Source organism: Ixodes scapularis, unplaced genomic scaffold (genome assembly GCF_016920785.2).
Source record: "Ixodes scapularis isolate PalLabHiFi unplaced genomic scaffold, ASM1692078v2 PGA_scaffold4__175_contigs__length_147842914, whole genome shotgun sequence".
NCBI classification, from domain to species: Eukaryota; Metazoa; Arthropoda; class Arachnida; order Ixodida; family Ixodidae; genus Ixodes; species Ixodes scapularis.
Window position 1 is genome coordinate 118,033,840 of NW_024609879.1, and position 60,948 is coordinate 118,094,787.

General features: G+C 45.1%; 1 protein-coding gene across 1 annotated transcript; it reads right to left on the reverse strand.

Moving 5' to 3' along the window:
• Nucleotides 1–16,239: 16,239 nt before the first annotated feature.
• LOC115318971 lies at nt 16,240–43,334 on the reverse strand. The gene is made up of 4 exons (XM_040212628.2): nt 43,189–43,334; nt 36,887–37,031; nt 18,025–18,403; nt 16,240–17,079 (listed from the first exon to the last, which is right to left on the reverse strand). The coding sequence occupies exons 1-4, from the start codon at nt 43,316–43,318 to the stop codon at nt 16,675–16,677; spliced, it is 1,059 nt and encodes a 352-aa protein (XP_040068562.1). The 5' UTR covers nt 43,319–43,334; the 3' UTR covers nt 16,240–16,674.
• Between the last annotated feature and the right edge of the window lie 17,614 nt (nt 43,335–60,948).

Genomic DNA, 60,948 nt, shown 5'->3' on the forward strand with positions numbered 1-60,948 from the left:
CCAAGCATTGCGTGAGCACTTTATTTGGGCTCGTGATAATCAATAGCTCGACAAGTATTCGGGTAGTGGCCCGTGTCCAGTCGCGGCGTTGACGACCGTAGCGGAAACGTAACAATATCAGGAACTCAGGGCGTGTCCTGTGCTTTGCCAAACCTAGCGCGTGGCTGATTGGCGGCACATATTCGTCTCCAGATCACGTGGCCGCTTGTCCTGGCTACGAGTTGAGGAAGTGAATGCTGCTCGGTATTTTTAATTTTTTTTTCTGAGTCTTCTATTGCGTGTGGTGTAAACCAAACGCGTCTGTTATCGTCCATTAACGTCAGGAATTCGTTCTAAATGGTACTTGTGCAAAGTGCAAAAATCGTTGCATCGCCCCTTTATGCTGAGAGTGACTGTACCCTAAGAAAAAAAGGGTGTAGTGGGGTGCATCAGGGGGCACATGCACCCTCTTCCTGAAAGATGCACCCTCCGTTACCCAGGCAGTGTACTTGTACACCGACAATGAGCATCCTCCCCTCGCTTAAAAACCTCTAGGTGTATCCGTGCACCGCCATGCTAGCCGCGCGCTCCGATCAGCTTGTGCTTTGATTCCCCCTTGGGGGTCACGTTCTGGGATAAGCAGTTTCTTAGGAAGTATGGGGCTATCCCGTTCACTCGGTACTAACAGCAGAGTAGACGCTATGCTTGATTTAGGCCAATCAAGTCTCAGGGTAGGATCAAGCGCCTACAGTCTCCAAACTAGAAATAAGGCAGAGCACGGCAGCTGCCTGAAGGCCAAGGCCAGGGATAGCATCCACTGCACTATTAACTTTTGGGTCGAACTTTCAAGAGGATATAAGTGACAAATCATTTCGCTGTGTTTATTGTTGGGATGCCTCCGAAGATAAGCCTTTGAGAGGGCACACCGTTTTGGCCTTGAAGGAGCTGCTATTTTCCTACTCCTCTTTTTTTCTTTCTCTCCTTACGCAGAGAGCTTGGAAGAAGATGCGCAGTCGCCGGACCAATGAACCCGAGGTTTTTTTATTCCTTGACTCCGCTGTCTGGTCGCCGGTAACGGCAGGATGTGGTAAAGGTTTCACGGATGATGTAGTAGCTCTTTCCGATCCCTGAATGCCTGCTTCCCGGCCTAGTTTCTTGTGTGCTGTGCTGCGACCAGCGGGGCTGCCGTAGATTTCGTCCTTGACAACGCATTCGAGTGTACCAAGGCTTCCAGTGTTTGAAAAGTCCTACGCGTATATCCGCAACATGCGATTTCTTCAAAAAAGCCCAAGGAATTCATGTGATGCGTTTAGTGTTCGGTTCGCCAAATCACAGCTTCGGCCACATTGTTTTGAATCTTCATGGCCCCTTTCTTCTCATTTTTGTGTTTGTGTGGATTTTTCTGCAGAAAACCATGTAGACATAAATCTCGGATTACATACATACTTCAAGTCCGGTATCTTTATTGTAAGTGCGCTGCAACCTACTCTTTTGCCACAATTGACCGTTCCTTTCCGGTTTACCTCTTGAATTAAGTGGTGTCTTTTTCCTAGCAGCCGGAATAATAATTTCTCTGAAATTCTATAGGCAGTCCTCTGTCATTATATATATGTATATATAGCTGTCTGCAATCATGTGACAACTGCAGGTAGAGTACTGACTTTCTTATTCTACCGGCGTTTTGTGAAAACATGTTTCATGAACACTTTTTTGTTGATACACGTTTTATAGACACGTTTCGTCGACACTTCGCCCACCTTTCACTTTATGGTTAAGTCATTGTCGTAAGAGATGATGAATCCACGGATCGCACTGTAGTTTATCATGACACACAGGCCGCGAACCACATTGCCAACATACATTTTACGACTCCTGCATGTCTAGATTAGAGTCAAATATAGCCAAGGCACCTAAAATCCGGCCATTTGACAGCTACAGGCGTTGTTCAAGGCTGACCTGGATTTCAGTTCATAAAATATCACACGAATGGATGGTGTTTATTCCACAAGCGCAGTCGTAGAAATGGCTGTCCACAATTAGCTCTTGATTTGTGGTGCACTACAAGCCTTTTTGTTCATTGTGGAAGCCCTTTAAAGCTGTGTGTTGCCGCAGTAGCGTATCAGACAAGCCTTGAATACCATTTTGCTTGTAGCTCGTAACCAATCGCTTCGGTGACGAGATCAGTCAAATATAAAGAAACACAATATTACAGGCTTATGCTCCGTGCGCTGCCAACTCTAGCGTCTTAGCAATCGTAATTATTTCCGATATAGAGACTGCGCAAATGCTCCTTGAACACTGCTTGAGCGAGCATGTTGGCTGGATCTGGCGGTTCCTATACTCGCCTTTTCGGGCATATCGGACGCTAGATGAAGCCACATATATGTTGCAAAATCTAGTTTCGGTTTCCGAATCGCCAAGCCGCATGGTTAGCGAAGTACTCACCCAACCCTAGTTCAAATGAACGCACCGGCTGTCTTGCACTGGAGTCATTGAATGTTCCCAGAGTACCGAAATTTTCAAGCTTCACTTTAGAACTGAGTCGCGGCGCAGCAGTCGCTATCCCCAATATGGCCCTGCGCCGTGTAGTGAAGCGCGTAAACTGTGGCGTTCGTCCTCGCGTGAGGTCTTCAATCCATGTTCCTGGGCTGTGGCGGCACTGGGTTGTTTTGATTCAAGTTCTTTCATTCGTTCCGAGCGGTGCTTGACTTTCTCCTCGTTGTCTCGTTTCTCTCTCTCTCTTTCTCGCCTCGAAACACCTCAAAGTCGAGTGTTTGGCTTAGCGTCTGTGGCGTTGAGTTTGAAACGCAGCACAAGCGCAACCTCAGCGAGCAAACGAGCCGGCAATCTTCTTTGGCAGAAAAAAAATAGTGACTGCTTAAAATAAAAAAAAAAAATAAAAAAAAAATAAAGAAAGTCTACGCACCTTCCGTTCGGTACTAACTCACCGACATCCAGCGCACCGTGCGTGCTCGCTGTAGTCATGGTAACGCGGACCCGTTTTATATGTTTTTGTTGTTTTTGGTAGATCCACAGAATGGTCACTGGAATGGTCACTGATAATTTCAAACACGCCGTAAAATAGCCAGTAAGAACTGGATTCGGTGGGATTGACTTCCGGTAAGCGGACTGAATAATATTCGGTACTCTGTTAACATTCAGTGACTCTACCTTGCACAAATGACGGACGTGGGTGGACGTGCTTTTATTTGCTGTATACTTTTTCCTTAACTTAAATTGAGTTATGTGTAATAAAGTAATTGAGTTTGTTTGACTAAATCCCACGAAGTACGCATCATGATCTTTGAAAACGTTATCTAAACATAAAACAAAAAAGCTGCATGCTGAGGGAGCAAAGGCTGCTCTTCTCTACTTGTCACTGCTAATGTTTAAGTAGATGACCGTCCGCAGTCAGCAGGTTAGGAAGGTCAAGGATTTGTTATCGCTATTATTAAGCGAAACTGAATTAATCATTTCACATCTTGAATGCAATATAACATCTTATCGTCTGCAATTATGCTCTGAGAGTCGATGCTAGAGTTGACATTTTTATGCAACCAAATAAAGGCGAAAGTCTTTGAACCTAGTGACGAACAAGTCTGCACTCTTAAAAAAAAATGTATTGATAGTCCTCCCTAAGGGAAGGAACGGACTTGTGGACGTGTAACCTATGTTCCTTTAGAAAAGGATAAACTTTCGTCCCTGAAGCAAAGGAACAAAGTTCTTCCGTCGCCTGCATCTCATTATGGTGGGCCCGGATCGAGCAAATCGAGCTCGGTAAAGTTTAACGAGGACGCTACGTCTCTTGTATGGGACGAAAGGAGCCGTTATTAAAAGCGTAACAAAATCTTTCCGCGAACCGTGCCTAATTCCGAAGCCAGATTCCCCCCGCACGTAAAGAAACTTGCGTTTCAAAAGCAGTTACTTAGTTTCTTGTCGTCAGCACTGCGATGTTAAACGAAGACAACCGATACCCAGTTACTTCGCGCACTTCACGTCCTACCTTTGCTATTCCTCGAGTCACAATTCCTTCGTCAACCGCACATCACGGAGAAATGGCACACCAATCCGCGAAACCAAAAGCCGTTCTCAAAAGAACAAACTCGAAGCCGCTGTTTATCGCGTAAGGTGAAAGAAGGTTAAATCGCTTGCCACCAGATGGCACGGTCAAGCAGAGTAATTGCAAGTAGCTAGGCTAGGTGGCGCTATAGGTACCACCCAATTCATGTTCTACAAAAAAATACTTTTATTTTCTCACGCCGTAATGGCCCTTCGGGATCTTCGGGAACCTTTATCATACACACAAACAGACACATTACGCATATTTCAAGCATCAGCTGAACATACATTGAGCGTATACATATATATGGTACAGACTAATATCTACACAACAACACATTAACCCGATTACTACTCCCGAGATCTGCGTTTCCGTCTTTTATACTGGTCGTTTTGAGCGTACGGAATTTCTCGGTGACTGCCTAAGCAATAAAAAATACTCCCAGCATGTCGATTTCTTTCAAGCAATGTCATACCTCTGACAGCAAGCCGCTCCAAAGCGGTTCCAAGCCATGTGTTTGCTTCCCTGCACGGCACGTCGTAGCTAGTATTTCTATTGTAGTGTTTGTTTTTCTGTTTGTGCGGTTCGCGCACGGCTACAATTGTCTTGAATTAATCTCTGTAGAGCGGATATTCACTCAGCTGGAAGTGATGCTTCAGGGGCACAGAAATCGCTTGTCGATCAACTTGAATGCAGTGAAAGCCGCAACTTGTGGCAGGTGGTAAGTGGCGGCGGATGCTATGAAAACTTTTCCACCACCGGAGGAACCCAAAGCAACGTGATCCGCGGTCAGAGCCCTCGCCAATCACATGAACTTACCGCCACGGTCAAGGGTTTTTGTACCCGTCGGGTTCGTTGAAGCTTCCTGCCGTGAAGCTCTGCTCAAGGGAGGCCTCTAGTTGCTTTCGAAAGAGGAATCGGTGTCGTACGAGGGGTTACAGAACTTCAAGACTGACGCGCATGGTTCTGGTTACAAATGTCCGAGAAAGGCCGCAGCACCTTACGAAAGGTGTCGCCGTGGGTTACATCGATGAATTTCAGAACTTTGCCGTAATGGCTGCACTTCAGGAAGAGTCGACTTCATCGCAGCGCGAGAGAACGTCGCCCTAGGAGCTTGACATTGATCCGAAGCTTCCAGCGACTGAACGAGCACGGCTGCTTGGCACTCCGAGCGAATTTGGCGAGTGTTTCGCCACATCATCAAGAGTGCGATAAACAACGATTGTGAAGCACCGCATCATTACTGGCGACGACGCGCTCCCTGTCCACCAGTCGCCGTACCGAGTCTCCATAAAGGAAAGGAAGGTCATTTTAGATCGAGCCCAGGAAATGTTTGACGACATCATTCAACCCTCAAAAAGTGCGTGGGCATCCCGAGTCGTCCTTGTAAAGAAGAAGGAATGAACCCCTAGGGTTTTGTGTGGTCTATTGTTGACTCAAATCTGTGACTAAGAAGGACGTCCATCCGATCCCCCGCTTCGACGATACGTTAGACCGACTGCGCTACTCCCGATATTTTTCGTCGATCTACTTCAAGAGTGGCTACAGGCAGATTGGGGTTGACAAACCCGACCGCGAGAAAACTGCCTTCGTCACTCCCGACGGACTGTGCGAGTTCAAAGTGATGCCATTCACTGCACCGGTGTGCGGTTGTCTGTCACTTCTGCGTGATGCACGTTAAAGACCCCAGGCTTGCGGTTGTACTACACTGGCTAAATTGCTCATCTGCAACTGGGAGACTCGTCACCCGTTGAGGCAGACCAAGTTCTATGCTGTATAAACATTTACACAACCCAATTTTTGTTTTATGCCGTTCGCATCTTGCACAGCACCACCCACGTTCCAGCTTGTCATGCACACCGTGCTGGCAGCTTTGAAATGGCAGAGCCGCCTCGTCTGCATGGACGATGTCTTGGTATTTACACGGGATTCGACGAACTCCTGAGGCGACTTTGAGCCGGGCTTCAAGCCATCAAGACCGCCAGCCTGTCACTCAAGCCAACAAGTGTCGGTTCGCTATGGTTAACTAAAGTTTCTTGGCCACGTTGTGAACAACAAAGGTGTTCTCCCTGACCCCAAAAAGAACCGCGACGTCGCTGCATTTATGCCGCCGACTGAGAAGAAAGCCCTGATACGATTTCTCGGACTCTGTGCCTTTTACAGGCGGTTTGTTCGCCAAGCTGTCCGCACCGCTGACACACCTCTCGAAGAACGCCGGAAAGTTTGAGTGGACAGACGAGCACCAGGAATCATTCGATTAGCCCAAACCAAGACTCTAGACGTTCCCAATTTTTGGCCATTTAGACCAGTTCGCTGAAACAGAGACCCACACAGACCCCAGAAACACCAAACTTGGCGCGGTACTGGCACAAATGCAGGACGAGGCTGGGCCATTCATCGCATACGCAAGTTGGACACTGCGTAATAGAGAGAGGAACTACTCAACTACTGAAAAGGAGTGCCTTGCTGTCGTCTGGGCAATAACAAACTTCCCTCAATATTTGTATGGAAGCCCTTTTCGCATGGTCACAGACCACTACCCGCTCTGTTGGCTCGCAAATCTGAAAAACCCCTCGCCCGCTGGAGCCTACGACTGCAAGTGTTCGACATAACCGTGGTGTACAAGTATGGCCGGAAGCAGAATGACGCCGACTGCCTGTCAAGGGTCACAGTCGAGGCCGGTCCTACCTGCACCGAAGACCACGACGATGAATGTCTTCTCGACAGTCTGGATGCCAGCGACGTGGCAGCACTCTAACGAGACGACCCTGAACTGCGAACACTCATCGAGCCCCTAGAGGGACAAGCGAGTACGGTCCTCCGTGCTTTCTTACGAATCCTGCCTACCTTCTTCATATGACAAGGGGTGCTGTACAAGGAGAACCTCGTTAACTACAACAGAGCGTGGCTGTTGGTTATTCTTTCCAGCCTTTGCAAAGAAATCTTCCAAGGATGATATGACCACGCAACGGCTGGGCACCTTGGCTACAGCAGGACGCTTGCCAGGATTCGGGAAAAAGCACTACCGGCCGAGGCTACTGAAGACCATTCACCCCTACACTCGATCATGCCACGAGTGTCAGCGACCCAAGAAATTACCGACGAAGCCGCCAGGACTTCTGCATCCGATTCCTCCCCGTCCACGCCGTTTCAGCAGATCGGAATGCATTTACGTGGCCCATTTCCGGCGTCAACGTGGGGAAACCGCTGAATTATCGTCGCCAGAGATTATCTCATGTGATGCGACGAAACGAAAGCCCTCCCTTCATGAACTGCTGTGGTAGTCGCGAAGTTTATCATCGAGTCCATCGTACTCCGGCACGTTGCTCCTGAAGTTCTGATTACAGATCGCGGATCATCGTTCATGGCACAGATGATGAAAGAGATTTTCCGTCTCAGCCAGACCAACCACCGGCGAATCACAGCATACACCCCCCAGGCTAATGAGCTGACAGAACGTGTACACAAGACTATCGCCGACATGGTATCGATGTGCGTCGACGTGGAACACAAGATATGGGACGAGGTCGTGCCGTATGTCAGGTTCGCCTACAACACAGCGGTTCTAGAGACCACTGGTGTTACACCATTCTAGCTGGTACAGGCTCGCAAGGTGACCACGATGCTTGACGCCATGCTACCTCACGAGTCATCTAGCAACGGAAGTGACGACGCCCAGGTGGTTCCGCAACGAGCAGAAGTTCGCCCGCTCGCCCGAGTCTGGATCCGAGACCAGCAACCGTGTCGACGCTGGCCGCTACAACCTTCGTCGGCTGGACGTTCACTTCCAGCCCGGAGACCAAGTGTGGGTGTGGACACCGATGCGACGTCGTCGCCTTAGCGAGAAGCTACTGAAGCGCTACTTTGAACCATACAAGGTCCTTTGACGCCTGGGAGATCTCAAATACGAAGTGGTGCGCGACGGAACGCACGCATAATCATGACGCCGACCCCGACCCGATCGGTGGTTCACGTCGTTTCATTCAAGCGATTCTACGCTTGATAGACCATGAACCTTATGTGTTTCAAAGGACTCTTTAGTTTAGCGTTCTTTTTTATTTGCCGTGTTTTGTTTTGTTTTGTGTTGCATCGGGGGGGGGGGGGGGGGGATGAACGTTTCAAAGGGTGGAGTATATGCCGTGGGCGCAGCTAGCGAAGAGTCCAGCGCGCTCATGGCCGAGCGGTTATCGTGCTTACCTCCCGCGCAAAGAGTAGAGGTTCAATGCCTGGCAGTGGATACACCTTTTTGTTGTTTCTGTGATCTTGCGCTTCGGTAAATTCGAGAACCCTGTTGGGCTTATGCGAGGTTAGAATGTTCTACGCGCCGAACTTTCTAGGCCGATTGCTCCAGAAGCCCACGAGTCTACTACATAAGGGAGTCCGCGTGGCGAACCGGACTCAGTCTCGCCCCAGCGTTCGATCTGGATGCTTTTGCCGCCATCGACACCTGTGACGCTAGCCTTTTTCTACTTTGTTTTGGGCACACGTTAGCCCCATTAAACGTTTAATTCATGAATTTTCGTTCGTCACAGTATAACATTAGCCTTCCGGGACACTATTTTGCGAAGTTTCCAGCTCGTGCAACCCGATGTCCAAATTTAATTTATATTACAAATATATTGCCTGTTTTTTGCGCTATTTATCTGTAATTAGGAATATCATTGAAAAAATATCTTCGTGTTTCTTTTTGCAGTAAGGTTTTATATGTGGGAATATTTAAAGACATGCATTTTACTATCTGTCCTTCCGCACATTTTTTGTATTTGCCTTTAGATCTATTTTGTGAGCACACAGTCCTTTTTGGGCATACGCCACAAACAGGTGTTTCATACTGCCAAACAGCAAGCAGAAAGCGTGTTTCCTCAGACTCACCAGCAGGCGCATTTTTGGCTATCGTCCTCTCGCGTCAGTCTCAAGCGGTCATGTGTACTCCATACATTCAAATTTATTGATGGTAATAAAATTAATTTAATTACTGACTGAAAATTTAACAAAAAAAAAAATACCGGGCCGATTGCCTTAAACATACACATCATAAGCAAATGCGCCCTCAAATTTTCTTAAATATAATCTGCAATTCCTTTCCAGCGTTGCTATCTTCGATAGGCACGTCAATAGGTGATTTTGGGCGAGCTTTAAAAAAAAGATTCTGCTTTTCCAGCTGATTTGAGTAATGTGTTCCTGTTACGGTATTTAACTGCTCAAACATATAGAAATCGTATTGCTTCTTCTATGTGATGAACCACAATTTTAGGTGTATGTGGGCAGGATAGAAACAAAGTGCATAGGGGCACTTGGCTGAGCTAGTGAGTTGTAGATGATAGTTCCGATACTATACCCCCGATAAAAAGACCCGATAACGCTGCGATGCAGGTGCCAAGGTGCCGGCGGAGTGTCGGGTATCCTTATCGATTGCGCACGCAGACCGTCAGAAAGTGGTCAATTATGTAGCTGCAATCTCAATTAGAGTACTTCTATAAAACAAAAATCTGCAATTTGTTAAGGGGATGCTTAGTTGAAGATTGAATTGACCGGCATTCTGTCAATAAGAAAACATCACACGCCAAGCTATGCCGAAAACCTTTACTTGGGTACGCGCTATTTTAGGCCAGATTCGATCTGAGTACGACGTTTTGTACAAATTAGAGTGAAGAATCTTGATCACACTTTTTTGCATGATTATTCGCCTCCATCATCGTGCTCAGTGCAAACAATATTCGTCAGGAAAACAAGCGTTCTGACTGCCACTCAGTGTTTCTATAACAGGTAGACTGAAAAGCTTTGCCCTAAATATTTTGTGACATTTTGGATATATTTCTGCGTTTAGTTTAGTTGCGTCGTCAACATATACTGTAGTTAATTCCTAAGTTCGTGAGCACAACTAGGATTACAACTTCTAATGCTGCGACGCTGTACCAATCATGGGTATTTTAGGCGACCCCCAAACTGGTAACTTTCGCTTCAGGTAAAATATAAGCGACTGAGGTAAACAGAAGTTGAGCCGTATAAAAACAAAGTTTTGTATGTCATCTAGCCTTTATTTTACTCTTTCGTTTAATTAAAAATAGCGTGAAAAGACGACGACCAGACAAAGAAGTAACACGGACGCAGCGCTGACTTACAACTGAGTTTATTGATCGCAAAATCGCAATATATACTTGCGTTGTCACGAACAAAGGAGAAGAAAGAATTGAGCCCACGTGATACATCACCAATAAAAAAATTTTTTTTAAAATGTGCCAAGACACAGCCGTACAGAGTACGTGTTAAAGAGAGGAAGTCAGGGAACTAGAAAATTTATCTATTTGACTGATAGGGCCACAGGGCTGCTTACACATGCTGCACCCAACCTCGCTATCTCAACAGCCTCCAAAATTTCACGGGTAAGCTGGACCCTATGACGCTTAACAACCTCACACCGTTGGAAGTCGGGTAGGCAACCACAGTCGCGACAATGAATGCCTAGATGACCAGACATGGTTGTGTAGACACTGTAAACGTGCTCTCTTAACCTGTCATTGAGACAGCGGCCCGTCTGGCCAACGTAGCGCTTGCCATACATCAGAGGGAGAGAATAAACCACCCCTCAGAACACGAGACGAAGCGATCTCGATGCCTCGTACTGCAAGCCGTGGCCGCCCTCGAGGAGGGGTTAGCAGCTCTGCACAACCTAGACGACTTGTCCGGAGCAGAGAATAAAACGTCGACGTCACACCTGCCCGCAGTGCGTTTTAGGTTGAGGGCCAAGCCGAGTATGTATGGAATGACTACAAAAATTTCTTCTTTCACTTCCCTTTCTCTTGTTGGCTTCTTCACTTGTCATAGGCCTGTTCTTGATATCTTTTAGCAAAGACTAGGCGAGCGTTGTTAACACGTGGGAGGGAAATCCAGCATCTGCGAGGCGTCCAGTTTCCCTGTCAAAGCTATGTTTAATTTTATGAATACAAGATCTACGCAGTCCACGTGTATAGCAAGTCCTCGCAATCACCCTCTTGACAATTTTTGAGTGAGCGGACTCGAATGGCAACAGTAGTTTTCCCTCCAGCACGGGGCTCATAAATCTAACAAACATGACCTGGATAAATAGTTATATTGAAATCCAAAAATCGGATACATCCTGCTTCAGGCACCTCACGAGTCAGAACAAGTGGTGAAAGGCAATCACCAAAAATGCCTAAAATTTGAGTCATTCACGAAAGAAAGAATGAGGCATCGGCATTTAACAAAACCAGAAAATCATCTACATAACGGAAGACCTTTGCTACTTTGGTTTCCCCAAGCGGTTCAAAGATGGTGCAGTCAAGGCCCGCTAAAAACAAGTCACTAAGCACGGGGCAATGCGAGAACCAATACATAGCCCTTGCCGTTGCAAATAGATGTTACCCTCCCAAGTCGCAAGGGGCGACCTCAGATACATGTCAAGGAACTCCATGAAGCCTTCAAATGAAAGTCCCGCAGCATTTTGAAAGGCAACTGCACCAAACACATCGATCTAGTCACGAATGCAGGTAAGGAGTCTATTATGCGGCAAGGAGTAATACAAATCCTTAATATCAACGAACAGGCCATAAAGCTAGTGTGCTGGTTGTCTTTAAGAAAAGGAATGACATTATCAGAACTCTTCACGTGAGAAGGATCGTGAATCTGAAACAGCTTCAAACTTTTTTGCAGAAACAAAGCAACCGACAAAGCAACCAACCAACAGCCTCTGAAACAATGACACGCAAATGACAATCTACCTTGTGTGTCTTTGCTACAGAGAAAAGCTCCAAACTAAGCTCTTTCCCAGCGTCAATTTTCCTGACAAGTTGTTCGAGGTTTAGCCTCTTACGCAGTTTTTTCGCCTCAGATTTTTGCTTAGTTAGGAAGACGCTGTCCTTAGGCAGGAACACAGACGAAATAGCCACAAGTGCCTTGGATTATAGAGGTCAACTGGAAGGACAAGAAACCCCCTTCTTTATCTGATGCTAACAAAGACAAAGAGTTATCTTTCAAAAAGGTGGCCACCTGCTTAACCGGGATCTTGCTTGCGCCAGGCGTGCGTTTGGTCAACATATCCAGTCCCTCCGAGACGCACCTCTCGGCCTCTGCTTCTGGAACTTTCCTGGCAACATCCCAGACAAGGATTAAAAGTTCCGCCCGCGATTTCTTCGGCTTCACGGCAAACTTCGGACCCCGGTCCAAAACACGACGGACGCTCTCTCAGGCAGGGAGACCTGACCCAGCGTGTGGACGGTGGACCTACTTGGTGCAGCCTCCTTGGGTGTCCAAGCACGTAGCTCCGAAAGCATGCGTGCCAATGGAACTCAGCAGTAGCATCAGCGAGTTCGCGGCCCTCACGCCTGAAGAAGTAGAAAATCTGAAGAAGTAGAAGCCGAAGTAAAAGACGAAATAGAAAGTTGTTAGTGAGCGCTGTGTGAAAGGAGTGTTCTTTGGGTGTGTGAATGCTTGAATGAAAGTTTGTCGAGTAAGCTAAACGTCGACAAACCTCACGCCACCTCCCGCCTCCGTGACCGTTGGAAGTCGTGCCTTGAAGCATGAGAAAAAGGCACTCCCTGTAGGAGCGGGCCTGTCGATGCCATTCCGAACAGAGGACCTTGCACATCCCGACTCCGTACCCCGGCGAGGGTTTGAAGCCGCCGAAGAGGATCTTAAGCCCAGTTCACATGCAGCGGTTTTGGCCCTAGAGCGGCGCGATTTCTGCCGTTGTGGCGCTCTGGCCAGCACCAGCAATTGAGCGGCGCGAGCGCCGCGACGGCAGAAATCGCGCCGCTTTAGGGCCAAAATCGCTGCATGTGAAACACGCTTTAGGAGGAAGCTGCCGGTGGCGAACGTGAAATGAGAACCTTCGTGCTTTGCAGACGGCGATGGCGTAGATGGCGACGATGAAACAAGGCTGAACAGTGAAACAATCAAAAGAGCCCTAGAAATGAACGAGGCTAAAGTTGAGGCTTGGACTTTTCGCGCTGTTTTTAATTCCGAATTATGTACCAACTCGCCCAAACCTCGACTTTAGCTTTCGTTTAAATTCAATAACGGATTTTTTTTTATTTTTTGGTACCTGAAAAATAAATGTGGATTGAATGAATAATACGAAAGTATATAGTTAATTGTTTAATGGTTGAAATAGTGCGTTTTGCCAAAACAACGCGAACAATATATTCTCAATTTAGCGGTTGAAACCGGTTTGAAGCATCAATATTGCTCTCCAGAACAGAATCGGAACTGAACGGAAAGCCGTGAATGCGAACATGAACCGAACTGATAAAGATTTCGGTTTGGCACCATGATATCTTTGCATTTGTTTCAGAATAACCCGACTTCTAGATGACACGATTTTATGCTGAGCCATTTTCACACTCATCGGGTTTCCCCTTTCAGAAATTTACAGTGGTGTTTTGTTTTTCAATTTATTCGTATTGTTAAACGACGGTGAATTAACTTGAGTTGAAAACGAAGATAGGACTAGAAAGCAACGTGTGAATATAAACTCAAAATTAGTTAGAGAAACACATCTGTAACAAGAGAAATGTACCAACAAAATCAAAGGATATCAAACGGCTGAAACACTTGGCGAGTGTCTAAGGTGTTCATATGCCGCTTTAAAAGAAAGACAGAGCGGAAGGTACACTAAACTTTTACGAACTTTCCGTTAGGCTTCGTTCAATGGAACTGTAAGGTAAAGAATAATTATAGCAATCGAACGCGTGAATCATGCAGCCGTGGGGGTTATATTGTACCATCATTTTATTGCTTCCATAAGAAAATATCTTTCTCTGTGTATTCGGTTGTTTGATCTCAAATTTAAAAGATTTCTTGCTCTTTATCTGTAATCATGCCTGCCCACAGCAATATGCCTTTCCGGTAGTACACTTCGCGACACTGTTACCACTCATTCACACTGGAACCGGATCCGCGTTCGCAAAGCGGTTGAGAACGCGGTTGTGTAAAGATCCCATACAATTGCACGCGCACTTGATGTCATCGAGTGCGCGTGCAATGGCACTCGATCTTCATACAACCGCGTTCGCAACCGCTTCGCGAATGCGGCTCCGCTTCCAGTGTGAATGAGCGGTTAGCGCGAACATGACATCGGCGAATTTTCGCGTTTTAATTTTAAATAGTATTACCGAGCACAAACTTCTATCCCTTACATTGTAGAACTAAATGAGCTCTTTCAGTAGCAATAATAATTCGGATGACATCCTTTGGTTTCAAACAGAAAAACAGAAAAAACCGGCGATCGCTTGTTCCAGCTAACAGTGTCGCGCTCTGCACATCACGGAACAAATTAAAACAAAAAAAAGAACATATAAACGACCTAACACTATATACAAAATGCAAAGCAATGTAACTATACACGCATACACATGAAAGATCCCGCCATCACTACGCTTTTCTATTATTCATTCGAAGTCAAAAACATGTCACTTGCAGATGACTAAAAAAAACTGTACAGAACGTCTTTCAATCAAGTGAGAAGCGAGATTTTGGAGCATATATCAACATGGGACAATCCCGTTTATCTTGAGGAGCCACAGAGCACAAAGAAGCTTTTTTTTTCAATACTAGACTTGAGCACGACACTGTAACGTTTTAAGGTTTCTGCATAGATCACAAATTATAAATGATACGTTTTTCGCAAAGTGTATGCCTGCCTTTTAAAGTGCCTCTTCCACTCTGCCTCTGTTTTCTTCTATATGTTTTCTGTTGCGCGTAGGCCAATTTGATGAGCAAGAGTCAACTAGCCCAACTAGGCATCGTGATGAAGTAGTTTTACTCTGCCAATTAAAACATTGACTATGATAGTAAGTTGCAGGTTTATAATAGTTAAACAATCCTTTCACAAAGTTATCTGCTCTCCACGATTGGTGGTTGCATCATGTCCGCTTGTCTGCTCCCTAAAGTGCGCCATGCAAAAGTGAAAAGAATGTGGGCTTTCTGGAAGGAGCCTGTCCTGACATTTTCAAACTTTCTAACGGTTACCCCAAACTCTAATCTTTTTTCCCTTCCGTTCGTTCATCCTTGCATTTCTCGCTAAAATTAGCGGGAAAATTGACCTCACGGTGCCAAAACCCGAATTTAGTATCCCCGGTAAATTTAGAGTAGAAAATGATGTCACGCTACCTACAGAACAATTTAACTGCCAAATATAGCGGGAAATTGACGTCAAGAACCAAAAGACAAAATTAGTTTCTCAGTTAAATTTGTCGGGGAAAGGGATATCAGGTGACCTGACGTCACGAGACCTATACACCAATTCAGTTTCTCCGTTCATTTTACGGGGAAACTTTGTTACGTGACGTAACGTTAAGTTAACTATGCACCAGTTTAGTGTCCTAATAAATTTAGGGAAACATTCACCACACTTGATGTTTGTACCAAGTCAAGTTTTCTGCCAAAAATCAGAAAGGAATTCGCAATAATGTATGTACTTCACTTCCCGAAACGACTGTTTAACGTCTGCTAAAGAATTTTAAACGATCGCTCCATAAATTTTGCATTTCTTGCACTATAGCAATTTAAAGATAAGTGCCGTTGTCAGTTTTTAAGCTGTAAGCGACTATAGCATCGAACTCTTAACACCGATCACTAATCCGTTCATGAAGTAAGCGAGTAGTATCGCGTTCTAGTGGTCATTAGATTAGAGCTATCGCGCAGCCCTTAAAGCACTTAACCTGGATCACTATTGAGGTTCGGTGCCACTCAACATCCTCACTCGCTGCGCTGGTTAATTAAAACTTGCTTCTTTCTCTTCCGAAGAAAACGCTGGGCCTTTTACATTCAAATGCATTTTTAAACGAAAACTATTCTGCATTTAATATGCTTAGCGTATACATGTCGTGAGTCAAGAGTCCAGGATGTCTCATGCAACCAAACATTGGCAATCGAAACAAACAGTGTGGTTTACTCTGTTCACATGTAGAAATCGGTTAGGTGGCTAGCTTTGGATGTCCAAATTGACGTGGATAGGTAGGTGGCAACAGGCACAGAATCCGAGCCAGTTTACTGCAGACGACCAGTGGTAATATTCTACCACCAGAAGTCCAAACTAGAGACCACCTCAGTCAATCGCAATATGGTTTCAATAAAATAGGAATCGCTCTAAACAAGATTGATGTAGACTGTTTGAAGTAAACTGCACGACATCCATCCATACATAGGACCTGATTGTAGAAATGGCGGAAAGTAGCCTTGGGTTGAAAATGTGAGGTTTATTCTTTCTCTCTCTCTCTCTCTCTCGTGTATTTATTTCATTCAGACTTCCCCACGGTGTCTGAATGAGGTAAACACATGTCAGGTGATGTTCCACTTCTGTGCCTTCATCACGTCTAGCCCTGAAAATGCCATTAAATATAATTTTTTTTCCTATTTCTGAGCCTCACTGATAAGTTTCGCTCTACCTTCTGCCGTTTAAGCGAATTATTTATTGCAAAGCACGATCCGGGTATTGTGTCTTTATGTATTAAGTATTACTCACTGATTCTCTACACATAGCCTCAACAAGATTTCCTCTGAAGTTCTAAATAAGTGAGAAATTACTACGAAAAAATATTTTACCCTCATGATTTAACTTTTTTTTATCAAATCAAAGCTGAGTGTATGAAAATAATTTTATACTTATTTGTTTCCTTCTACGACCACAACCCGGTCACTCTCAACACTGACGCTACAATATTAAAAAAATAAATCCCAAAATAATGATATGTATTTTCCTCCGATGTAGAAGATCTGAAGTATTGCAGAGCCTTCGCCGCAGGAGTATGCGGTGCCAGGCTCAAAGGAATGGTGTATGTCCTGACCGCCGAAGACCTTCCTTCGTACGGCTGAAAATCGTGCTCCGTGACGCGGAGATGAGCCTCGTGTGCCTCGACTCCCATAAACGTTCCTTTAGCAGTGTATAGGTACGTATCGTTTCCTATATCCTTTAGACGGGAATCTTGGAGAAAGTGGAGCTTGTAAAACCAAGGGATGGAACCGTCCGTGTACTTCACAGCGAAGTCTCCGGTTACGGTGACGGTCGATGTCCAAGGAACTTCCTGCGTAAAACAAAAAGAATGCCAACACCAAAATTTCATTCACTAATCGCAAGAAACAATTTGTTGACTAATAAACGGTCAACAATCTGAAGGCATTACAAGATCAACGTATTTTCCTACTGATTCTACAAAATAAAAAGAAAACGATTGCAACATTGCCGCAATAACGCAGAGAGCAAGTCGTCTGCTTTCTGCGCAGGAGTTGCGGTGACATCAGAAAGACGCCGAGCTCCAATTGGCGTCGACTGAAGGATAGTGCGTAGAATTCAAAAGAAGCTGCCTTGAGGTCTACACGCCATCTTTCATTCAGAACCAATCAGAACTCGGCGTTCTGGCGTCTGCACAACCCGAGTATAAGAAGCAGACGGACTTGCGCTCCGCATAAGTAGGACAATAAAGCCTTGAGCCATAAAACAATGTACCATTGACGTACAATGGCGTTCACAATTACCAATCAATCGAATAATTATTTAGCCAATCACGCACAGTGAATTAGTCGTCGCAAACAAATGCGACGAGCTCCGTGACCATGCATTTTTAGAACCATTGGATTGGCTCCGGTCGGATTCTAGCATTGGCTCCGGTCGGACTTAATGTGTGTCAAACGGAGTATGAACGAACAGCTCCAAACGCACAAGGTACAGGTGTTCGTAATTTATTTACGTGTTCTATCATCGGTTAAGTTAATGAAGCGCACTTAATGCGTCGCGACTTTGCATTTTTAGTCTGTATGTTCGGCCACAGCTTTTGACTGTGATATTCCATAAAACAAACAAAAAACAATCTCCCTTGTCCTGACGACCTCCTGTTCAGTTAGGCATGTTGATAATTGATATACTACCTAGGTCAACATACCCGAACTACGAAATCAACTGCATTGCTCAAGCGAATCACGATACCTGTGATGGCCATCTCAACAACGAAATTCATCCGGGCTTAACGTACCTGCACGGCGTCTGTGATGATCCAGTCAATCTTGACAGACTTCATTGGAGGCACGGTGACGACCTGATTTACCGAGAATGTCTCCGTGTCAGAGACTTCTTCACGGTATCCCCCTTTCAGGTCTAAGCTTATTTTGTGCTCGGTTTCAATGTTCACAATTTTCCAAATACTGGCACTGGCTTTTACGGAGCCGGAATAACTGAAACCAGCTTCAACGTGCCAGCTGGCAGTCTTCTTGTGCTCGGTCTTTCTTTCAAGGGTGGTCGTCTGGGACGAAGACGCCTGCCCATTGTGGACCCACTGAGTATATACCACGTTTGGTCGCTTTGCTGAGCTCTTCGTTGCGCCGTACACCACAGGTCCCGCTGACGCAGTCACCCTGTTGATGGAGAAGAGCTTGTTAATTGTTTGTTTTACTGGCAACGTGCATCGCGACAAGATACATGGGTCCAAGGCGTTTGGAAAGAAGGAGGTTTACTGCTTTGCAATTATCACCAGGGCGGTTTCATTTAAAATGAACAACCTTGTCGGGGTGGATATTTCGATTTTTGCTCTTATATATATATATATATATATATATATATATATATATATATATATATATATATATATATATATATATATAAAGAACACAGTGCCACTGTAAAAACGTCGACGGACGTCAGGCCCCTTTCTTATTTTTATTTTCTTATTTTTAGTTCTTTCTTTTATTTTATTTTCTAAGCTCTTGTGTTTAACTTTGACTTTTATTCCATCCTTCTTTAAGTTTTTTTTCTCCGCGTAACTAGTGTTATTGTGTCTAGTCTTGATTATACTTGTGAACTAATACAACTTTTTTTCAGCACTTCACTTTTTTCTCTTGTGTGACTTGTTTGGCCATTAAATTAGATTTTTTCAATCATCCGATGGCTGCTGTGTCGGCGCACCTTATTTTTGCCTATATATATATATATATATATATATGTGTGTGATGTGTATATGTGTGTGTGTGTGTTATATCCTCGCTAGCGTAGGGAACAAAACAACTTCTCACAAGCTTTCAGAAGAAACGGCTTTGCATAAAAAACACTTTTCAAGTGGAGCAAGGTAGAAAGCTATGTATTTTCACTGCGGGATGTTTGTACCCAGTGCTGTCGGTTTTTAAAAATAGGCAAAAGCGTAAACACCCACTATCCTTTCGGTCGTAAATGTATAACACATGGCCCATAGATTTTATTTCAATTTAAATTGCGTTGCTATATTTTACGCCAGATATGAAAAATTACAAAATTAAAATTTTTGACGTTTTTGGTAACATACTACAGTCTGGGACAAGCTGAGAGTTCAGGGTGAGGGAAAGGAAAGCTGGGAAGGAGGAAGCAGATGGATTTCTGGAGAAAATCCTTATCTGAATTTATTATTACGCGATAATTTATATAAACTTTTAGATTTCTTAAAAATATATTATTAGCCATTATTTGAGCCCGCTATATTTAAAATAGGCAATTCTTTACATCTCTTGTTTTACTTTTTTGTACTATTTCTAATTATGTTAAATTTCTATGAAACTAAGAAACTTTTCTCTTTATTTCTTGTGTTCTCTGTAGAAGCCCTCAGAAGCAGACAGATGCACCCGAATAGGCAAAAGCGCAGTTTCGCAAGTCGGCTTTCCTGCAGCAGTTCTTTGCCTGAAAATATAAGGGTAGCGGCTAGAAAATGTTTGGGAGGTGAAAGGGTGACCGAATGTGGCGCTGAAGGGGTTGGAAGAGAAAGGGGTATGCTGACGTGCCCCCATTAGAAAGAAATGCCTCGCCGTTCCGACCGCATTACTCCTCTCTCCTTGTTTTTTTTTTTCGTTTGGGGGCGGGAGATGCGCATTTAGTTTAGAACATTTTATTTAGTCAAGCTGCATATTTTTTTCCTCATCTCCGTTAATACTTTTAATATATATATATATATATATATATATATATATATTTATTTATATACTTATCTCTGACATTGTCTTTACTTATTTCCATGTTGTAGGCTGTATTGACAATCAGCCCAGGAAACCCAGGTTTTGCACAAAGAAAAAGAAAATGGTAGGAGACAAAATGGTGAGTTGGGCCAGTTGGTTCACAATGGGAAAAGACAAGCGCCGAAAGACTAGGACAAGGTAAGAAGACGACGACACAAGGCGCACTCGAAACTGAAGTTTTATTTATGGAAAAACATAGTCTTATATACACTTTTAACAAACACCCACATCACTTTCCACGTGCCCACTCTTTATCCAAGAATATACGCTCTTTTTCTGACAGAGTCACTGAATGCCCGCTTATGCACTTACCTGCACCCTTCCTTATTGCATACGCCTCATGAATTTCCCTTGTAATCTTTTTGCGGTATCGCCCCAGGATTGCCACATCATTGAAAACTGGTGTGCACTCACATCGGTTGCAATGCACAGCCAGGTGCCCCGAAGGTGACTGTTTTAAGGAAGCAGCATGATCTCTTGCGCGATCATTTACACAACGCCCAGTTTGGCCTACGTAAGACCTACCGCAAGAAAGCGGAATCTCATACACAACACCGGTGTGACACTCCACAAACTTATTCTGGTGTTTTTTCTTACACTCGTCACTCTTCCCTTCGGGATGATTGATTTTCCTGCATAATGCAGAAAGCTTTTTAGGGGCTGAAAAAAACGACAGGAACGTCGTAACGTTCCGCCACCTTTTTTAAGTTATGAGACACTGCGTGAATCTAAGGGACTACAGCGATTCTTATTTTTCGGCGTTCAAGAACGTTCCTTTCCGCACCCCTAAATTTCTTTTTGAGGGCCTCCGCAGCTTCAACAGTGAATCTGAGCGGAAAACCCGCACTTGCGAGCCGATCTACCTGTAGAAGGAAACTCCTTCCCATTTCCTCAGGACAGGATTTGTTCAGAGCGGCTCCGAGGCGCGAAGAGGCATTACCTCTTTTCACTAACTTGTAGTGGGCAGAATTAAAAGGGAGTACAGCTTTCTTGGAGCGAGGCTCGTAAGCCCAGCACACAAGGTCATCTAAGAATTTTAGTTTTAAATCCGAAAATTGTAACGAGCCCTCCGTGGTCCTCTCATGAGCCCTCCGTGGTCCACTCCAAGTTAGTGAAAAGAGGTACTGCCTCTTCGTGCTTCGGAGCCGCTCTGAACAAATCCTGTCCTGAGGAAATGGGAAGGAGTTTCCGTCTACAGGTAGATCGGCTCGCAATTGCGGGTTTTCCGCTGAGATCCATTGTTGAAGCTGCAGAGGGCCTCAAAAAGAAATTTAGGGGTGCAGAAAGAAACGTTCTTGAACGCCAAAAAATAAGAACCGCTGTAATCCCTTACATTCACGCAGTGTCTCATAACTTAAAAAAGGTGGCGGAACGTTACGACGTTCCTGTCATTTTTTCAGCCCCTAAAAAGCTCTCTGCGTTATGCAGGAAAATCAATCACCCCGAAGGGAAGAGTGACGAGTGTAAGAAAAAACACCAGAATAAGTTTGTGGAGCGTCACACCGGTGTTATGTATGACATTCCGCTTTCTTGCGGTAGGTCTTACGTAGGCCAAACTGGGCGTTGTGTAAATGATCGCGCAAGAGATCATGCTGCTTCCTTAAAACAGTCACCTTCGGGGCACCTGGTTGTGCATTGCAACCGATGTGAGTGCACACCAGTTTTCAATGATATGGCGATCCTGGGGCGATACAGCAAAAAGATTACGAGGGAAATTCATGAGGCGTATGCGATAAAGGGTGCAGATAAGTGCATAAGCGAGCCTTCAGTGACTCTGTCAGAAAAAGAGCGTCTATTCCTGGATAAAGAGTGGGCACGTGGAAAGTGATGTGGGTGTTTTTTAAAAGTGTATATAAGACTATGTTTTTCCATAAATAAGACTTCAGTTGCGAGTGCGCCTTGTGTCGTCGTCTTCTTACCTTGTCCTAGTCTTTCGGCACTTGTCTTTTCCCATTATGAACCAACTGGCCAACTCACCATTTTGTTGCAATTCATTTCTTCTGCAACGGGCTCTTTTTTATGTTCCCCTAACTCTTTCCAGTCCACTGTCACGCTCGTTAACTTAATCGCTACTTCCTGCGGCCGTGCAAGAGTGTACGCGTATGCCATTCGCACTGGATACTCGCCACCAGAAGTGCTGGGGATCTTCAATGGCTGTCCGCCTTTCCCTGGCCATGCTAAACGAATGTGCAAGATCATCAGGTCAGAGACTTGGAAACAAGTTGAAAGGTTCCGGGACTGCCTCAAGGTGCTGTGCTACAGAGGGTGTCAAGATCGTACAGCAGCTGAGAGAAGCTACGCCACCCACCTTCGGAATGCCAAAGATGTGACTGAGTTCCTGTGGAAACGAAAACTGTCCTGGCTTCCCAGAAAGCGACCGACCAGAAGGGAGAAGCAAGGTGGGGTTACCTTCCTTGGGGGAGCCTCTCTCCCGTGCAACTTCAAGGCTACGCTTGACAAAGGGCCCAAGTTCGCCGCGGAGCCTAGACTGCCACCACCGGAAAAGCTTTCCCTGGTCCGAAGTTTGGCTGACAAGGTGCTGTCCCAAGACAGGGAGCGCTGCATCGCTGACGGAGTGGATGTGCTTTGCCAAACGGCTGGTCTACGCGCAAGAATCCCGAAGCTGACATCGATCGTTGACCACTTCAGAATTAACAATCTGAAGCTGCTCACGTCTGACAAGGAGGGGGCTTTGTTGTCCTTTCGCAGGAGCTATACTGGGAAAAGGCCGAGCATGCTGTCCTTAAGAACTTCAAGCACGTACAGCCAGGATCCCTGAACAAAGTGAAGGTGAGGGCAAAAGAATTGTGCGGCGAACTGTCCCTCTCCGCCTTGGAGAGGAAGGTGAATTCCTGCAAGAAACTTGCCATGGACCTGTTTTTTACGGCAAAAACCAACAAGCCAGATGTACCTTTTAGAGCAATCGTTACTGAAAGAGATACGTGGCAGATCCAGGTATGTTCCTTTCTCCGCACCCACCTATCAAGCCTAAAACTGCAGGGTGAATTTTTGGTCCGAAATTCAGAAGAAGTGATTGAATTTTCGAAAGAAGGGTGTAGAGGGAAGTGCGACGCTTTTTCAGTTGATATTGAGGATCTCTTTTATTCAATTCCGCATGCCGTCCTCTTTAACACTGTTAGAAGTTGCATCGAGAGCAGCGGTGAAACAGCCTTTCGTAGCACTTGCAGGATAAGTGTAGAAGGTTTCGTTGAACTCTTATCTTTTTTATCTTGACCACACCTATGTCTCCTTTGGTGGAGAGATGTTTTTTGCAAAAACGGGGTATCTGCATCGGTTCGCGGGTTGCGCCTATTCTGTGCGACAATTTTTTGGCACACTGCGACCGCGCTATTCTTGAGAAGCTCGGAGGTGATAGCCTTTTTAAAATATACAGGTATGTTGATTATCTGGTCATCGCCCTTCCAGGGAACAATCTCACCGATAACAAGGTGGCTGGCGTAATCGGCACGTTCCCGTCCTGCTCTCATGGATTAAAATTCCCTCATGAGAGGACCACGGAGGGCTCGTTACAATTTTGGGATTTAAAACTAAAATTCTTAGATGACCATGTGTGCTGGGCTTACAAGCCTCGCTCCAAGAAAGCTGTACTCCCTTTTAATTCTGCCCACTCCAAGTTAGTGAAAAGAGGTATTGCCTCTTCGTGCCTCGGAGCCGCTCTGAACAAATCCTGTCCTGAGGAAATGGGAAGGAGTTTCCGTTTACAGGTAGATCGGCTCGCAATTGCGGGTTTTCCGCTCAGATCCATTGTTGAAGCTGCAGATGGCCTCAAAAATAAATTTAGGGGTGCGGAAAGAAACGTTCTTGAACGCCAAAGAATAAGAACCGCTGTAATCCCTTAGATTCACGCAGTGTCTCGTAACTTAAAAAAAGGTGGCGGAACGTTACGACGTTCCTGTCGTTTTTTCAGCCCCTAAAAAGCTTTCTGCGTTATGCAGGAAAATCAATCATCCCGAAGGGAAGAGTGACGAGTGTAAGAAAAAACACCAGAATAGGTTTGTGGAGTGTCACACCGGTGTTGTGTATGACATTCCGCTTTCTTGCGGTAGGTCTTACGTAGGGCAAACTGGGCGTTCTGTAAATGATCGCGCAAGAGAGCATGCTGCTTCCTTAAAACAGTCACCTTCGGGGCACCTGGCTGTGCATTGCAATCGATGTGAGTGCACACCAGTTTTCAATGATGTGGCAATCCTGGGGCGATACAGCAAAAAGATTACAAGGGAAATTCATGAGGCCTATGCAATAAGGAAGGGTGCAGATAAGTGCATAAGCTAGCCTTCAATGACTCTGTCAGAAAAAGAGCGTCTATTCTTGGATGAAGAGTGGGCACGTGGAAGGTGATGTGGGTGTTTTTTAAAAGTGGATATAAGACTATGTTTTTCCACCAATAAAACTTCAGTTTCGAGTGCGCCTTGTGTCGTCGTCTTCTTACCTTGTCCTAGTCTTTCGGCGCTTGTCTTTTCCCATGGTAAGAGAGTTCTGAGAGAGACCATGTCTATTTCTGGCGACTGTGTAAGTACACCGTCCTTGGAATGGGATTGTGATATAAAGCGTTTCTTTGTCTTATGGTCTTGTTTTTCGGGTTTTCCAAGGACAGTTAGGGTTGTGCTTGAGTTTCCAGTTACCGCATGTGGCTGGTTAGGTCCAAATGAAGTAGCCAAGGTGGGCAGTTGGTGTGAGAGGAGGGGAGGGGACAACATATATCATACGGATCTCACTGAGTGTCCGGCTTTCAATGACCTGGTGGCGGCGAGGTGTTTCTTTTTAGGCTGGTGAGGGTCGTGACTTATGTATAAGAGCGTTCGTTATTCAAATAAATTGTACGCTGTTTTTGAGACTTATTGCGGTTTTGACGGTTTTTTTATCGTTTCGTGTCGCCAATTATTATGAAAGTTCTTTACCGGTTCGCCTTTGTATTTAGCTTTCCTTATCTACATGTTTAGCTTTGGCTCCCCAAAGAGTGCACCTACTTGATCTGAACGGAATCTAAAAAAACATAAGACGATATCTGCAACCGGAAGTCTTGATGTTGCAGCTTGGGATGCCGCAAACTTTTTTGGAACCGAAGTTTCGATGTTCGAATCAAGTGGTTCAAAAGATTAAAAAGGTTTCGATATTTCGAACTTTCTATACTAAAAATTCGACGTAAGTCGAATTTTCGAACTTGTTCAACTTGCTAAATTAAGAAGTTCGACGCTTTTCGAAATTTCGAACTTCGCACGTTCAGAAATGCAGTGTTTACCGAACCTTCGAACTTATAACGCTAAAAAATTCGAGACTTTTCGAACTTTCGATTTGTTACACTGCAAAATTCGATGCTTGTCGAAGTTTCGAACTTAATAGAGCAAAAACTTCGATGATTTTCGAACTTTCGCATTTCTCTAGCTCTTAAAAGTTCGATGCTTTTCGAACTTTCGACCTTCCTACGCTAAGGAATTCGAAAATTTTGGAACTTTGGAATCGTGAAAAGTCAAAAGGTCGACGAACTACGAACTCCTAGGGTAAAAGTTCTAAGTTCGTCGAACCTCGAATGGCCGGCTGATGGTTTCATTTAAATTTAAGCAGTTAGGTACATTCGTAATTTTTTCCTTGAATTTTTACATACGGTACCGGGTACTACTTTGCGAAAGAAAATGCCGTTTATTTCAATGTTCTGGCGTGCTTAGTTTTAAAGAAAACAATTCCCGAAGGAGCGAGGAAGGACGACGGGTGTTTCACGATTGTCCTTTGTGCCATATTTGAAGCCCACTTTAGCCGAAGCTATTTATGGTAGAGATGTTAAACTTTCTAATAATAATCTATGTATATCCTAGGTCAGTGTCGTCTTAAGATAAGATCATTGTAATTCATGATGAGTTTCGAAGAAATCTCCAAACATGTATGTTCGGACAATTATGCCGTAAACTTGGTAATTCGTTTCGTCTAAACTGTTTGATACATTTAAATTAACACCACAGACACTGCATATCATTACCATCTGCAGAACACAAAATAATGTATTTATTGTTTTTTCACGTTCAGCAATAAATTAACTCATAGGGGAAGATTTCTAATATTGTTCAAATCCAGCTAGTCATTAACAAAAAAAAAACGTTTTTAATGTTTTAAGACATTTCTTTTTTTTTTTTTTTAGCCTGTGCACATTTTGGTAGGAAAACTTGTTTTAAAGTTCTGAGCCTCTGAATATGCAAGAACGCAACATTCCCGACGGGTTCTTGATTGTTTTTTTTTCAGCTTTTTATTCTTGCATTTATTGTTACGCTTTTTTTCTTCCCATGACACAGTTATTTAGGTTTACAAGTCATAGTTTTGAACTTTCGAACCACTAACCATGTGAGAAGTAGTGCCTTTTGACAACGAGTTTCTAACAATGACCATCAACGCGATCTTTCATGCAGTGAAGACAATAGCTTTACATATGCATAAATAATTTCAGATTAAAGTAAGCTCTTCCACGCCCTTTTTCCCCGTATTGTTTTCTTTAACACTCCGAAATATCGAGGGTGGGGGGGGGGGGGGGGGGGGAACCCTGGAACGCCCCAACCCCCTTTTTTTTTTCCTCTTCCGACGCCACTGGTATGGTAGAACGCTACTCAACCTCGAGTTCTGTCGGCTTCTCTGCTTTTTGCTCGGCGTTTCCTCCGTCCCGGGAAATAAACCCCCAGAATAATTACAAACTATACCTCCTATATGCCAGCGTCACTCGGGCGGCGTCCGATCGGATTACTACCAACGTGAAAGAGGGTTCGGAGGTAGTCTGCCAGATCGCCTCAATGTTTTTCTGAGCCTCAACCTCCTGCCCGCCCCTGGCCGTTTTGAATTGGATGAGTATCGTAAACCAGTGCGTTCGTGTGATCACTACTGCGTGATGCACGTTAAAGACCCCCCCCCCCCCCCAACCCGGGCTGGCGGCTACAATTACTGATCTATGGTCACACGTCACTCTGCACTTGCAAATATTCCAGTACATTCGGGACACTCGTCGTCTCATTTAAGTGCCTGACCATTTTCGCGCAGTCTATCACAACCGAACTTATCGAAACCTGACTTCGTAAAAACCAGTGAGGCGTGAAAACGTTACTTGAAACTGAAACGGTGGAGGAACATGAAAAACGGACTTAGAACTTTGCGAACTCGGACTTGAAAGAGAGTGGAAGCCTTCGAACTTTTAGAACTTCATGTAGAAAAAAGTCGAAATCTTTGCATTTTTAGAACTTTATATCTATAAAAATTCGAAGCGTTCGAATTCTTTGATTTTTAGATTCGAAGAATTTTGAAATATTCGATTTTTCTAACTTCAGATTCAAAGAAAAATTGAAATATTTGATTTTTCGAACTTCAGATCTCAAGAAAATTCGAAATTTTCGAATTTCAAAGATAGAAAAGTTCGAAATCTTAATATTTCTGAAACCTCAAGTAAGAACATTGTAAGGTCTGGCGTCATTGTTTATCGCTTTCTCGGCGTGCTCTATGTGTTGCCGGGCGCCGCCACCTTCGTTTCGTGACTAATGCATCCCCGTAAAGAGATTGCCCTTTGCGGGAAGCTGGCCGGGGTGTCATGTTTCCTCTCCGTGCTCCGATGGATGGACGAGCAGCATTGCATTCCGGAGTGCCAAGGTTGTATGAGAGTTGCGCAAGACCTGACATCAGAACCGACGAATGGCAAAGCCTCTGAAGGAGTGATGTCAGTTTTGGCAAATAGCAAAGCGTCTGAAGAAATGATGTCAGTTTTGACGAATGGCGCTGGAGAAAAGTGATGTCAGTGTTCGGAGCTTTTTTCTATGTTCTTTCACTTGGGGGGATTGTAAGCAGCGCGTATGCGCTGGTATTTAAGCGTGGTCTTGACTGGAAAAGGGGTTCTTGTCTGGAGCTAGGTGGGCAGGCCTCACCTCGAGTAGCCGCGGAGAGGGTCCGCGGGGCGGCCAGAAAGTTCCCTTCCTGCTTCGTAAAAGTTGTTGTATCGTGATTCCCTGTATATAAAGTATACCTACCCCATACCAAACCTCATCGAGCCTTCTCGCTGATGACATCGGGAGAGTCCGTGGCGTATCGAGAAGAACAAAGAACCATCTACTGGCGCAGTCGACAGCACGAAGCACCACGGAGGAATCGACGACGGCAACAAGACGACAGGAAACCCTCGCAGGACGCCAAAGGCGGCGTTTCAGCAACGGACAAGAAAAGACAGATCATCGAGCTTCTTTCACTGGCCGTCCGCAGGAACGACACGAGGTCAAGACTGGGACAAGAAAGGCTACGAAGGAGAGATCTGCGGCGTTTCCGGAACGAAGGGGACGCCCAGCAGTAACCGTCGACGCACAGACAAGGAGCGACCGCTGGCAGGCCACCGGAAAGAAAACATCGATCCGACACGCGATCACGCACCGCCACTGTTGTGCCTCAGAGACCAAGAATTGGGCGCGGAGTGCACCATCAGACTTCTGCAGCGAGGACGTCGGCTTCAGGCGACGAGCGACCAGGCGCACACACAAACATCCGAATGAGTCCCTTGGTTCACATTCCTCTGTTATGTGTTGTGTTGCTCGAGCCGGCCCAAATATATGAAGACCAGATTTCCGCACCTAAACGCGGATAAAACTCGGAGAGACATGAACGAGAGCGGGAAAGGCGGCGGGGATGGTAGTAACGTGCCAGACTCATCTCTCTCGGAAAAAGAGATGGAGTATAACCTGAAGCTAGCAGAAGAGCGCCGACGCGCTCTAGAACTTGAACTCGAGCTCGCTCGGGTTCGACTGAACACCGCGACGCAGAGGCGTGATGAGGCGAGCGAGGCGGAACCTTCGAGCGGCCAGATGGGACTCAGATATTACTCCAAGTTGCTAGCAGGTGCCTTTCCGAAATTCCTAACCGACGGCGAGGTGCCTATTTGGTTCGAGTCAGTGGAGAGCTCACTGGGAGCGTACGACGTTCCCAAGGCGCTGTGGGGGCAGATCGTCTTCCCGATGATCGCTGAGCGGGTTGCATACTTGTCGACGCGACTAACCCCTGCGGAACACAGGGATTACGATATACTCAAGGGAGTAGTTCTCGACGAGTTGAAGCTGTCAGCGGCCGAATACCAAAGGCGGTTTCTTGCCGCGACCAAGCGAAAGGGGGAGACCTGGAAAACGTTTGCAACTCGTCTACAGAGTTACATTAACTTCTATGTAGAGGTCCGCGGCGTCTCCTCCTTTAAGATTCTTCTCGAACTGCTAGTCGCCGACCAGTTGAAGTCGGGTTTAGCAGAAGAAGCCGCCAAATACGTTAAGCTGCGGGAGGGGGAAGAATGGTTAAAAGCAGACGAACTGGCTCGGCTGCTGCAGACGAGGAAGCGGCGGGCGAGGGCAGTGCGTGCGCGAAAATAAACCTCGCTAAAAGGGCAGAATCAAAAGGTACCAACCAAGGGGTAATACCGAGCGCATCAAAAACAACCGGGAGCGTTACAGCTCGGGCAGAGAAACCCGAGACGACCAGGCCGCCCTCCGTTGTTAAGAAAGCCTCTCGGCCGGGCGAATGCTTCCAGTGCGGAAGCACGAGCCACTACGTGGCTCAATGCGCGTTCGCTCGGGAAGCGAGGGGGGTAAAAAGTGACGAACGACCATGCGGAGAGGGATTAACGGCACGTATCGCAACTGAAAGCCGCAGCTTGGCACATCCAAAGCTTGGGAGCGTCAAAGTTAGCTGCCGAGGCAAGGTAATTGATGCAATTGTCGACACCGGAGCAGACATCACAGTAGTCCGTGAAAGCAGCGTGCCGGAGGAGCTGCTAAAGCCGCATGGGAGTATAGGACTCGTGTCCGCATTTGGCGAGAAGGTAGAAGCTAAGCTCGCCGTGGTACCACTCGCACTTTACCGCGGGCATCCTTGATTCACGATGTGGGTGACGCGACGCAGGTCGTGTGCGCTCTTACGGATCGGCTCACACACACTGACTGCCTGATCTCCGCGGAAACATGGGAACAGTTGCACACGCATAATGGGGGGGGATTACGAGGTTCACATACAAGCAGTGGGAAAACGGGGCCAGCAGGGAGAGCAGGGACAAGAACGGGAGAACCTGTTCGAGCCATCAAATTCCAACACGGTTTCAACCGATGTTCCCCCACCGCCTGATATCCCCGAAGAAGAGCGAGAGGAGCCGAATCTTGAGACTGAGGTGATGCAAACCAGTGACGCGCGAAAGTTCCGTAATGAACAGCGAGATGACGAGTCATTACGACGGGCTTGGCAAAACGCAAAAAGTGGCAAAGCGGGCATGTCAATAGTAGACGGATTGCTGTACTATAAAGATCAAGTACTTGGTCAGAAAGTGCTGCAGTTATTGCTACCCAAGTCGCGCCGCAGCACTGTACATCGCCTGGCCCATGAGTCCTACTGGGGCGGTCATCTCGGCTTCCGCAAAACAAAAGCGCGCATTAAGTACAGTTTTTACTGGCCAGGCATGGAGAAAGACATTCGCGACCATTGCAGCGGATGTCACAGTTGTCAGGTTCGATCAGACAGACGGCGGTCCGATAGAGTGCCGATAGCACCGCTCACGCGCCCGAAGTTCCCATTTCAGAAATTCAACATCGACGTGATCGGCCCTATCGACCCACCTTCAGCCAGAGGGCACCGCTATGCATTGTGTGTCATAGACTTGTGCACACGCTGGCCAGAGGTGGTTTGCCTAAAATCATTGTCAGCCAAGGCGACATGTGATGCGCTGCTGACCGTGTTCACGCAGGACAGGAGTACCAGAAGTAGTGTGTTCGGACTGCGGAACGAATTTCACAGCTGCACTTACTAGCGAGTTTCTCCCGAGACTGGGTTGCACCCCACGGTTCTCGACCCCTGACCACCCGGAAAGTAACGGGTCCGTGGAAAGGTGGAACCGTGTATTCAAAAATATGTTGTTTCACGTAATCGAGAGAGACGCCCGAGACTGGGATCGATTCGTCCCCTTCTTGCTGTGGGCCTACCGAGAGGTCCCCCACGACACAACGGGAGTGTCGCCTTTCCGGATGCTTTACGGTAGAGACCCGGTCGGGCCTCTCGCTATCCTCGGGAGAAGCTGGGCGGGTGATATTGAGATCCCAGCGGAGTTAGCGGACGCTCCCGCGGACTACTTAGAGAAATTGAAAACGCAACTAGAGCTCGCAGCTGACGCCGCGGAGCTCACCACAAGCAAGCAACAGGAGGCGTACGCGTCGCACTACAACAAACGCGCCATGTTAAAGGTGTTCAACGAGGGCGACGCGGTCCTCGTCTTTGACACAAACCGCGCAGGGAAAATGTACCCGAAGTGGCTGGGGCCGTGCACAGTAACGGAAAGGTATCGTGAGCACCCGTACTACGTGCAGACGCGCAATGGCCGCCGCATGCTAGTACACGCGAACAAACTGCGCCCCTACGTTTGCGAAGTTGCATCGGTGAGCGTTATGTTTCACGATGACTGTGACTTCGGGGAGGTAGAATACACTCCGCGAGCAGCCGAGCCTGGTCAGGCGCGTCCAATCCTCGGTCATGAAAAGACCGCGCACATCGATGAAGAAACAGCTGCCCGTATAGGTGCTGCGTTCGACCAGCACCACGCGCTCTTCTCGGGCCAGCCGGGTATCGCGCGAGTGGGGGAACACCGCGTGAAGCTCATCGAAGGCGCTAGCCCAAAGCGCGGCCGCCCCTATAGGATTCCTGACGCCTTAAAGGGGGAGGTTACTGAACAGATCAGAGAGCTGCTGGAGTTAGGTTTGATATACCGATGTGAAAGCGCGTTCGCACACCCGATCGTATGCGTGCCAAAGAAAGATGGGTCGGTGCGCTTGTGCATCGATTACCGCGCGCTTAATGCAGTGTCGGAAACAGATGCCTTCCCAATGGGACACCCACAGGAGCTCATCATGCGCGTGGGGGCGGCCGAGTTCATCACGCTCATAGACCTGCGACGCGGTTACTGGCAGGTGCCGTTGGCCGAGGATTCTCAGCTTTGTACGGCGTTCATCTCGCACTGTGGTCAGTTTGCATGGAGGGTGATGCCCTTCGGCCTCAAAAACGCGGCGGCGACTTTCCAGAGAAATATGAATCACGTACTGGCAGGTCACGAAGACTACGCGTGCGCCTATCTAGACGACATAGCTGTGTTCAGTACGTCGCTAGAACAACACGTTGAGCACCTACACAGGGTGTTCACAGCATTACAGGCGGCAGGCTTGCATGCAAACCTTGAAAAGTGTCAGGTGGCTAGGCCTTCTATTCGCTATCTGGAGCATATTGTAGGTTCTGGAAAGCATGGTCCAGATCCCGAGAAAGTGGCGGCCATTGAGGGACTCCAGGTGCCCCAGACAAAGAAAGAGCTGAGGAGCGCCCTCGGCCTCTGTGGCTATTACCGTACATACGTTCCTAACTTTGCAGAGATAGCTCGGCCGCTGACGCAGCTCACTGGGAAAGGGGTGCCTACTCAAATACCTTGGCCTCCTGAAGCCCACGAGGCATTTAAAGCCCTCAAGCAAGCCCTCTGCAAAGCCGTGTCGCTGGCTACCCCTGACCCGGGGAAGCCGTATGTGCTCCACACTGATGCGTCGATGGTGGCCGTCGGTGCCTGTTTAGCACAGATAGCCGCCGACGGCTCCGAAATTCCGATCGCCTTCGCAAGTCATCGGTTCACGCCAACGCAAACGCGGTGGGCCACGATCGAACGCGAAGCATTCGGGGTGATTCGGGGATTAAAGAAGTTTGAGACGTGGGTCTTCGGCACCCAGGTAACCGTCGTTACCGACCATAACCCGCTCTCGTACCTTACGAGCAGCGTGCCCCAGGGCGCTAAACTCACACGTTGGGCCTTAGCGCAACAGCGTTACAACGTGATAATCCGTCACCGCAAGGGCAGCACCCATACAAATGCGGATGCCCTATCTAGGCTCCCTAATGGTTGCTGGGAAGCACTGCCGGCTCGAGCACCATAGCAAGCAGGCGTGGAATGTGGCCTCCTGGACCACACGAAAAGTGCTGTGACTTTTGTGTGCCATACGAACTCCCGCGGAGTGAATGAACGTTTGTCTCGTGGACTCGTTGAGTGTTCAATGGTGTTTTCATACCACTATATTTCGCGTAACCCTTGAAGTGTGCATGACTTAATTTTGTGGTGTTGTAATGACGCCGGACCTCGTTTTGTGTTTGTAGTCCAATTAATCTTGGTTTAGATTAATGGATCTTGGAAGGGAGGTGTAAGGTCTGGCGTCATTGTTTATCGCTTTCTCGGCGTGCTCTATGTGTTGCCGGGCGCCGCCACCTTCGCATTCGTGACTAAGGCATCCCCGTAAAGAGATTGCCCTTTGCGGGAAGCTGGCCGGGGTGTCATGTTTCCTCTCCGTGCTCCGATGGATGGACGAGCAGCATTGCATTCCGGAGTGCCAAGGTTGTATGAGAGTTGCGCAAGACCTGACATCAGAACCGACGAATGGCAAAGCCTCTGAAGGAGTGATGTCAGTTTTGGCAAGTAGCAAAGCGTCTGAAGAAATGATGTCAGTTTTGACGAATGGCGCTGGAGAAAAGTGATGTCAGTGTTCGGAGCTTTTTTCTATGTTCTTTCACTTGGGGGGATTGTAAGCAGCGCGTATGCGCTGGTATTTAAGCGTGGTCTTGACTGGAAAAGGGGTTCTTGTCTGGAGCTAGGTGGGCAGGCCTCACCTCGAGTAGCCGCGGAGAGGGTCCGCGGGGCGGCCAGAAAGTTCCCTTCCTGCTTCGTAAAAGTTGTTGTATCGTGATTCCCTGTATATAAAGTATACCTACCCCATACCAAACCTCATCGAGCCTTCTCGCTGATGACATCGGGAGAGTCCGTGGCGTATCGAGAAGAACAAAGAACCATCTACTAACATATTCGAAATATTCGAACCCAAACTTTTAGAAACCGTGAAAGCTTCGAACTTTTAAAATCGTAAACTTCACAATATTAGAAAGTTGCGAATTTTTTCATTTCGAACCTCGGTCGGTACGAAAATGTCGAAATCTTTCGAATTCGAACCTCAGTTCGGTTCTAAAATATCGAAACCTTTCGACTTCGAGCCTAGGGTGGTTCGCGACATCCCTAGTTGCAGCTATCGTTCCCATCTCCAGCTCGATCATTTTACATTTGAAGTTGCTCGTGCACAGTCATATCAATGGTTCTCTTTCGTTGATTTGTTCGAATATTTACGATGCGACATGACACGCAGCTAAATTCAAATTAACATTTTCGGTCTGTGAAAAGGCTCCTCGACTTGGATTGGCTGTCCAAGTCTTCTCCTCTAAGAGCGCTGCTACGATGAGCAATACAAAAGTGCTGTGGCCAGAGTATCACGTCTTGATGAAAACCTTCTTTGTCTGTGCAAGTAAATTGAGCACAAGCTTGTGCCCAAGCGTTGTTTCCGGGCATATGCGCATGCACTTAAAGGAGCAAATTGCTGGCGGCGGACAAGGCACGATTCCATGAGCATATTTGCCGGCGAATAACAAAAAATTCAAAGAGTTAGAGCTGAAAAGCCAGTAAGACAAACAAAAAGTGGCATCTTATTGAAATGCTTTAATGAAATTAGCTGCTGCCTATTAAACAAAAGAAAACAACTGAGGCTTTTCAGCTGACTGTTCTTGCCTCGGGTGTGGTAAGCTGTGGCTTAATGTGCGTCAACATTTTGCCAAGCCGTTGATTCACAAGAAGAAATGCCAGATTCAGAATCTTCTATCGGCGTTAGGGCGCTACAGAATTAATTCCCAAAGCATGGAAATGCCTGCGGTAAAAATGGACGTAATGTTTGTTCGTGGAACTTGTAATATTTTTAGTGTGTTTGGAAGGTCATCGTCTAGGTATTAGGCTAGACACTTAATACTACACAACGAGACCTTTATTGTTATATTCGTAGCCCAAACATAAAAAATGATATGAAAGTCATTAGGAATTCTACGAAGAAAGTCTTTGTTTAATTATATATAAAATTACCTACTTGTAAGACATACCTGATGTTTCCGAAAGCCTGAACTGCGAGTACAACATCTTAATTACTCCGTATCAAATTAATAAAAATAAACTCGAAACAAACAGTATGCCCCTACGTGTACTGTATCAATTTTTGTATGTTTTTCTTTTTCTTTTTGTAGCAGCAAAGGTGTAGAGCAGACTTTTTTTCTAAAAAGGGTACTTCCATATAAACTCTCTATATCCCTCATCACCGCCAACCTCCACAGCCCAACCCTTCCGCCACGTGTCGTCGTTACCTACTTCTTTTGTCCCTGTCTTTCGGCGCTTCCTTCCAGTCATGAACAACCAACTAGCCCAACTTAACATTCCTTCCGACCCCCCTGCCATTCAGCATCTCAAGGTTAATAAGCTTTGCAGTAAATCCAACCTGAGCAAATACCCTTTTCTCGATTCGGATCCGTGTATGTGTCTTTAACCATTTGTATCGAAAATACAAGAATAAAAATTTGTAACACGGGCTTAAGACTGATCTACAAAGTATTTTTTAACCAGGGTAAAAATCCTCCTCACCACAGCTCCCACTTGCCCTCTTCCGCTGCTGTCTTGACGGCCGGCGCTTACATCAAGCTTATTTGAATGGTGAAAAGTTGCTATCTGTGGTACCATGTTGAGCAGTAAATCTCTTTGTTCTTCAGCGCAATGTTTATGAAAACCTTAAAATTGCATCATCGTCACATTTCTGCTAAATTTTTCACGTGGTGCATGTACACTTTAATATTTCAGAGGTAATTTACCGGCTGCTCGAACTTTTTGTTTTGTTTTGTTATCGACCATTTTTCGGTGTTTCTTTCTTATATTTTACAATAAAAATGTACAGCATCCTTAATGATACATTTTTATAGCATTGTACTTAGGTATTTAGAAAAAAAAAACAAGCATTTGTCAGCTACCAAAAATGTCTCAATTCAGACGATTCTGCGATATAGGTATATAACACACAAAAATATGCCTAAATCACTGATGCCGCTACGCTGACCCTCGACGAAATGCAGTAGAATTTATCCCCGATTTTGTGTGCGTTTAAGAGCCGTCAGATACATTAAGCCACACACGCGGCCGACTCAAGAGCCGTTCAACGTTCCGTGATTTTACGGTGGAAGCAGACGTGCAATACTGTGCACACATCACCGCCATTTGCTGAGAAGAGAATCGAACGAACGAACGGAGCGTTTGAGCCACGGGGCATCCGGAAGACTCAAGAGGGAAAGAGGGCGTTACCAGCGAACGAATGCAACCAAAGAACACTGCAGGAATCTCGGCGCGATGAAACTCATCCGTAACAGTACATTCCAGTTTGGACGAGTCGAGTCGAGACCACGACCATCCAAACAAAAGCGGGTTGTACGTAGCAGTGAACCAAAATATTTAAATACATACGCATCTATAAGGCTTGGTTCCACAGTAAGCGTACTACTTGGAATAGTTCACACGGTTTCATTGAAATTAAAAGTCGACTCAAGCTGGTCAGGAAAAGGATATAATTATTTTTCGATGCGCTATAAACAAAGTCGTTTATTATTAAGTTTATACAGCTATTTGGTAGACACGAAGGGTCATATCGCAATCACAACCTGATAAATGGCCGACACAACTAAGTCATGATTTTGTCTCATTTAATACAAAGCAGTTTATTGATTGGGACTGGGTGTTTGCTATTTGTGGCCTTTGAGCACAGTGGCAACAACAAAGCCATGCTAAGCATGACACAATGTGACATGCAGTACGGCCCTAAGAAAATCAATATTTTGATCCCGCAGAAAAATAAATCGACAAACAACCTGGCGTAGAAACAAATAACCAAGACCAAGCCAATCGGCTACGTAAGCATTCGGAAATACATTTTAACGACTCACGGTTGGCGCTCTTCACCGTATTCCTTGGCCTCGTGATGATCGCGATGAAAGTCCAACCAAAATACATCCCTTTTGATCTCCTTGGCCTCGCGTTCTACGAACCTCTCCACCACCTTCTCGAGATCAAAAGTATCTGGTTCCCCTGCTGTTAAGGGAAGCAAAAATTACACAGGGTTTAGTGATGCAATGAATAGACAGTCTAAACTAATATACACTCTTTTCAAGTCAAGTTGTTATTAAATGTTCAGCTTCCCGGCATTATTTGGTACATATAATTACAGGCACCGCCCAAAGATAAAAAAGTCATCAATATGAATTTTTCGCCACATACTTCGCCATGCAAAAACATTTCAACAATTTGAATTAATTCGTGATGACATATTAACGTTGTAGTAAAGACGTGTTGAAATATGTTAATTAAAACATAAGCCTAAATCAGACATATGCGCCTGAATGTGACCAGCTGAATTACCACACCTTGCTTTTTACAACCTTACGTTTTATTTATTTATTTATTTATTTGCGCAGACTTCAAACGCGGTGGCAGCAGTGTGCAAAAAAGCACCTTACCGCTTCCAGTCTTCAACGAGACCTAAAAGTTTGAACTATTTTCAAAGTACAGTCTACGAATTATTTATTTGAAACGGCCGCTTATAACACTGACGCAATCGTTTTAAGCTATGGGTAGAGGAAGAATGCGCCCAAAATCAGGAAGCATACACAAAACTGTAGTAGGCTAGGGTCATAAGCAGTCTTAGGGTGTTTCGCTTTTTCTTTTTTTAGCAAAATCTAACGGCCGTTTAACCTGAAACCAAGCCCATTTTATTTAAAATATTCTCACCGTTTGTGAATTTAGAGTTATGTAATAGGATATAACTAATAAATATACTTAACCACTCCAATTTTAGGAATCCATAAAAATATAAAATCTGTGAATGCAGGCAAAGGCAGCGAAGTACCTGAGACATAACCTACTAAATGCGATATCAATAAGAACGCTTTGAAACAATTTGATTCATTTTGGCCTATGAAACGTAAGTTGTGTGTGCTGTAGAAAGAAATAAAATATATTGAATATAAAGCGCTCAACATCTGTTGGACCTTCAGGTTCTGTTAACCCTTTTCGTGCCAATATCTTTCTTCATAAAAAATATAGATAAATATACCAGGTTTGTTTCAACAATATAAAAAAAACAATTTTCAAGAACATTGTTAATGTATATTGCTGGTAGTCCCATTGTGAGATGTTGTGCCTGAACAACTTTTAGTTTTTATTTTTTTGTTTATTATAAGAAGTTTTTGAAGCAGTTTCTGCTGGAGACTAGGCAAGCATACATGCTGCATTTTCTGCTGTACGTATTTCCGTCAGACAACAAAACAAAAAATAGCTCAAACCCTTTTAGGGAGTTTCCGGTTTTGTCTAGTACCCTCCATCCAGGCTGTGAAAAAACCAAGAACGCGTCGAAATTAGTTTTATATGCTCACACCAATCCGAGTGCCGCAACAGGTGGCGGCTCAAAAATAATTTAAACAAACAAGTATAGCACAGATATATAAAAAAGCTACGCAAAGATGTGTAAGCACGTCAACAGCCTGTCATTCACAAATGTTTTCCCACATCATTACGAGTGCACAAATAGCAATTGTGTTGATTGTGCACACTGGACATCATAATAAAACAACATGGTAAAGTCTCGAGCAAAATCTTCTGAAGATGCAGTGGCGCGAATTGCCAACGTTGCTTCCGAGCAACAACAGTTCATATTCCACGTGGGAGTTGGCCACACATGAAATATTACTATCTATGCTAATGCTCCACTGTCCTTATATTTTGAGGCGACTTTCAGATCAATTTTTATAAACGAACAATGGAAGATGTGATATTTGTAATCGTGTGCACATTGGTGGCGCCTTTAAATACATATATGACTGTCAACTGAAGCAAGACGTTTTGTAGGTTCGAAAGAAGACGCACGTCGCAATCTACGTTGCTGTGGCTGAAACACCATAAGTTGCTCGAGAGCTACAATGGGCATTTCTGTTTGAAAACAACATTTTGAAAGCGAAAAAAAAAAAAATATAGCTTGCATTGTTGCTCTTTGGTAAAATGGATATGAGAGGGTTAATTCCCGTTCTATCCCAAGCTCAATGGAAGGATGTTAAAGCTGAGAGTTTTGCTTACTCACCGGCTTGTTAATGGACCTGAAATCAAGGGATATGAATACATTTTGGTGTGCGCAACGTCTCTAGTCAGAATCACCACAGCAAGTTTCTTGATATTTAGCTTGAATGAAAAACCGCTCCTATGAATTCTTTTTGCACATGCGGAGCATAAGAACTTCGAATGAAATTTATTTAAACGCAATTTGTACCACTAGAGAATTTGCTCGGAATTCATGTCCCCGCGTTTCAGTCGGCTGGATGTGGTTCGCCGATTTTTTGGCTGCTTTTACTATGAACGTCCTTCAATTTTTTTTTTTTTTGGCAGGAGTATGCGAGGAGGGGCAGAAAAGTGACCAGTATAAATACCTGAAACTCGCGCCGTTCGTAGTCCCAGCTTCCGCCACTAAGAGTGCTTCGTTGCACACATTTCGAGACGCTTTGCTGACAGGCGTCGTTTGCTAAAGTGGTAGCGGCATGTTGTGATTTTTTTCTCAGGCGCTTCAAAGTCATTACTCGTGTTTTTACAATGTTTGATTTGAAGAAACAGCGTGCGGCCGTAAAATGCTGTTTTATTTTAGTGAAAACGACGGCGGAAGCTTTTGATATTCTTCAGATAGCTCACAAATAAAATGCTATGGAGCAATCTCAGGTCTACGACTAGATTTTTCGCTTCAACGCTTTTGAACTATTGATCGATGACCAACCTTGTTCAGGGCGAGCCTCAACTTCTTCAACTGTTGAAAACGCAAGACTTCAGAAATTTTTCACCCCGAGTTTTTTCCTCCTTGTAAAACTGTTAATCAGGTGTTTTATCTGGGAGTTTTGCGATGCATGCGCAGCTCAGAGAAGCATGAATGCACCAATTTCTGGGAAATGTGTGAGTGGTGGTTCTATCACGACAATACCCCGCACAGGCTGCCCCGACACTGTAACAATTTTTGAACAAAATTTTTATAAAGTACACCGCGTACCGCCCCCCCCCCCCCTTCCCCCCCCCCCACCCCCTCCCCCTGTTTACCGGACCTCGCCGCGGTTCACTTCTTTCTGTTGACTCGTTTAAAACAGTCTGGAAATGTAAAACGTTTTGTGAATATTGAAAGTTTTCTAAAGAAAAAACGGTTAAAGTACAGGCGAGCTGGTGGATATTTATCATGTTGGAACTTAATCCGAGACTGGCGTAGAAACAGAAACTTAAAAGCACAAGGGCCAGAGACAAGTGAAGAAAAGAACGTCTCGAAATTGAGACGTTCTCTTCTTCAATTGAGACGTTCTCTTCTTCACTTGTCTCTGTCCCTTCTACTTTTAACTTTCTGTTTCTACTCCAGTCTCGGGTTAAGTTCCAACATGGTAAAGTTTTCTAATCAGATATTGCGAAAGATAGAGAATGAATTTGAAGTGCTTGGATAAAAAAAATTACAACATGCCATTTTTTTTTTTTTTTTTGCAAATTCACAAGTTTTTGACCAGCAATCCTACCCTCGGGAAATGACTTTCCAGTGGGTTCCAAATCACTCGGACGTGTATCGGAATGAGGCAGCACACTCCTTAGCCCGTGACATATGACCATATTACCAGGACCCCCTGTGCTGGAGTGAGTTAGTATGACCCGCCGGAGAATCTAATTGCAGAACGGCTAAGCCCTGGGTTACTGACGCGAGCCTCGGAATCCTTTCATCCTCCGACCTATCCTGATCTAGGTTAGAAGGTACGCTATGTCGCTAAGCTCAAACCTCTTTTCTCCATACCCCCCCCCTGCTTTCCTATTACAGAGTACTCTTCGGGCGCCCCAATGGCTCCCCCTGCGGTGACTTTTCAAATACCCCTAACCTCTTGTTGGACTACTCCTCCACCTCCCCTCCCACTCCAATATTTTCGCCTCCTTTCCCCTCTGAGCAGCCCCCGGGGACACTGGTGGTGCGGCTCATTCCCCGGCGTCCCTATTTTTCCCCTTCTAGCGGGCTCTCATCACTCACGTCCTGACAACACTCAAGAGCCCCGAGTGACGATGACCATTATGCCCCCCTCTTAGCTCCGGACTGGACGTCCCTTTCACAATAAAGTTGGAACACAAACATACCGCTAGAACTTCGTCAAACAACGCCAGTCGGAAAAATTACTCGGAAGGGGTGCCGCTAATACTGTTAGCGGCGGAAGCTGGTATTACGATCTGCACTCTCTCCAGACATTCCTTCTGGTTACTTATGGGTCACTCCGTAAATGTTTTTTTTTTTTTTATAACTGAACCGTTGTAACTCAAAAACAAAAATCAGTGGAAATTTTTCACAAATTTTACGTTAATTGTTTGGGGTAATAAGCTTGTAACACCGAAAATAAGATAAGAACAGCTCATATTTTGCGATCCTACGTGTTTGAAATCAAAGTGTTTTCCGCCTTTCAGGATACCGATGAAGATCACCGGGAACAAGTTTATGTGGCATTGCAGTAAAGCCTAAACCAGTGCACTCGTGTTTTGTTATCTTCTTAGAGTTGCAGGATAGTCTATTAGACAGCTGGAAGGAACGGTAGTGTACTCAGAACCAAGTTGTCGAACTGTTCATCACTTCGGTTCGTAGGTGGTATTTTTGTTTTTGTTCCGCTTCGGTTTGGTTGAGTCATGCATTAAAAAAATATTTGTTGAGTTACCAGCCTCTAATCTAAAGATTGACCGGTTCACATTAATTTATACTTCTACCTAGAAGACTATTTTCCATGCATTTTCGGCAGCTTTTGCTCAGCACCTACTACTTTCAGTAGCAAGACAAAAAGTCGAGGTGTAATAGTTTCATGAAAAAGAGAAAACGCTTTAGAATATGAGATGTATCATATTTTGCTCAGTATATGTGAACTTTGCTGGATCATCGCTCACTCCACTCGCACTGTTACTGCAAGCGCTAGACCTGGTAACGTTTCTGTAATGCAGTGTATAAGATTTTACTCCCTCTAAGGTGATTTTTTTGGTAGCATACATCGGTATGTTTTGTTTTCAAAATTAGAGTGTTGGTTGAATAAATATGAAATATACATCAAAGGCGACAAGAAGTCAATTCACCTTATCACATTAGACTTCGTCCTGCAAACAACTATTTTAACTAAAATCATTAGGTCGCAACAGATCTCGTTTATCTGTTTGCAGCTGCTGCTTTTAGAAATAACGCTTGAATTACCTCAACATAACAAGAACAAATTCACTTTAGGGTAATGCAGATATTCGAACAAACCCCTTCACAATTAGAGAGCAAAATGTTTTATATATTGTGGAATTTAAATTTTTAATTATTATTTATCCTGTTTTTTTTGTTTGTTTTTTTTCTTTCATTGCCCTGAATTTACCAGTCTCGATTAGCCTCCCTGTCAGTCAAGCATTGAACATTTAAAAGTGACATTAAAAGCCTAATCACGCTGGAGAAATGCTTCTTTTAACTTGTTAGTCACGCGGTCACGAATCTATTCAAATTCGTTGCTACAAAATAATAGCGACTAAAAAAAAGGGCGTATTTTTTCAATGTTAAACGGGCCAAAACAGAGAGAAAAAAATCATCCTGGATAACAATGTCTGTTGCATTGATATTTCTGTCCTAGGTGTCGGTGGAAAGTGCAAGAAAGAAAGAAGCAGAAACAGCTAGTGACGAAATACCATGCGGAAAGAGGGGTGGAAAGGGCAGGAAAGCGCTCTCAGTGACCCAGAAAGTTCAGTGCAAAGGCTTTGTATCCGAGTGGTGCTAAAGGTAACTACGCGCAACGTCACGAAGAGGAAAGGGTGTGACGTAATCTGCTTCCATTCAAACCCTGGCTGAGGCACTACCCGAACTAAGAATACCGCCCACCGCATATTGCTACCACCCTCAAACGCGTTTGAGAGAATGACCAAATATGCAGTCAATTTTATTATATTGTCTATTACGTTCTTCTTCTCTTTCCTTGGGGATCATTGTTTAGTAGCGGCAAAATAAAACAAAGAATAGCTCATTCAACTCTTGTTTTCACGCAATGTTATATGAACGGCGCAACAGATATTACGCGGGGTCAAGATCACGGAGGGTTCCAGCATAAAACCTTACGTGATTTAGCTATCCTAACGCGGAAATTAGGTGCCACATAGGTGGCTGCTGAGACCCAAGTAGCAAGAAAGGCACACTCACCAGCACGAGCAGAAGTGCTACAGCGAGATGGAAGTAAAGGGACGAGGCCATGCTTGTACTCTAGAAATTTCTTCTCTGCACCGCGATACAATATGCGCTGGATACCACGTGTCATGCACGCGCTCGTCATCCAGGTACTGTACCTCTTGAATGAGGAACGATAAGAATGGCGTGATTCTCGCATTAGATAAAGAAGTGCACCATCAGTTGTCGTCTTCTGTGCACTGAACTTCGGGCGAAAGTATTGCGACCGCTTATCGGCGGCAGTCTTCCTCTGTGGCTGGATTCCTTACAAGAAGAGTCGAGCTGATTCATTGTGCGCTCTTCCAAATAGGGTGGATGGACAAAAACAACAACAAAAAAAAAGTAGCCGATGATTAAAGAAATACTAATCTTTGTAGAAACCAGGCCTAAAAGAAATTGTGTTTAATAAAAGTACAAGACCGTTTAAGATGGTTTATCAAATTAATACAATTCTATAAGGTAATACTAGTTATTGCTTCTGGTACGTTCGTTTAAAACTCACATAGCTCTCCTTTTTTTAAACACTGGACTTAGGAAGCTCAGTAATATAGCCGGTGGGAAATTTGAAATATTTCCACATGTCCCCGCTTAAACTTCAATTTAAATATGTTGAGCAGAACGCTTCCTGCATTTGTCTTACGAAATGTTAGTTTTTAGTTGTTCCGGACTAGAACGGAGGTATTTATGGACAGTTGCATGTAATACTGTCAATATCATAAAATATCACAAATCAAGGATCAGTTGATCCGCTGCCCAGAATTACCTGTCGTTCTTTGTACCCTCCAAGACAAACAAACACTATCAAATGCATAAAGCCGCCAGACAAAATTATCGTAAAGGAGCAATTAAAACTCGTTTACCATGGCGGCTGTTGCTAAATTTAAAAAAAGTCAAAGAAACACAAGCAAGAACGGACAGACACTGTGTAGTTTTCAGCTACCTTGAGGCCCCAATAGTTTTTTGGCCGGCCATTTTAACCATTCAGGTATCAACTGGAGTGACTATGCACTTCGCACAGTCTGTTATGATTCGTCAGAACGCAGAGAGTTTGTGTTAGTTACTCAGTTTTGCCACCTTACCCAAATTGTCCCAGATCCTTCAGGAGATGATTTTGCTATTGACAACCGCTTTTCATTTTATTTACGTTTATCATATTCTTGACGATATTGGGCGACCACAGGATTGTGCTTGTCGATTCAACATTTTCTCCGGCTCGGTTTGATATCATAAAAAACTTAAAAATATTCCAAGATCGACTGCAAAGAGCTGTTGTTCTATTTTAGTTCTTTTTTCAAACGGCTTCTTAAACCTTTTTGATACATGGCTTGTAGCTGAGATCTGGGTTATTCTTAACGATAAATTAATAAACTTTTCAATTTCTCTATTACGTTAGTTTTGAATAACAAAACCTAACCATTCCTTGGTTTAGTGACTATTAAAAAAAAACAATTTTGAACAGAAAGGCCAAGTCAAGGCCGCAGCCCAGTCAACAAATACTCTGGAAGCATGTTCTAAATACAACAAAAGCGAAACTAATTAGATATTATAATAGACAAAATTAGTTAATAGTTCTTTAGTTACAACCTTGCTAACATGTTTCTAACTAACGCTTGAAGGTTCTGGCAGGGGGTCCAGCCTAGAAACTAAAACTCCTACCCATTATACGTGAGAGTAGTTGAACGTGTCACCCCATGACATATCCATATTTAACTCGTTTTATACTTCAACGTTCACAGGTAAGTCATTCTCACTACCTTTGTACTCATGTCCTGCAGACACGAGTATTGATAACGGGGTATTTATTAGGTGCGGAATTGCAAGCGCCATTGAACGCTTGCGTGCTAACTCAGCTTGTAGAAAAATAACATCTCAAAACCTTTTTTCTATAATTACGAAAGATAAATCATTTGTTTTGTTGGGCCGCCTTTTCCAAGCGTATTTTGATTCATCTGAATTTCCCCACAATTGGGAACTTTCACAAGAAATTCTCGTGTTTAAATTTGAAGGCCGCAATAGTCCATCTAATGGACAACTCATTTGTCTTACAAGCCTCACAAGTAAAATATTCAAGCGCGTCATCTACTCGCAAAGCATGAACCACCTTAATAACTTCAGCTATCTGTCCACCCTCGCGAACTTGTTTTTCGGAAAACGCTCTCTTCTAAAACTAAACTATTTGAATTTGTGTCAGGTGTCGAAATACCTTCATTGACTAGTGCACTGAGGATCCCATTTTTATTGATTACGCTAAAGCATTGGGCGTTTACTCCTATAACTTACTGAACTAAACATAAATAGTCATGTTATCAGTTGGATTTTATCATTCCTTACAAATCGCAAGCAGTCTGTCTTATTTTTAGAGCGCAGCCCTTAGGCGTCCCTTTCCATGTTTCGGGACGTCGGCGTCAAAGTCGCCGTCGGGGTCGGCGTAAACGCGCTAATATAGCGGGATAATCGACGCCACGTGACCTCAACACCAATTCAATTCCCCGCTGCGTGAAATCAACACGAATTCGATTTTCCCGCTAAATCTAGCGGAAAAACAGAGTTTGTTTATTGGTGACGTAACATCAAGTCATGTGACGTCATTTTACTCGCTAAATGTGGCGGGGAAACTGATTTGGAGGAGAAGGGGATGGAGGAGGAGGGGAGGAAGAGAGGGTACAGAGGTGGAGGAGGGCCATACCCTCCTCTCCTACTCCTCCTCAAGAACTGCGCTCTAATGTTGCATTACAGAGATTGGTAAACGTCTTCCATTTTTATGGATGAGACCTTATCCTTCCCCATTACGGCCAAATCCGGAGTTCCCCAAGGCAGCGTCATGGTACCACTTTTCTTTCTCATCTACATGAATTACCTATCTTCCCTAATCTCGCCATCTGTGACGTGTTTCATTAACGGTTGTGTTCTGTACCGCCGAATTTCTCATCCTATAGAGTCCTATAATTCTTTCAATGAGACATTGAAAGAATTATGGGACTCTATAGTTAATGTTTCTAAGACCAAGCTAAATCATTTTCATCCTTGAAAACACTACATTCCTTTCTGCTCGATTTTCTTGGCTTCAATTTCACCTGTTGCCTCATATAAATACCTAGGTGTCTCTCACCGAATATCTGACTTGGATTGTCCACATTGATATTATTAAGGAAGCATCGAGAACTCTTAGATTTCTTAGAAGGTACAACAGGATCCCTACTAAAAGACATTTGGCACCTGTATGAAAGAAAGTAAACGGGCGCATACCAGTAACTGTTTAACCGTTGTGGTAACCACGTGTTCCCCGCATCCCTATCTAGGCCTAGCTCAGGCAGGCCGGGGAGCGTCGCCATGTCGGTGCGCGTCCCGGATGCGAGGCGAGGCCGTATTCTCTTGCGGACGGCTCTCCCTCGCCCTTCTAGGATAATTTGCGGAAGGCACACCCTTTGGAATCTTGATACTCGGACGCGTCCGCCCCTTCGGGGAGCCAACTTACATCCGACCACCCCGGCGCGTCCATTCCCGCAGGCTATATAAGACGGCCCAAATCCAAGGGCCAGGGGCGACTCTCGCTCGGGGAGGCTCTGCTCGACGGACCCTTTCTTTCGTTTACTGATCCTCCCCATCCGCGATACTGTCCTTTGCGTCAGTGTGGATTCCGACTGGTCATTCTGTCAATCGAGACAGCGCCGTTATTACGGACATAGTTGGCCCTCGGGGAAACGTGTTGCGTTATCGTCAGATAAACACGTCATCATCCGGACCGAAGGAACCTACTGTGGCTCTATGTGGTACCCCCACGGGGGGATTTCACGCCATACCGGTCACCCGTTTTTCAAACGGGCCACCCATTTGAGCCATACCGCTCACCCGTATACGAGCCAAACCGGTCACCCATTTGAGCCATACCGGTCACCCATTTGAACCATACCGGTCATTCGTTTGGGGAAATGGGTCACTCGTTTGGTCAATAGGGTCACTCGTTTGGGCCAGGTGGTCGCCCGTTCGTTCGGACGGGTGGCCAGTTCGCCCAGGCGGGTGACCGGTGACCGGGCACACTGTACCGGTTTAATCAAACATTTCTTCCGTTACGCAGTGTGTCTGTTTGGCAGTGAAGTACAGAGCGGCGGCACGGGCACACCTGTTTGACCCGCATGCAGTTTCAAGAGAGCTATTCTGAATGTCAGTTCACATTTCATCAGCGGATGCAAAGCAACGACGTAGCAATCGCAATGCCAGAGCCTACTGCGCCTTGATCTGGCCGACTTCCCTCGCTCTGCTGAGGTGTGAGCGCGGGACTGTCGAGCACCGTTAGCTTGCTGAAGATGCAGGACACCGCTTTGTCGTCGCAAATCCTTTACCTTCCGAACACGTGCGAAGCCGTTCCAGCGCTCGGCGTACCCAACGCAGCGCCTCAATAATCCCTCGCGGAGAATGGCAACATTCCGTTTCTGAGCTCTGACGACTCATCGTCACGGAAGTTTATGTTCGCGAGAATTCATAAAGTACTCGCATTTGAATGGCGACGATCGAAACAGCCAAAAGGAGCATGACAGGTTGCGATGCTGCGTGGGCTGTGCGCCGGGCGCTGTAATGGCTTCGCAGGCGTTCGCAAGGCAAAATACACTCAACGACAAAGCGGATTCCTGCAAAATCAGCAAGCTCACGGTGCTCGAGATTCCCGCGCTCCCATTTCAGCAGAACGAGAGCGGTCGGCCTGATCGAGGCGCAGTCGGCTCTCGTGTTGGGATCGCTACGTCTTTGCTCTGTCTACACCGACATGTGCACTGAGATTCAAAAGAGCTTTCTCGAGACTGCATGCGGGTCAAATAGAAAAGTCTATAGTGCGGTATAGTGTCGTGATAACGTGTAAACAGCAGTACTTACTGACATCGACAAGGCGTAAGCAGCTGCGTTATGCCCGTTGACGTCCACGTCAAAAACACCAAAATATACATTTCAAAAAAGCTTTTAATACAAAAAACTTACTTAATCGTGAAATGCGTGCCACCTTAGAGGCGACCTTTTACCTCAATATTATGCGAATTTCTCAAATGATCCAACACTGTTGCTGATCTTTTTTATTTCTTTTCTGAAGTAATAAAGTCCTTTGAGCTTCTTGGATTGTAGCACTGTGGGCTAGTTGGTGCAGCATTGGTAAAGGGTACGAACAGCGTGAAAAAAGATACGGACAAAGAAGGTGTGCACAGACAGAGCGCTGAGAGTCAGAAGCCTAACGTAGCCAAGGTAGTTCCCTTTTGTATAGAGGAAGGCCTATAATAAATTATCAGGGACAACGAAGGCGGATTTGCCCTAGTGCACGAGGGTGTGTTTTTTGTGAAGGATGAGGGGAGGGGCGATCATAAAACTTCAAAGGGGTCGACAATCTGTCCTTGTGTAAGGTCAAACAGAGGGAATTAAAGCTTTGTGAGGACTTGGGCCTGGATAGACTGAGGTCGGCTGTTGCGAAAGGAAAAGGCCTTTACCTCAATTGGCTTCTTCAAGTCGAAGTCACACATGGATTCCATGCCGTTCTGGGCCATTGTGTAACAAAGGGGTTCCTGGCAGGTACATGTGAAGGATTTCCTCGGGAGTCCCTTGATTGTGATACGGGTTTAGTGTTTGACGACTTGCTGTTAGTGCTCTAGTTCCTGATAGATGAAAACTCTGAGATGTGTGAGCGGTGTCTTTTGATGTCGAGGACCGGTTTTATGCGTTTCCTTATTAGGAACTCTTGGCAGCTGTAAAATAGTGCTTTGACGCCATTGTGGCGATTACTTTGGGAACAAAGAAAATCCATTCATTTTCTTTGTTTGCAGGAACCTCCCTGGGAAATTTAACTTCAATACGATCATTCTTACTTTTTTTTTACTCTGCGACATTGGATTACGCGTAAGGGGCATATAATGCATTCGCATTTAATAAGTTTGCTCGTTGCGGATTAGGCGTGGTTTGCGCTTCCCGCTGACGTGTAAGAAGATGTAAATAGGCCAAGCAAGCCGTTGTAGAGACCAGTGTCCGGAAGTGCTCTTTTTAGCCTCGACCACAAGGAGCAAAAGCGAACAATAATCTCGAACCCAGACGCTCACGGGGAGGGGGGCTGCGTCGGCCTGCGCCGCTGCCTCCCGCGGGTGGCTTTTTCGCTGGTGTGCCGACTGCCGTTTCGCCGGCATCGGTCCTGTTTACCGCGGTATGTGAGTATAGTGCCCGTAATGTGAGAGCCGTTTGTCCATAGGCCACTTTGCCGCTGTTAGTTTCCATCTAGCCGAGTCAGAAAACTTCTCGCGACGAGTTGACCGCGCCGCGAGTGACGAAGAAAACGCAAACATGGCGACGGTTTGTACGATTGCTTTGGTGGCTCCGGTGTTGCGTGTCTTCAACGTCCTCGTGGGAAGATTCCCCTGCCCTTCGAAGTTATTGAAAGCACCACGAGTGACGCGAAATTTATGGAATCATCGTCTCAACTACAAATAAGCAGGCCTTCACGAGCAATGACGATGCCGAGCAGGCGCTTGGCAGAGTTGTGTCGTCAGATGTTCTACAACGCCGAGGTATTTTCATTTATCATTTGGAATGGCTTCAGAGTGGGAAATTAATCTATTTAGCGGAGTGTTAATGCCGAGCCGAGTGCCCTCCGTTGCAGTGCCGTTGTCGCGCAAAGTGCAGAGAAAACCGGGTGGCGATGGCGGCGGTGCTCTTTGATCGCTTTGATCTTGCGCCGTTGGGTTCATGGAGTCCGAAGTAAACGTACGTACGTGCGTCTGCTGGCTCGGTGTTTTGGACTGCCTCAAAACTCTTTCTCACGCGCATTTTTCATGTGAAGCTTAGTAGCTCATTGCACCTCGTCGTCGACTGCGCTCATTAGACTACGACGGACGAGCCTGCGTGATGTGAATTTCACTGCCTAAGATCTTTGGTGTGCTGTAACAAGGGCTAATAAAATATCACCGCGAACTTCTGAACAAACGAACAGAAGTTTTGTCTGTTATCATAACTGATCGCCTGTCATAATATTCATCAGTAGCGTTCCTAGACTCCGCCCCCACAGGCACCCTGCTTCGTGGCCCGATAGTAAGTGTCTCCTGGTACCTCCTAGAATTCCAGCTTTCACTTCAAGTAAGTACATTCCTTTAGAACTGGCAAATAATAGTTTCGAACTCAGATGCTCGCAGCATGTGTGTTTGTGTGTGTGTAGGGAGGGGGGGGGGGGCGGGGACGCGTGCTAACATACTTGGAGCCCTCGTTTATGCCGTTTCGCGGCGGCAGACAAGGCGGCACATTACAAAAGAAAGCTAATCCGAGCTGTCTATGTAACTAGACCCATTCCCTAGTCATTCGATGAAATGTCGTGGTCTCGTTTTTATTCGCTAAAACGTCGTTCGATCAAGTGACCGCCGCCCACTTATTTCGGCTCGGCAGTGCCGCGCTGCCGCAGGAAGGCAAGCAGATCGCGAAAATCGGTCTCAAACGTGCCACGAATGTAATGTCGTATTGGGCAGGAGATCGAACTATAGGGGGCGCTCTGACCCGTTTGTTTTCCACACGCTCGGTGTTTAGTCAACACAAGGCCTGTGCACATGCCGACAGGCCTTATGGGCATGTTGATGTCATCTTCTACAATAGAGCGCGGGGCACAGTTTAATGTAAAAAATACTAACAATCAACGAAGCGACGTTAAGTGCCGGATCTATCCTCAGAGAATGCGAGCTTGACCCACTTCGGCTTTCGTGCTGAGCTGGGACCGTGCACGCTGCATTGTTCGTGCAGGCCATAGTGGAAACAAAAGAGCCCCTCCTCCCCCTCACCGAAGGACACGAACTCCAACCGAACGCTGACGCCGCGTTCAGTTATGTCGGCCGAGCGCTAAGTCATTGTATTTGTTGTCCCCAACCGTGTTGTTCTAAAGTTAACCACTTGGGGCGTCACGGTCTGTCCTCCTCCCCAATACAAGAAGCCAACAATCAAGCATTTGAAAGCTACATGAAAGCTGTAGCGAAATATTTACTACGGAATGAACCCGTACTGAAACGCAGATGTCAAGGGTCAGCAAACACCGAGAACATCTAAGACAAGAAAGGTTTTCCCTTGTTTTCTTTATCGAGATGGGTTCTCGAATATTCACATCTTATCTGTTGAAGAACGGGCCGTGGAGGCTTCTTGTGAAGACATCTTTCACGATGTGTTGGTGCATGCGGACAGCCTACCGCATCCAGCCCCCCAAAGCAACGCCGCCAACGCAGGCCCACCCCCTCTTGCCTGCCAGTTCTTTCCGCGTGGTGGCGCGAGCGTAGATAAACATGGCGGCGCCCTGGAATTGGCGCGGACTCTGGTCTATAAACGACAGATTACCGGAACATGTGTTTTCGATGGCGGCTTCACCGTTAGGAAACTTGGTGGCGCACAGCGATAGGTGAAGGTGTACTAGTAGTGCAAAACTATCGATAGTACTATCGATAGTATCGATAGTCGCCAGAAATCTGACTATCGATAGTGAAAAAACTATCGATAGTACTATCGATAGTCGACTATCGAAAAACTATCGATAGTACTGATAGTCGACTATCGGAAAACTATCGATAGTCGACTCTCAGAAAACTATCGATAGTCGATTATCAGAAAACTATCGTTAATCAATTATCAGAAAACTATCGATAGTCGACTATCGTAAACCTATCGATGGTACTGTCGACGATTTACTATCGATAGTTTTGCGACACTAGTAGTTTGCGTCGCTCCCTCTTCTCTTTTTATCGCTTTATTATTATTATTTTTTTTTTTTCAAATGGGACACCAACTAGGCCAGGCACTTACCACCCAACTTTGGTTCAGCTTTCAGTGATGGCGAAGATGGGAGTTTGGGCGAAAAAAGAAGAAGGGGAGGCGAGCGGTAGGGCGAGGGTAAGACGGGCCCGGGAGGAGGAAGCAGACGGAACGCTGGAGAAGAGATGGGGAAACCTCCTTCTCTCTTTAGCCTTCCGTCTGCTTCCTCCTCCCCGGCCTGTCTTACCTTCGCCCTACCTTCTTGAGTTGTAACGAACTATAGTGGTGCAAAACTATCGATAGCACTATCGATAGTATCCTTAGTCGCCAGTATAGTAAAAAGCCATCGATAGTAGACTATCGAAAAACTATCGATAGTACTATCGATAGTCGACTATCGAAAAACTATCGATAGTCGACTATCGAAAAACTATCGATAGTCGACTATCGAAAAACAATCGATAGTACTATCGATAGTCGACTATCGAAAAACTATCGATAGTCGACTATCGAAAAACTATCGATAGTCGACTATCGATAGTTCTGGGACACTATCGATAGTTTTGGTAAAAATATCGATAGTATCGATAGTCAATTTATCGATAGTTTTGCATCACTAACGTGTACTCCTGTTTTGATCGAGACTAGAGAGAATACGGCAGCATATTTTATTCCAGTTAAGAACGATAAGTGTGTCGGTGCTCCATTGATAAGTTTATATGACTGCGAACTTGCGTTTATCAGCAGTTTTTGACGTAACGGTCAGGTGATCTGATGTGACGTATTTGATTTAATGCGACCACGCCGGTCGACGTCTTTTCTGGAAATAAACTGTTAAAAGTAGCGCTCTGTGTATGTACACCTTCGGTCCTTTTCGTTTCAAGCGCTATTTTTTACCCCTTCACAAGCATCCGGAATACCACAATCGTGTAGTCATCGTGGCGTGATGTAGTCATCGTGGTGTGCAGGTTGTTTAATAACGACAGCAATAAAAATGCAACTAACAAATAAAAATGATTACCCCGAACTAAACTGCGCTGTAGATTCCACAGCTCGGCAATAGCAAATTTTTTTCGCAAGGGTAGTTGTACGTGTAACAAAAACCACCATTTTTAAACCATGTAATCATATATGTCACAAAGATGCTAAGATTCCCCAAACTGAAGGTAAAAAAAATAAAATGAGAGACGGTATTGCCAAATTAAAGCGCAGCTCTTGAGGAGGGTAGGTACGCAGGGGAGGGTAACGTGTGACGTCAGACTTGACGTCCCGCGTTACGACCCAAGTGCAGATTTTCCCGCTAAATTTGGGGCGAAACTTTTCCGCTAAATTTAGGGGGGATATATTCATGCCAAATTTAGCGGCGAAATATCCCGCCACATTTAACGGGAAAATTTTGTTCTCGTGACGTCACACGTGATGTCACCTGTGACGTAATTATGGGAAACGTCCCATGATTCAACGCATGGATGCGCGATCGGTGACGCCGATGGCGACGCCGCTCAAGCCGAAAACGGGCGCCTGAGATCTCAAAACGCGAATCTAGCAGTTTAAAGATTTGTTTTTTCTTGTTAAAAATATATTTCTGTACATTGTGCGCAAAAATAAGCCGCGGCTAATTCTGCATTTCAATTTAGATATCGGGGTTATACGGGGTAAAACATTCTATCTTCATCCTTCCCCAATTTGGTTTACTTTTGGGCAACAAACCAGCGTTCAAGTAATTCAGTTTTAATGCAAATGTCCACTGTAGTGCAGCCGCAATGCACTGTAATGCAGCTGTCCTGTTCACTCGGTATTGACTTCATAGTAGACACTATGCGTAGTTTAAGCCAATCTTGGTCTCCGGTTACGGTCACATGACTACTGCCTCTAAGCGGGGGATAAGGCAGAGCACGGCGCCTGTCAGAAGACCATGGCATGGTAGGGCACTCACATTGCATCCACTGCCCAATCAACTTTGGGACGAACTCACAAAAGGATACAAGTGACAAATTATCTCCCTGTGTTCAATGTTGGGACGCCCCTTGAGAATTAGCTTTTTGTAAGCGCACCCCTATGCCGACATTGAAAGACCGCCTGGTTCCTGCACCTTGTCTCTATCTCTATCTCTTCTACCTTAAGCTGAAACCGTGTTAGAAGGTGCGGTTTAAACCATTCGCGGCGACAGCGTGGGGTGACTTATTACAACAACAAAAAATATGAAAAAACGTCTGCGAATCTCTTTTATGTGAAATTGGAGCGAAGCTCTTGGAAAGGAGGGTACGGAGGGGAGGGTATACCCCTCCTCCTCTTCCGTACGCCCTCCTCCTCCCTCTCCTCCATCAGCTACTCTCCCCTCCTCCTCCAATTCAGTTTCCCCACTAAATTTAGCGGGGAAAGTGACGTCACATGACTTGACGTCATGCCACTTATGAACGAATTCAGTCTCTCCGCCACATTTAGCGGGAAAATTGACGTCACGTGACCTCAACAACAATCCAATTACCCGTTGAATGGGGAATTGAATTGGTATTGAGGTCAAGTGACGTCAAAGTTCTCGCCATACCTTGCAGAGAAGCTAAATTTGTCTGCTAAATCTAGTGGGGAAATTGAATTTCTCTGCTAAATCTAGCGGGGAACTGAATTAGTGTTGAGGTCACGTGATGTCAATTTTACCGCTACATTTAGCGCAGGCACGCTGACGCTGACGCCGGACAAAGCGGAAACGTGCGCCTAAGAACTCGGCTCAAAATACGAAGTACAGGTGGCTTTGAAACGATCTGTAGATGAAAAATCCCTTAGCGAAAACTGAGACGTTTGAAATATACCACCTTCTAATTTGAGTGCATTTGAAGTACAGTTCATAATTGTAAGTACACAAAAAAGAGATCGAAAATATACACTTCTTTGTCTACTTAGTACTAAAATACATTTCTGAAAATCGTTTTTAAAATACCTTTATTTAAACTACATTTGAAGTTACCTTCGTGCGTTCTGAAATATGTAAGTACTAAATTAATAGACACAAAATACCTTTCACGTAAATTTCTTAAAACATTTATTTATTTCATGCAAAATATACTCCAACCCTAACAAAGATGAAACGATAAACAATATGTGCAGAATACTCTTAAAATACATGGAAATCGTAAATACCGTTGTGTTATACTCTAAGTATATTTTGACTGCAATACTTTCGTAGTTTGACTTAAACTTTCAAAGTATGAAAAGCTCGCCTATCAGAAGTTCACTTCAAGAAGATGTGGAGTACACTGAAGTGCCTAAATACATTTGATTAGTTTGTCCATTGAGTTGTGCAGCATCGCACTGATAAATCAGCCCAGTTTATGCTATTGTTTCCTTTTTTCTATCAACAACACCTGATGAGTTCCTCGCACACCAATTACAAACGGAGCTCGGAAACCACAACCACAACACCTGCTGATGCTGGAAAGCTTCAGCAAGTGCTCTGAGCAGATATGTTTGGCGTGGTTGTGTTAGCACAATGTTAGCTCACTAAATGTGCATTCTCACCGTTGCGAGTAGTGACTTTAACATAGTGACATTAATGACCATACTAAAGGGTAAACTATTAAAGAAAATCAAAATAACTAATTTAAAGTGAACAAACTACCTTAACTCGCTTTGTCCTTAGTGGTGCTACGCAGAGAAGCAATAACATTTCTTCTAGGAGCCGTTTTTGTGGGTATTGTTTTAGCAACAGCGGCTAATTATTATTAGTTCTACCAATTCTTTTTAGTAAGAAATATCGTCCACGAGCTTCAAAACACTGTTTTCCCTTTGACGGACTCTCGAGGAGAAGATCGAATATTTGGAACTTTTATAAGTGCTGAGGTGGTCACCTGCCAAATGATTACCTTCAATATGTAGGCTATATAAGGTTCTGGAGCAGCCAACGGGACTGTTATTCAGGTGTTCAGTGCGTCATGGTGTTGGTGTTTGTGTTCGTCTGTAATGTGCAGTAGTGGGATGCCTTCAAATACCACAGGGACACCATTTACTATCAAAATCCAAAATAAAAAAATAAACATGTGTGTATAAGGTTTAATACACAAGTGGCATCTTGAAGGGGAAGGAATTATTTTTGGTATAACTAAAATATTTTCTGACGAATATTTATCATATATTTCAAATACCATACGGGCGTATTTCGAATGCTGACAAAATAATACAGAATGAATACAAAATGAATATTCATATTCAATATATTTCAACCTCGTTTCAAGTACGGCCTCGTTTTGCTAAGGGATAGGGTGTCAATGAAACCATCTGTCGATGTACCGTCGTTGGGTAAACTGATTGCCAACGCGAATGAGAGCAGCCTGTTGGTAGAATTTTGGAAAAATTGTTCTGCCAGCTGCCGGGAGAATAGACAAAATAGCCTATAATTGCCCCGGTTCTTGTTTGCTTTGCAGTCTTCTCAGTTGTATCAAAGTATAGTAGTACCTCTTTAGACCTCAAACATCGCTTGCACGTTTGTACTTGCCTACGGAATAGACTATGTAATAAACTTTTAGGAGATTTGAAAACAATCATTTGTGACTGCTTTCCTGCCGATTTAAAACCGATTTAAAACACCTGTGAGAGGGCAATATTTTACGGCTTTTTCGATGTTTTAACTGGTTTTTTTTTTAAGTTCGGGACGTCTTAAATAAGTTTTAGGTATCCAACCTTCGAGACGGTACCCATTTAAAGCTAAAGAATAATTTGTCTGAATTTCCAAATGGCGCGTTCAGATGTGCGGGCACGTGCCTGGCCGAACGGGCGCCCGTATCAAATGGGTACCGTATCAAACGGGTACCACTTCAAACGGGTGCCTGCATCCCATAATCACGTTTGATCCAAACGAATCGACAAGTTTTGACACACGTCTGAATATTAAATGGTAGGAACGTAAGACGTAAGGTGTATAAAACCCTCCTTCGGTCTAAACTGTGATATGCCAGCACAATATTGTCCCCTCTGCAGAAATACATCGTCAGTACATTAGAGTCCATACAAAACAAAGCCGCCCGCTCTATTTATTGTATCTATTTTATATAAACCAGCATATCGGTACTACTTATCTAGCTCCCCTTGGTTCTCGCCGCAAACTTTATAGTCTTACTTTTTTTCACAATATTTATTACGACATAACAGCATCCATGCTCACCTACTGCATATCTGCCTCCTAAATTTCTTTGCGTTACGATCACTGTTTAAAAAATTAACCTCTAATCGGTCGCAGTAATACAATAGGCTCGCGATAATTCAAACTCGGATATTTCATACATCCGGTTAATTCAAACAGATTTGAAAAATTTGGTTGTCCCGCTATGTTTTTAATGTATTTATAAGTCGCCTAATTCGAACGGCGTTTTCGCTTAATTCATACTCTTCTGTTCTCGCGGCCCCGTTGAGTGCGCCTCTTCCGAGCACCGGTGCACCGCAGAGGAGCAATACCTTTGGAGCTTGCTTTTGCAAGTGTTGCTTCTGCAGTGCATTGGTGCTCGGAAAGATGCGCACTCAATGGGGCTCAAGCGGGCACACATTAGCGGAAAACAGCGTTCACATTATGTGCTTCAAGACTAGCAATGATGACCAAGACGACATCGAGGATAAGGACCAGCTCAATGGTATCATGCTTTCTGGCCTTGAAGCACATAATGTGAACGCCGAGCTGGTGGAATATGCCAGTCTTGACGACGATGCGTGTGTTTGTCGTGATGACTCATTAGAGGACATAGTACAGGAAGTAATGCCAGCACAGTGCAGCAGTGAGAGTGAAGATGACGATGAAGAAAATGATGACTTGCTACCAACTGTCACAGCCACAGCTTTGAGCACAGCTTTGAGCACATCGCTCAACTTTAGAAATTTCTGTCTGCAAAGGAAGAGTCCCGTAAAGAGCTACTTGCGTTGGCTGGTATTGAAAGTTTTGTTTTCAGATCGTACGTGCTGTCTAAACAGTCCACATTCGACAACTGTTTTGCCGGATGAATAAACTCAACGTCACAGCTCCTTCACCAATCTGTTATGCTTGTACTTCCTTATAATTAGGCCTATGTAGAGGAAACTGGCAAAAATCTGCTTTGTGTGAGCAGCTATCCATGTAACAAATCATAATGTCACCTAGTATCATGTTTAGATGAATTTCTGATAATTCAAACTAAAACCTGTGACTTCCTGTAGTTTGAATTAATGAGAGTCTACTGTAAATTCAAATGCTCTTCCCTCGCTTTATAATGAAAATCGGGACTGCTTCCCTAACGATATAGCCACTGAAACAAACAAAATCACATTTCCGAAAGATACCTGGTTTCAACGTGATGTGTATATTGTTCATTATTCCTCGTAAATGCGGATATTACAATTTTTTTTAAATAATCAGTGCTCGAACTCACGTATAGTTTGTTTCAAGTTTATTGTTTAATCTGAGTTACGTTTTGTTGCTGATGTATTCAATTCTTTTTTCAGCGAAGCTGTATATGACTTGTTGGCCGTTTTTTTTTTTTTGTGTCGGCGTCCACATGGAAAAAAGCCCTTCGGCGATTGAAGCGAAAAGTGCATACATCACGCCTACAACATACAGGCTACAGCAAAGCAATCGTTTAAATAAAATACGAGCACAAGACAAGCATCCGAGCCCCATACTTTATGGTAAGGTGCTCCTGATAACAATGCAAAGTACGTACGCTCACCGCATACGTTTCTCGGTAAAGATTAATTTTGCGCCAGCTGTCGCGGCGACGGCAGCTTGCGACGTGGTGAGTGAAGTATTAGCCTTTGATATAGAATAGAAGAACCCGCCTGGTATTTCGTTCCACCTTACGTCCGGACGCAGCGGACGCTACCAGCTATACTATTCGCAACTCCAGCCCGCCACTCGCCCTCTCGCGGACGAACGAAGAACCAGAGGAGCGGGTACAGCAGCCGCGGCGGCGGTGGCGCGGTGACGGTGGCAGGGACTGTCGGCCTTGTTGCATGTGTTGGTGCTGCTATTACCGCATGGTTCTAGTCGGCCTGTTTGTGCGTAAAGTAGTTTTAACTAAAAAAGTGAGCGCGTTCAGATTCAAATTTCTGTGTTCCGCCTCGCAACAGCGTTGCACGAAGGAACCGGGATGTCTAATTTCATTGGGGACTTTTCGTGGATCGCGCACGCTGCGGATTTCTCGTCTTGAGTTCACCAGCCCAATTTGTGCTCAAAGTGACGGCAAACGCTTCTGCTAGTTGTGTAAAGCTCTAGCGTACGGTCTACGAAATGTCTATTCTTTGCCCTAAGTAGGAGAAAACTGGTGGCGCAACAGTAAGTCGAGCGATAGACATCGGGAATGGGTCTGCGTTTCAAAGCCATTCCAAGGAACATGACCATTTGCTCCAAGTACTTCGAAAAAACAGAATACGCTTACTTGCTTCAAAGTAACTACAAGGCATATAAAAAAAATGCTCTAAGCATTTCAAGCGGCTAATCGTTCGTGACGAGAGCTCAGGACGGGCACCTTTGGCGAGGCGAGTCGTAACATTGCAAATAACATGGTATAGAAATGTACAATATATTAAAATGTTTCTTTTTGATAGAGCAAGAACTAAGGCCCCTAAACAAGCCGATGAGGATAACAGGCTGTTTTAGCTTAGCGTTACCGCATGCTATAGCGTAATCACAGGCGTGCGCTGAAAATTATGCTTCACAGGAGCAGTGTGAGCTTCCGGTTGCAATGCTGCAGGTACGGTAGCCTGCGGTCACGCCAGTGTTGCCAGGTCTACTGATTTATCAGTAGATCTACTGATTTCGTTCCGGGTCTACTGATTCACTGAAAAACAAGAAAATCTACTGAATTTTTTTTAGTAAACATATTAAAAATTTATTATATGGCCCCTTCAGTTCCCAGTGCCGCCCATCAAAGGAAACTCATAATGTCCCAGAATTAAAAACGAAGCACTGGCTAGATGGCCCAGAAGCCTGTCCTATTCGAGTGACGTAGTCGTATATTCATCTATCTATTCACCCAGAGCAGGTTCGGCAGGTTCGACGGTGACATCCGGGCCAGAGCCATATATGGAGAGGGTTTGGCTAGTCTATGATCTCGCCGTAACGTCCCTCTCCCGAGTGAGCCAATCAGCCCGCGGCGCAGAGCGAGAGGTGTTTGCGCATGCGCCTGAACTCTCGGCTGCTCCTATACAATCTACTAGAATAGCTTCGAGTTGAGCGGAGAGAGCCGCAATTTTCATTCATTCGTTCGGCGGAATGCATGGGATCGACATCCAAATTTCAGTTATTTTCTTTTATTTGGCAGGCTGTGGCAAGAAAATGATATAATCCTATCCCTCGGTGGCTTAAAAAGCTAACGAATGAAGTTTCGCCACGTTTGAACGCAAACTTTGGGTCAGGCGAAAAAGAAATAAGCCCGTAGCAGACGACGCGTAGCCTCAACAGTGCTCCGGACCACCAGCGTTGCTTCAAAAACCTTCCACAGCCCAGTGAGGAAAGATGGCAGCATGCAGAGGACTTCCATTGGACATGTTCACGCGCACTTGCCGGAGCGTCTTGTTTCGGTTTTGTTTCAATAATAGCGACAGGTGAACGCCGCACTGTCGCCTTCATCTGTGATCCCAAAAGTGCCTCAGTCTCGATTCTAAAAAATAATCCTCGAAACAGTCAATAATGACTAAAACAAAAACATTTATGGTGTCATTTTAATTTGTCCTTCATATAAAGTTACTTGAGAACTGGTCTTGTTTTTTTTCTTTCATTTTTATTTGTGTTTATTACCATGTTATTTGTTACTCTATACTATTTCTTTGAAGTGTGTATTAATGGAGATAGCAGAACATGGCAAAACACATATTTCGTGGAATCTACTGGTTTTTGTGCAAATCTACTGACTTTTTGGGGATCAATCTGCTGACTTTTTTTCTCTCCATCTGGCAACACTGGGTCACGCTATCCTAGAACTTCCTGTAAATAACCATAGCGCAGTTTGATCACGTGTTGCAATACACAAATCGCGACAGTGA

Bases quoted from the DNA above. Each gene is read 5' to 3' on its own strand.
- LOC115318971 (XM_040212628.2), bottom strand. From the start codon at position 43,318: ATGACGAGCGCGTGCATGACACGTGGTATCCAGCGCATATTGTATCGC. The intron at 37,032-43,188 runs GTGAGTGTGCCT...TTCCCTTAACAG, and splicing joins TAGCACTTCTGCTCGTGCTG to CAGGGGAACCAGATACTTTT. The intron at 17,080-18,024 runs GTACGTTAAGCC...TGTTTTACGCAG, and splicing joins TCATCACAGACGCCGTGCAG to GAAGTTCCTTGGACATCGAC.